The sequence below is a fragment of the Arvicola amphibius genome, chromosome 12 (genome assembly GCF_903992535.2).
Source record: "Arvicola amphibius chromosome 12, mArvAmp1.2, whole genome shotgun sequence".
NCBI classification, from domain to species: domain Eukaryota; kingdom Metazoa; phylum Chordata; class Mammalia; order Rodentia; family Cricetidae; genus Arvicola; species Arvicola amphibius.
Window position 1 is genome coordinate 85,900,871 of NC_052058.2, and position 71,690 is coordinate 85,972,560.

The 71,690-nt window shown below is 47.7% G+C and overlaps 1 protein-coding gene across 1 annotated transcript; it reads right to left on the minus strand.

Annotated features, from left to right (window-relative positions):
• Positions 1-14,245: 14,245 nt before the first annotated feature.
• On the minus strand, positions 14,246-37,094 carry LOC119827155 (chitotriosidase-1-like). The gene is given in 18 exon segments (XM_042054033.1): positions 14,246-14,319; positions 15,139-15,263; positions 15,661-15,800; positions 16,232-16,339; positions 17,155-17,172; positions 17,175-17,361; positions 19,273-19,386; positions 20,535-20,659; positions 20,862-21,024; positions 22,297-22,353; positions 22,903-22,968; positions 22,970-23,030; positions 23,033-23,077; positions 25,529-25,635; positions 26,553-26,693; positions 26,803-26,959; positions 35,946-36,087; positions 36,975-37,094. Coding segments are annotated over 18 exon segments (1,950 nt in total).
• Between the last annotated feature and the right edge of the window lie 34,596 nt (positions 37,095-71,690).

Consider the following 71,690-nt stretch of genomic DNA (forward strand, 5'->3'; position numbering starts at 1 on the left):
TGTCTTAGTCACTGTTCTATTGCTGTGAAGAGACGCATGACTAAGGCAACTCTTATAAAAAAGAAAGTATTTAATTGGGGCTTGCTTCCAGTTTCAGAGGCTTAGTCCATTATCATCATTGTGGTGGGCAGGTAGGTGCTGGAGCAGTAGCTGAGAGCTACATCCAGATCCACAGGCGGGGGTAGGGAGAGAGAGGAGAGAGAGGGAGAGAGAGAGAGAGAGAGATAGAGGAGAGAGAGAGAGAGAGGAGAGAGAGAGAGAGAGAGAGAGAGAGAGAATGGGCCTGGCGTGGGCTTTTGGAATCTCAAAGCTCACCTGCAGTGACACTCTTCCTCCAACAAGGTCACTCCTGCTTCAACAAGGCCACACCTTCTAGTCCTTCCAATCCTTTCAAACAGTGCCACTCCCTGGTAACCAAGCATTCAAATACACGAGCCTAGGGGAGCCGTTCTCATTCAGACCACAGCCCCTGTGCTGAAAGGATGGCAGTAGAAAGAAGCGCATAGACCCTAGACATTCACTGAAGGGAAAACCTTAGTAATGAGCTGTGTGTAAAGAACAACTACAGAGGAACCAGGAGCACTCTAGGGTCCTCCCTTCAGCAAGACGGACAGGTTATGGTCTGTTTCTAGAGCAGGGCACCAGAAGCGGCCTTAGAGTCAGGTCCATCTCAGGCACACCAAAGGCAAATGCTTTTGTTGCTTCTTCCATGTAGACAGAGCAAGCAGGCCAGAGTAGCGGCACATCTGAGTTTAGGAGGGAGACTTAAGTAGGAGGTAGGTACACGTGGGGTCATGAGCGTAAAGATACTTTTTAAAGCCACGCAAGGGACAGAGGCTCCTAAGGAGAGGACACAGCACCCAGACCAAGACTGAGGTCTTAGAGACCAGGTGGAGGTGGGGACACAGTCACAGCACCTACATTGTTGGAAGTGAGGGAGGGTGAGGCCGAAGCAGGGAATGCTGAGGGAGGAGGACCCTCTAGGGGCTTGTAGCCTATACAGGTGGCAGTTGTACAAACTCACAGCCACAACACAATGAGGTCAAGAGTTTATAGGCGTGGCTTCAGGATAAGGAACTAGCTGAGATGTCTGTGGTCCCTGGTTCTCTGAGCTGGGTGGCTGGCCTAGTGTGTGGGAGGGACCGTGGGACTGGGAAAGATGGGAATCCAGGATGCAGAGGCCGGACTCTTCCCTGGAGATCCCCAGACTCCCCTGCCACTCCTATGCTGAGCGCCTCCCTGTAGGTAGTCAGCCTGGTGCTCCACAGTAGCCTTCGCCACCCCTGCTCCCCCCTCCCCAGCAGTTCTGGGGCCCTGCCCGTCTTCATTTCCATCTCCATCCTGAGATCCTTGTCCCACCCGTTCCCGGACAAGCTAGCTTCCTTAGCAGAACTGTTTTCTAAAACCAGGATTACTGTGACAGGCATGCAGACACAGCTTGGAGCCTTGCCCTCATCAAGGCGGGATGTTTTCTCAAAAACAGTTGCTTCACTTCCTGGTGTTGGGAAATCATACGTGTAGACCCTCTTATGTTTCACATTGTTTGAAGAGAAGGAGGGGAGAGCAGGTTAGCCCCACCCTGCCCGCCACCCTCCCTTCTGAGCAGCTTTAGCCCCCTGTGGCGTTCAGCTCAGGGCTCCAGGTGGCTACACCAGGCACAAGCTCTCCCTGCCTGTATCCCCTTCTCCTAGTCTTCCAATCTGAACACACCCTGGGGGGCCTGACTCAGCCTGGAGGTCATGGTTATTGGCTGCTGTGAGCTGAACCTCATTCAGGACCCTAGCTCAACGCTGATATCCCATGAAAACCCCTTGCTCTCCTTTCTTTGAACACATTTGGTTTGCTCCTTTCTCATTGTTAATGGCTCATTTCATCGGACACTGCAATCCTCCGTGGGTGTGTGTTCTAAAAACACCAGGAGATCGAGTCTTGAGTCCCCGTCACATCTCATTTACCTCCTAGAGCCTCAGCCAAGGTCTTTTCTGTGCAAAGGATGATTTCTGGCTAGAACTTCTGTGGGAAAGGCAGCCTGCTGCGTGATTTCTGTTTTTCTGTGAAAATGCCCTTTGATAGCTAAGAGTAGGGTCCACACCAGTCTACAGAGGAGTACATTCGTTCATTCAACAAGTGCTTTATTTAATTTTGTTTTTATTTTATTCTATGTGTATGAATATGTGTATTTTGCCTGCATGCATGTGTATGTGTACCATGTATATTCCTGGTGCCATGGATTCCTTGGAACTGGAGTTACACACAGTTGTGAGTTGCCATGTAGCTGCCGGGAACTGAACCCCGGTCCCCTGGAGAAGCATCCAGTGCTCTTAACCATTGAGCCAGTTCTCTAGTCCAGTACTTTTTTTTTTTTCCTAAAGACAGGGTCTCACTATGAAACACAGGCTGGCCTGGAACTTGTGGTCTACCAGCCTCTGCCTACCAAGTAAGCGCTTTGATCCCAGCCTTGAAGGGACACACGCTAAGTACCTTCCATGTGCTAGAAGTGAAGCCAGACACTGGGGATCTAGTCATTACGAGGCTGGTGGAGTTCGGCTTCCACAGAAACTCTCTTCAGGCAAAGCAGAGTCATCAACAAGAGGGAAATCACTGCAGACCAGAGAGTCCCGCGCTGGAAATAAACCCAAGTGAGGAGTCAGCACTGGGACACCTCTCTAGTAAGTGACCTGCAGGGTGAACTGCTGAGCCAGAGAAGGTCTGCAAAGGGTGAGTCCAGAGGGAGGGACAGACCAGACAAACCTGTGAGGTGGGGGAGAAGACATGGGTTCCAAAAGAGGGGGAGGAAGAGTGGCTGCATTGTGTGTGTGTGAACTGCTCACAGAAAGGGGGCCAACAGGAAGTGGTTCAGACACTAGCAGAAACTCTCCTTGGATGAGGACTTGGTTTTTTTTTTTTTTTAAATGACTCTGTGAGTATATGCACATGAGTGCGGTCCCTGAAGAGGCCAGAAGAGGGCGTCAGAGCCTCTGGAGTGAGAGTTGCAAATACTAGTAACCCACCTGATGTGAGCACGGGAGTCCAACTCTGACCCTCTGGAAGAGCAGAGAGGGCTTTAGGGCTGAGTCATCTCTCCAGCACCCACCACACTGGTAACTGTGTGTGAACTTGAACCAATTTTCTGGGTCTTAATTTACGCGTGTGTATACTTAATCTTGGAGGTGTGGTAGCCCGGGGCCCAGTGTCCCATGACTCAGCAGGCACAGGCTACACAGGAAAACCCTGTCTCCAAAACCTCAAACCCTAGGCCAAATCAAAACCAAACAAAAATAACAAAACCCCTCGATCTTGAGCGTTCTTGTGAGGATTAAGTGGTGTAAGAACTAACACATCATACTCTGGCTTTCTGATTGGTGTCAGGTAACAGTCAGAAATCCAGACACTGTGGGAGAGGCTGGGGTGACAGGGTCCTCCAGAGCAGTGGTTCTCGACCTTGCGAATGCTGTGACCTTTAACACAGTTCCTCATGTTGTGGTGACCCCCCCAACCATACAAATGTTTTCATCGCTACTTCATAACTGTGATTTTGCTGCTGTTATGAATTGTAATGTAAACGTCTGAGATGAGACCCTTGTGAAAGGGCAGTTCAGCCCCCAAAGGGGTGGCCTGCAGGTAGAGCGGTGTCCTGAGCAGCCAGTCCTCCAGCACTGGCTTGCTCTCAGACATCCCTGCTCCCTCCCTCTCCCCTCTCCCCACATCACCCCTTCTCTTTTCTTTTTCTGCCACTCACTTTCCCCCTTCCCATTCTTTCAAGTTACATCTTCTCAGCTGCCCCAGATCTGGAAGATGTTTTAGATACATCAACGCTCATGTTTATCTTGTACTTTTTTTTTGCCTTGCTTTAAAAAAAAATCAAGCGTTTCCATGGTTTCCACATCTCTCTCAATTAAAAGAGCAGCATCTGTATGAAAAACGTAAGAGATCTTATACAAAGGTATGGCCAGGGATGGTTATCCTTCTCCACTGAAGTCACAGTCCCTTAATAGAAAATGGCTCCCACCACTGGATTAAAGGATTAGAAAGATTTTGTCTCCAGGCATCTGGGGCCTGCTGTGTTGGAGACGACTCTCTCTCAGCAGGCTGAGGAGGGGCACTCAGGATGCTCTCCAAAGGCCAGTAACTTCTGAGTCACCCCAGAGATGCTCAGGATACAGCCTGGATGTCATGTTCCACAGCTGGCTACCTTTGGCTGGCTCGGTGGCAGCTGCTGCAGAAGTGACGCAGGGTGGACAGGCGGGACAGTACAGCTGAGGTCACTGGTGGAAACGGGGGGCCCTGAGGCAAAGGGCGACATTAGACACCTGTCCGCCCACTGTTTTGGTGCCCATGCTTGCCCAAGGAAGGACAGGGCTCCTCCGTGTGTCCCAATGTGTGCGGATGCCAGGGGAGGAGCTGTGGACCCAGCCTCCTCCTTCTAGATCTGCTCTCACTTAAAGGGGCTTCTGGCTGGGAAAGTGGGGTGCAGCAAGTGGAGAGTGGGGCCTTTCCCCCTTTTATTCTTCTTCCTTGAGAGTGGGCACCCAGTGATGGTAGTGACTGGCTGTGGTGACCAGTCCGCTTAACTGCCGTGAGGAGTGACTTGCTCTGGGTCACAGGGAGCACAGGGAGCAAAGGCAAAGTCAGCTTCCCTGTGCAATGAGCAGGGGAAGCAGTGGAACCTCAGCGGAGTGATGGTCTCTCAGGGCTCTGCTCAGCAGAGTGATGGTCTCTTAGTGCTCTGCTCTTTAGGGCCCCTGACCCATGTGTTCCTTCTCAAGGTCTGTTCTTCGGGGTGGCATGTGGGGTGAGAGAAGCCTGGGCTATGTGCGGAAGGCAGCCCAGGACTTAAGCACTGGTTTACTCAGCCACATGTGGTACACTGACAGCTCACAACATGAGCAGGGTGGAGCTTACACCCCTATGGATACCGAGTTAAGGGTGTCCACAAAAACAATTGCTGGTGTGAGGGTCTCAAAATGAACACCACCTCAGACTGTGAGGATTAAGTGCTGAGATAACGAGGAGGAGGCTCAGGGAGACAGGATTTCTAACTGCTGGGTCTGGACTCATTAGGGTGGGCTAGCCTCCCCCACTACAGCATCACTAACTGCCGGGTCTGGACTCATTAGGGTGGGCTAGCCCCCCCCCCCATTAGTATCACTAACTGCCAGGTCTGGACTTGTTAGGGTGGGCTAGCCCTCCATCTCCCCACCTCCCCATAGCCCAGATGCTCTGACTCTGAGGATAGTGAAGACCAAGTGATCCAGACAAGAGGGATGGACGTTGGGTCCTTGAACTCTGTGTCTCTAGATGCCTCTCCTTCCTAGGCAGAACCTCAGGGTCCCACCATGGAGTTTGGTTGCCAAGAAATGGAGGGGAGGATGGGGTGTGAGGACCAGGAGGATGTCTTTGGTTAAGCCTAGGCTTTGTTTGCCTGGTCTCCTCAGGTTATTATTGGTCTGGGTGACAGCTGGGAATGGCGAGAGCATGCAGGAGAAGAGAGTGGAGTGGATTTGGGGCCATTCTAAGCTCCCAAGATCTTCCATGCCATCTGGTGGGGGACAAGGAGGGTGATCATGCCAGGAATATCTGTCTACTCCCTCCCCACTCACGCCCTGAGCAAAACGGGGAGCAGCTTAAAAGAAATGTGACAGTGGGTCTTTGGATAGGGTTTCTCTCCTTCCGGTATGTCTGGGAAATATGTGTTGCCCAAATAGCTGGGTGAATTAAGAGAAGTCTGTCTTCTGTCTGAGCCAGGCTCTGGCCTCGGGGGAGCGGGCTTTTCTCCCAGCCAGGAGCTGAAGAAGCAGGGAGACTGCCTCTTAGTGACAAACACACCCGGTAGAAGTGGGGCTCTCAGGAGCCTTCAGACTCCTTCCACACTTGACAATGCTACACAAGCCTTTTAGAGACTGTGATGTCTAAAACATGCTGCCACCGTTCCCATTCCTCATCTCTGCTGGCAGTTGGTGCAGCTCTTTCCCCAGAGTCCTTTCTGGGTCCCCAAACTCAATAAAAAGCCTTAGAGTCAAAGCACATACATGTGGAGCTTTACAGCACAGGAAAATGACTTGAGTCTGTAACCTCACGGAGGGGTTGGGTGGTCTAAGCAAAGAAGGAAGGAGGGAGGAAAGTAGAGATGGTTTACTCAGTCAGGCCCTCGAGAGATCCCTGGAAAACTATGCACCCCTCTATCTTAGGGGTGAGGACAGTGCACCAGATGAGGAAGGTGGGCTCCGAGCTAACTGTGGGACCCTGAGCAGTCTGGGTCCACTTCAGTGACTCTGGGAAACTACAGATTTGCCGTGTCTGACTCAATTCTCCTGGGGGACCCCTGGGAGGGATAGACGGAGGAGAGAACTAGCCAGCACCCTCCCTGATTATAGCTTCTGCAGGGCCACAGAGGCACTGAGTTCTGAGTTAAATAAGAATTCTGATGCTATCTCCTGTCATTTTCAGGTCCCTCAGGACTAGAAAGAGAAGATTGTCAAATGGATAAATTCCTGTAGCCTACTGGGGACAAATGCAAGGTCCTGAAGCCACCAAAACGTTCAATTAAAAACTGAAATTAAAATAAAGCTTCTCTCCAAGGTGGCTTTACTGGTGGCTGCTACTGAGTCTTTTTGACACAATCCTCAGAGCAGGGAAAGAGGTAACCTCCTGGCTCATTTCATGAGGCTATCAGAGCCTTAAAACTCACATTAGCTTATTATGGCCAGGAACAGTGGCTGGGGCAGAGGGGATCCCAGAGAGGAAGAAGTGTGCAATTCTCACTTTACGGAGTAATTTACACGTGGAAAAGAAAACGTTCATCTAATCTTGCAAGTGTACCTAAATGCCTGTAATAGATCATGACCAGGCTAGAATAATCCTGAGAACATGAGAATCTAAGAGGGTGAATTGCTGATAAGAATTTAGTCGAGTAAAACAAGAAATCTTTAAATAAATGTTTGACAAAATTCTTGTTCATGTACATGGGAACCCTTAGCAAAGTGGGAACAGAAGGAAGTTTCCTTGGTCTGATAAAACTCATATTAAGCTAAATTCCATGGTGTTCATCTAGGATCTTCGCACTGGGGCAGTAGAGTCATCAATCAGAGGATCATCAGTTCAAGGTCATCCTCAGCTACGTGGTAATTAAGTTTGAGGTCAGCCTGGGCTACATGAGACTCTGTCTCAAAAGCAAAAACAAACCAACAAATTCCACAAGGAATAGTGTGTTTAATGTTGAAACACTGAAAGCATCCTCTTTTAGACCAAGAGCAATACAACACCACCTATGTTGCTGCTAATATTCAGCATGTCCTGGAGAGTTTGCTATAATCAGTAGGCAGGAAAATGAACAAAACGCATGGCATAGGCTTTGGAATGCAAGAAAGAAAACATGCTAGTGCAGACGATATGGTTGTCTATGAAGAACACCAGGCAGAATCCCAGGATAATTAGCAAAATTAACAAGAGAAAGCTGGTGTGGTGGTAAACGCTAGGAGGCTGAGGTGGAGAGAGGGAGGGGTGGTGTAAACTAGTGAGTTGGAAAAGTTGCTAGATACAATGTTAATACACGAAAGTCAGCAAAATTACCACACAGTGGCTTCTGCAGCAGTTAAAGAGAGAACTGAACTTTTCTGTTGTTGTTTTGTTGTTTTTCGAGACAGGGTTTCACTGTGCAGCCCTGGCTGTCCTAGAACTCCCTTTTTATACCAGGCTAGCCTAGAATTCAGAGATCCACCTGCTTCTGCCTCCCAAGTGCTAGGATTAAAGGCATACATTGCCACAGCTGTCCTGAAAATTGAACTTTGTAAAAAGGTTATAGGTAAAAGGCTGAAATTTACAGTTAAAAATCAAAACTTAAACCTAGGAATAATGTGCAAGATGTTTAAGAGGAATACTAGAAAATTTCATTAACTATGTTATGAAATGACAGCTAACCACAGAAACACATCGTGGCGGTAGCTAGGGAGGTACAATGTCAAAGAGATACTCATTCCCCCACATAGGTCTATGGGTCAATGCAGTTCTAATCAAACCCGCAAAGACTTTCTAATGGAATTTAGTAAGATGATTCTAATATCTATTTGGAGAAACAAGGGCTGAAGGCAGGTGAGGCATTCCTAAAACTAAGCCCCATGGAAGAATTCCTATTGTGGGTATTTCATAGATGAGTGAGTTTCTGTGGCAGAGAAGACTCTAGACTGGGAGAACAAAAAGATTCCCCCACCTGTAGGATTGCTGCCCAGTACAGAACAGTAGGAAAGGGACTGATCGGCTACTAAACGGTGCCCGGAAAATAAAATAGGATTCTATCTCACAGCATCTACAAATGTCAATTTCAGAAGGATTAAGCCTTAAAAGGGAAAAAAAAAACTTTTAAAATACAGAAATAATCTCTTAGACTTTATGATGTGAGATTCCCCTCTGTATTCTGTGAATATGTTTTATCCCCATTTGTTAATGAAGAATCTGGGCCTATGGCGGTGTGGAATAGGGCAAGGTGGGAATTCCAAGCAGAGATAGAGGAGAAAAAGAAGGCAGAGACAGGGAGACGCCATGTAGCTGCCGAAGGAGACAGATGCTCTGAAACCTTACCGGTAAATCATGAGCCTCATGGTAAAATATAAAATAATAGGAATGGGTTAATTTAAGATGTAAGAGTTAGTTAATAAGAAGCCTAAGCTAATAGGCCAAGCAATGTTTTAATTAATATAGTTTTAGTGTGATTATTTTGGGTCTGGGTAGCCAGGAAATGAATAAGCAGTCTCTGTCAACAACTTTAGAGAAAAATTTATTTGTATTTTCTTTTTTTCGGCTTTTTTTGGTCTTTGGTACAGTGTCTTGCTATGTTGCCCTGGTTGGTGTAACTCTCTATGTAGACCCACGATTTTCCCATCTCTGCCTCCCAAGGATTGACATCACAGGTGTGAGACACCATATCTGACTTAGAAAAAGGTATCTTAAGATACAGAAAGCCCAAGTCATAAAGGATAAAAATGATGAACACAGCTGCATTAAAAAGACTCCTAGGGAAGTGTGATGCTCACCTTGAATCCAGGGCTCAGAAGCCTCAGGGAGGAAGGTTATGAGTTCAAATCAGCTTGGACTGTAAAGTGAGGAGAGAGGGGTAGGGGTGGAAGGAAGGGAGAGGGAGGAAGAGAGAGAGAGAGTGAGAGAGAGAGAGAGAGAGAGAGAGCACGCAAACCATGACTATAAAGGAATTTAAGTTTAGAATATGTAAAGTGCTCCCGTGCTTCTATAAGATGTGATAGGTCACCCGACAGAAAGATGGCAGGACACACCACGGACAAGAGGACCAAACTCATACAGCTTGAGGCCCAGGAAACACACTGAAGCCAATGAGAAACCAGGAGGTGTGGCTTGAGGCAGAATGAGATACTAGCATGCTTTACATGCTTGTTGTGATGGCGACTCTAAGGTGTCAGTGATGGTGTGTGGGTTCGTGACAGTTAATGCACACATAGACTTTGACCACTCGTATATATGTATGATAGAGTTTATCATTGAAAAAGCAAGACCAGCGAAGAGTTTCAGCTCTGGGCAGGCTAGGACCCCCTTGAAAGTGGGGAGGCATGGCAGGAGAGTCAGTTGCTGCTTTACCTGGGGTTCTAGTGTGTGTCAGGTGTGACGCACATCATCCGAGATCAGGCTACAGGGGCTCTTTAGGGCATGAGAGGGACAGCATCGTTAGAGAAAGCACTAGATGTTCACTGGGTAAGATAGCAAGGTGAAAATAGCTTCACATTCTTTTCTTTAAAAAAAAATAAGCAGGCCGGGCGGTGGTGGTGCACGCCTTTAATCCCAGCACTTGGGAGGCAGAGGCAGGCGGATCTCTGAGTTCGAGGCCAGCCTGGTCTACAAGAGCTAGTTCCAGGACAGGCTCTAGAAACTACAGGGAAACCCTGTCTCGAAAAACCAAAAAAAAAAAAAAAAAAAAAAAAAGCAGGTAGAGGTGGCTCATGCCTTTAATCCCAGCACTCTAGAGGCAGAGGCAGGTGAATCTCCATGAGAACAAGGCCAGCCTGGTCTACAGAGTGAGTTCCAGTACAGTCAAGGCTACACGGAGAAACCTTCTCTTGAAAAACAAACAAACAGAAAAGATTATTTACTTTCATGTGTGTGGGTATGTGCGTATTTCATCTTGTATGTGCTTGGTGCCCACAGAGACCAGAAGAGAGTGTCAGACTCCCTGGAACTGGAGTTACAGACAGTTGAGAGCCACCATGTGGGTGCTGGGAATGGAGTCCAGGTCCTATCCTCTAGAAGGGCAGCCAGTGCTGTTAACCCCTGAGGCATCTTTCAGGCCCTTAACCACACATTCTTTTCAAACTCCACACTCCAAGTCCAGCACCAACAATTCAAGCCTAGGTACAGAGGCCACCCTGGGTTGTATTATTTACTTTATATATTAAAATGGATGTGGTGGTAACAGGCAGTCTGGCAGGTACAGAGAAGATTGGTTTGAGAGTGACACTTGCTAAACTTCAGAAAGAGAGGAGGGATGTCCTTAGGCCACGGGAGCAGGAAGTCACCCAGGTGAGATAAGAGGGCGCCTTGTATGTAGAGAACTAATTACAAGCAAGTCCGGACTTGGCCTGACCCGTATCTTCCCCATGAGCCTGCAGCTTTACACAGTGTCAGAGATGATGTCGTCCCCCTCCGCCGGGGACTGGCCTCCCCCATTGGAGGTAAAAGCCCCCGAGCTTGCTAGTCTCCCACCAACTGCAAATACTGTTAGACGGGACTCATTTCTGCAACCCCTACCTCCAGCCCTGCTAGCTGCTCGCACCTGGTAAATGATCAAGAAATACTTATAATTTTCAGCTTTATTAATTTTATATGCGCAGGGCAACTGTATAATCAGATGTTATAGAGGAAAGAACTGTGGTTTAAAGGCCGGAGAGGGACAGAGGAAATGGGTAGATATGGGGCAGGCCCTGACTCCCTCATTGTCTTAACTTGGATAAGGCTCTGGAACCTGTGCCTGAGAGGCCCTGTAGGAATGACAGTGAGAAATTAAGACACACGGTAACATAAGGATATGCCGGCATAGACACATGGGTAGTAAGTACAGTGTAGACACCCAGCACACGTAGCCTGGGCCTGTCCATCACACTGGTGGATTGCATTGCCCAGACTTTAGCCCAGGAAGGAAATGTCCACGGTGGTTTGAGTACAAACCTAGGCTGTGGGGTTAGACCAGCGTCTAAACCCCAGCTCTGCCACACATTGGCCCTGTGGCCAGAGGATACTTTATAGAGACACATGAGTATTAAAGGAATTAGGTTTGCTATGTGACTCATCTCCAGTCAGACAAGAAATATCAATTCCTAGCGGCTGGATGTTAACATTAAAAGGATAAATGATGCTTAATTGATAAACTTTGGGAGGGCCGTGCCCTGCCGTGCGATGGTATTTCAGTAGGGGAACTCTCTAGGGTGCAGAATGGATTTCTGTACCTGAAGATAAAAATGGGAGGAAATTAGCTGGGAGTTTAGCTCAGCGGTGCTCAGCAGAGTGTTTGTCTAGCATGCAGGAAGCATGGTGTTCCACCTCTCACGCTACAAAATTGGGCGTGGCAGTTCACACCTGGAACCCCAGGGTTTGGGAGGTAGAGATGGGGATTGGAAATTCAAGGTTTTCTTTCAGTTCTAAATTCAAGGCCATCTTGAAATTCATGAACATTAAGTAATATTGGAATTTATATAATTAAATTAAAAATGAAATAAATGATGAAATATTTTAAAACAGAAAATAAATGAGCCTCAAGCATGAGCAACGGAAGAAGAGAAACAGTGTCTGTGCTTTAAGGATCTGGAAATATGGGGGCAGAGTTCACTGTTCCCTGAGCACCACAGTTGCAGATGCAAATGAGGGAGCAGAGGCTGCAGGGGGGCAGGAAGCATCTCTGATGTGCCAAGACCCCTGGGAAGGTTCTGAGGAGACAATCCAAGGCTGGCTCTAGGTGGGAAGTGAGGCTATCAAGGAAAAGAGATGTACAGGGCGGAGGGAGCCAGAACAAGACGGTGCCCTGCAGTGCAGTCTGAAGTGGCAAAGGGGGGTGATGAGCCACACTGTACAGAGCCTCGCGTGCCTGGGCACTGACTGAGCTGGCCAGACTGAGGCAGGGACACGAAGTGGTGGCCCAGGAGCCTGGATCACTGTTATTACCCACGAGACCACTGATAAGGTAAGAATTGGGATGGTGGTAGGCCTGAGATCGGAAGAAACAGACACTGTTCCGGGAGACTTGCGTACGAGGCTGTGGTCGCAGCCACTGACCTGGGGTTTGGATAAGGCACTGTGCTAGAAGAAGGACCAGGATCAGGGCTGGGTGAATGGGAAGAGAGAACCAAGGCAGGGGCTCTGACTTATGAACTCAGTCAACAAAGCAGCCAGGAAAAGGGGGCCACCCGAATGACCCAGCATCTGAGGATAGTATAGGCAAATCTTTGGAGATTTATAGGAAGCTCCAATGTGACCTCTGCTGAGGGACCTTTCCGACCACACTGCCCCACCCACACCCTCTTCCAGTCTCCAGACACACAGACTTTCCCTTGTAGCCCTCGCTATCACCTGAAAGGGTCCCATTTGTTCCCTGTCCGCTGAATATTGATATTGGCCCTGGAAAGCCCAGCCCTGGACACGTTGCACCCCCAGCCCACTCCCACCCCACACTGCTCCACCCCGCTGTGTCCACTCAGCTCCAGGACTGAGATGTTACAGATGCTTGCTTTGTGCTGAGGAGCGCATGGAGCCGTGGAGGACACGGAGTCCTGGGCCCAGAGCCCACAGTGGAGGTGGAGTGTCAGCATGAGCGCAAATGGCTTTCAGTGTGCTGAGTGCTCCAGGTTCAGAAAGAGCCATTCAGGAAAGGGGGTGCACCTGAGTAAGCTGGGTGAGGGGGCCCATCTGGAGGCGCCACACTGGGATCTGAATGCCTGAGGTTAACCCTGGCAGCTGGGTACTAGGGGGTGGAACTCGTGTGGCAAGAGGAGGAGCTAGGGACTTTATTCCTTGGGTTGAGAAAGCTGTGTTCTAAGCAAGGGGGTGATTGGATTAGATCCCTGATTTATAAAGATCAAACTGGTTGGGTGTGGAGGATGGACTAGAGATAGAAGAGTCAGGGAGAAGAGAGACCAGGGAAAAGCCATGTCTGAGCAAGAGGTGACCTGGCCTGTGCTGAGGCAGGGCCATGGGTCTTGGGGGGGGGGGTGGAGTGGACAGGGGCATGACGACCAGAGAGAGGCCATAGGCCATACTTACCCATGGATAGAACTAGCTCAGACAAAAGGTTGGGTATCTGGGAGGACTTTGGCCATTTGAATGCTCGGGAGAGCATATTGTTCTGACAGGAGAGTATGTCGGCTTCTTGATTTAGTCAGCAGACAGAAGGCAAAGAAAGGGGGAAGATGCTGACTCAAACTGGCACCAGATACCCTCTCCCAGTCCCCCAGACACCAGGAGTGCCCTCATCTGACAGAGGAAACCCAGGCTAGTCCCCCACCTGAAGCCTTTAGTGCATGGTGGGCCTATAGTTACCCCGCACTCAGCTGTGCTCCATAAGGAAGCTGCCCCCTGGCCCGGCTCTAAGTGGTTAGGGATTTCTTCAGGGACTGTGTACAAAAGAAGGCAGTTTTGGGCAGCAGAGCAGACTGCAGAAGGCTGAAAGACAGTTAGGATGCAGAAATGGGCAAGGCACTCTTAAGGTGTTGTGGTTGTGCTCAAACAAACAAGAGCCCAGTCACCAACCTCTCTCCAGACCTAACTCATTCCTGACAGCCTGTCTGAGTCACTTCCCCAACCAGGCTTCCAGTAAGTGCATGACAGGATGGACCTTTAGGGAATGTGAAGACTTTTTTTAAATGCAACCATCGCCCAAAGCTGCAAGAGATGTGTATTATTCATTTGCTATTTCATTTCTGATTGTTTATTTGAGACAATGTCTCACTCTGTAGCCCAGGCTGCCCTGATGCTCAAAATCCTCCTGCCTCAGCCCATGAGTGCTGAGATTGTAGGCATGTGACACCCCATCCAGCTAGATCACTCTTTAATAGGTGGTCCCCAAGGCATGTGCTTGTCTTGGCCCATTTTAGGCCTTTGTTCTGAACTCAGAACTAGCTAGAATCAGTCTTCTACTGAGATGCCTGTAAAATGCGGATGACGGTCATTCTGTGTCATCTGGGAGTGGTGGTCGAGGTGAGGCCTGTGAGAGGCCCCATAGGCTTCATTTCCAAGTGAACGCTTAGTCCTTATGGAAAACACTGGAGCCCAGGCAGGTGCCTGGGTGACTCAGTCCACCAAAGACTGGTGGCTTCACTAGTGGCAGCAGACAGAACAGTAAGCTGGGAAAAACTCTTCTCTGCTGCCATCGCATGTCCACTAGGGAAATAACTGTCTAGCAGAGGTTAAGCTTCTTCCCCCAAAGGCTTCTGAACCAAGGACCAGCGGACATGCGGGGCCTGCCCATGTCCTGCATGCTGTCACCTGTTCCTGTATGCTGGCAGATGCTTACTGGCAGGTGGACTCAGTGAGGGGAGACTTTCATGGGGCCTGGCACATCCTAAATGTACCTTCTGGCTCTGACTTTTGCCTGCTGTATGCCACCCCCGTCCTCTTGGTCCCCTAGGGAAGTTTCTGAGTCAACAGGATGCTTTTGCCTCTTTGAGTTACTTACTATATCAGGGGTGAAAACTAAAACTCTATCTTGCAGGTAAAGGGGAAGGCCAGAAGACACAAAGGAAGCCAAGAAACTGAGCAGACCACAGCCACGACCAGTGCTGGGCACTGCCTGGAAGACCACCTGAGCTAGTAGTAGGGAGCTGGGTACTACACACCAGCTGTGACACCTAGAGGTCCCGCACAGCAGGGCAAGGGGTGGCGTTCTTCTTGGTGAGAGCAAACAGCTGTCCCCAGGCTGAGACCTTGGAGGGAGTCCTGTTTCCACACCCTGGCAGGTATTGCCAACACGAAACAGGAAGGGGGCGCAGAAGCACAGTTTCAACAGTTCCCTTAGCTCCTGGGGTGCATGCAGCTTGAGAAATCACGATTTTGGGGCACAGCTGTTTCCTCAGAAAGACACATGAGGGGGGGGTGTGTACCGCTCTCCCTGAGTTAGCCTCTGGTTCCCCTACTCACTCAGCTCCTGCTGCAGGGTCCAGATGAGAGGGTACTGGCCCTGTTTGCAGAAGGAACCAGTGAAATCATCCAAGTCCAAGGCCCAGACGATGGCCCCTCCCAGCCCCTTCTGTTTCATAGCTGAGCTGGGGGGATGAGCATATATGGGCCATGAAAGTATTTCCTACTGGTTGTTACAGGTTCAGTCACCACAGGGAATCAGCTCTCAGTTTCCAGAAATTTCTGAAGCAAGCGTTGTCTACATACCTTCATTTCTTTGCCACCCTCAGGATTCCTGAGCAAATATACTGTGGCTGTGTGTTCCCTCAGAGATATTCAGAGCACCACGAGGTTTGTCCGTGGAGTGTCTGGGAGCTGACGGAGAGTGGTCTAGGCCCCTTACCGACCTCACTCTCCTTCATGGGTCCCACCCTGTTCTCGGGGTCCATCTCTTCCTTCTCCACCCTGTCTGCCTACAGTTTCCTCCCTGTATGACTACATTCTGGGCTTTAGGACTTGCCTCAAGCACGCTTCCTCCCACACCTTCCCCATCTCCTTGAACAGCATCTACTCTTTCCAATTCCCACAGGACCCTTTATCAGCATTTCTGAAAACTCCAGATCTGGCCAACAGACTGGATAAAATCCCATGTCCCACCACACATATTTCTGCCTCCCATGTGCCTATAGAATTTACAAATCTTATCAAGAGGATTACTTATGCAGAGAAACCTCTCTCTCTCTCTCTCTCTCTCTCTCTCTTACACACACACACTCTCACACACATATACACACACACTCTCTCACACACACATACTCTCTCTCTCTCTCACACACACACACACTATGAATGAGTGTGCATGCATGTTTCTCTGTACTAGCGATTGAACCCTGGGCCTGTACATGCCAGGCAAACACCCTACCACTGAGCCACATTCCCACCTTCATGTGGCTCCTCTTCATCAACAGATGATAAATGTTTAAGATGCTGTCATGTGAAGAGGGTGAAGTGTTGGGGCACTTACAAGAACACCCGTCCATGAAGAGCGTCTGAGGGCTCGTGTTATTGACAGGCCTTAGATCTGCCACTCCCTCCCAGTAGGGCTGGGCCTCACCTTAGCTCTGAAGCTTTCTCTGTCATCAAATCCCACCCATTGGTTGTCTTGGAAGACGTAGGACACCTTCTGGTCCTTAATTCTGCGTTCTCCCTTCCAGGAGCAGACCTATAGAACAGAGCTGTGTTAGGGAGGAATAATACTAATAGGTACTGATAAACAGGCCTGCCTCCACGTTAGGCTTGAAACCCATCTTTTAAGACAAACTGGGCTCATTCCTGTTTATGATTAAACCTCTGTTTCTCAAGGATTGGGTTATGCCCCACCTGTTACTTTAACTACAAATGGTTCTGTATTGCCTGTTCCAGGAAATGACAATTCCTTTGTTTGAAAAGGGTTGTTATGACCACCTTGCTATGGCTACCTTATTATGACCACCTTGCAATCATGTTTTGTTTCAGGAGGTCTTTATGACCAAACATGATACGCTTAAAGTTCTGCTCTTGTAACCCCACTTATTTGCCTAACAAATCCCCCATATAGGAACCCCCCTACACCTGAGCTATAAAAGCCTTATCTTCCCCAGGTCTAATGCTTACCTCTTGAACCCTGCCTTAGGAGGAAGGCAGCCTGTGTACATGAATTAAAAAAAAAACTTTCTTTAATTAATTTGGCCATGATTATTTGGGCCAGTGGTCTCTCTTCTTGAATCTTTGGGATTAACACTACCTGTTCCAAGAGGAGGCCAGAGGTTGAAAACTACCCATCTGAGGAAGCCTAGAGAACATGAGAGGTTCTGTGGATTTAGCCTTCAGTTACTTGAGCTTAAGGATACACACAAGATGGCCAGGGTAGAATGGAGTTCCCTTGGCCAGAATTCTCCATGCTTCCCTCCTTTTCTCAGCAACTGCAGGAGAAGCCCTCTCACCTCTCAGGAGCCCCTGGCCCTCCACCATACTCAGGAGAGCTAAAGGCCTTCTTACCTCAAAGTAAGCCAGTATAACCCCCCTTCCCTAGTATAGGGGCCTGGAGTACCAGGCCCTGTAACTGGGGTCCCAACTCTGTCGTCTGATGAAGAGGCCAGGGTGAAGTAGCATCCATAGGTGGGCATGCCAAGGATCACACTGGCAGGTGTCCCCTTCTGCAGCCAGAGCTGCACAGCAGCATCCAGATAGAGAAGGTGGGCCTGGCTAATCTGCCTTTACCTTAGTTCTGATTGCCTGCGAATGGGGTTCTAGAGAGACGGGGGAAGAGGACCTCCTCTGCTGGAGCCGAGGCTCTCCACGAGCATCCCGCTCATGCCCATCTTTCAGTCCCACCTTAGACTCCTGAACCCTGGGAGAGAAGCTGCAAGGTCCAATAGCCAGATTCGGGGCTCAGGAAACAGGCAACTGTCTACCAGACAAAGAGTCACCGATAGTCCACTGTGTGCCAGGTTCTGTCCTAGAGGCTTGGAGTACATCACTGAAGGATGCAGACAGAAATTCCTGCCTCACTCGGCAAAGTGCTTAGTATTCTAATTCTAATACAAATAACCGTTTGAATTCAAGGAATTAATGCATATACAAGCCTAGCAGATGTGATGCGGGAAGCTGTGAGCATTTTCTCTGTTAGTTATTATGGTTCTAAGATTCCCCAAAGAACAAGATCGGGGACTTGGGTCTGCATGACCAGGGTCTAACCACTCACCTCTGAATAGGGGCTTTCCACAATCACATGGAAGTTGGCATGCAATCCTCGTCCAATGGCTGAAAGATACATTTGATCTTGTTATACTGAATAAGTACTGATAGGTGAAGATTCATCCTTCAGGCCTAGACTGTGGCTCATTTTCCTCAAGGTGAATAAGGACAGTTTTCATTGCATTGATTTCTTTTTGTTGGTCTGAAGAATTTACCCATGATCGAACCCCAGCTTTCTGAGAGAAAAGCTTGGGCTCACCCTGAGAACCTAAAACGGAATTTTTATGTATGTTTGGACAGAGGACTCCTCTGGCTGGAATTAATCCTCGGACACACAGTGCAGCAAGCAGAAGACCTGTGGTCAGAGGGAAAGGCCTCCTCTCCCAGCCCAGAGAACACCAAGCTGTGGACTTCAGTCCCACGTGCCAACCAGCTTTGTGGCTTTGGTTCTCCAAGGGGCTGAGCTATTTAGCTTCCTTTAAAACCCAGGCTATTTTCCGGATGAGGTGAGCAGTCATGCCTGCTGTGACTCCAGCTCACAGTATGAACTTCGTGAAAAGGTCAGAGAGATAAAAATGTCCTACTCCAGCCAACAGAGATACGGGACACCAAAAGGAAAAGGCATTCGAATTTAGGGGGCCCTGTGGTGGTTGGCTTGAGAAAGAGAAGTGATCTGGTTATTCTTTTTTTTTTTAAATATTTATTTATTTATTATGTATACAATATTGTGTCTGTGTGTATGCCTGAAGGCCAGAAGAGGGCACCAGACCCCATTACAGATGGTTGTGAGCCACCATGTGGTTGCTGGGAATTGAACTCAGGACCTTTGGAAGAGCAGGCAATGCTCTTAACCGCTGAGCCATCTCTCCAGCCCATGATCCGGTTATTCTTGACTTGTAGGTATAGACTGGGCTTATGGAAATTATCCAGACTTCTCAGGAGAAAGAGTCAGGCAAGAAAACACAACTGCAGCCTAAGACCAGCCTGGCCTTTTCTGAGGCTGGGTAGTTTCTCCCTGAGTGATGCTCGCCTGGCCTTTTCTGAGGCTGGGTAGTTTCTCCGAGTGATGCTCTCCTTGGCATCACCAACCTTGGACTAGGGATGAGCATGTGAAACATGGGAGTCATATTGGCTGGAGAGTCAAGTTAAAGCTTCCCCATTGGTCCCCTGTGTGTCTGATGTCATTAAAGTGACTTTCTCTGTTATCTAAGATGCTGCCGAGAAGTGAGGCTTCACCCCCAAGAGTGCAGGTTAGAATAAAGTGGCAAAGACACCAGGGAAACCCTGGTTCCTTGGTGTCTCGCTTGGCTTTCCTGTTTTTCTTTTTCATTAGAGGGTTGGGGTTCAAATGAGGCCACTGAGCAGGTCCTGCTGCACAGAGAACCCCGTCTTACCCACCGACCACTTACCACACTGAACCCAGACGCTGTCTTGCTCTCTTCTTGCCTTTTGTAGAGGGGACTGTTGTGTCCTGTGGTCTTTTCCAAGGAGCCGTGGAAGTCATAAGCCATAAGGTTGATGAAATCCAGGCTCCTGCAGGAGGAGTGGGAAGAGGTGGGAACATGGGTGGAAGGTGAAGACAGGGGCCTCTCTCCCTGCTTCCCTTAGTGTGTGGGTGGGGAGGCAGCATAGGCATGGGAGGCTCACTTCTGGCTCTGTTCATGACATTCTCCACCCGTCACCCCTAGACCAGTCTCGTTTGCACTGTGGGGCTGGCCGTTGTCTTTGATGGCCTCCCCGTTTACTGTCTCTTCAGCACCCTCAAGTGCTTACTGTTCTGTGCAAGAAAACTGGTTTGATTTTGCCACTTTGGAAGCAATTTAGCTCAGTGCTTCCCAAGCTTTAGGATTACACAAGTCCCCTGAGAACCCCACTAAAATGTAGGCTCTTACTCAGCAGGCTGCATTTCTAACACACTTTCTAATGCTCCCCCATACACACACACACACACACACACGCGCGCACACACACACACACACACACACACACACACACACACACTCCATGTAGCTGGCCTGGCACTCACTGTGCAGAGCAGGATGGTCTCAGATTCATTGAGACCAACCTGCCTCTACCTCCTGAGTGCTGGGAATGAAGGCACACACATACACACACACACACACGAACACAAGTGCACTCACGTGCACATACCAACTCCCAGGTGTCATATGGGCTGCAGCTCCACGCACCACACTATGGAGCTAACATGTCACCTCCCATGTTTTGTAGATGCTTAAGGGCTTTGCTCTCCCTCCCTGCTCCAAAGGTGTTCTTTCTTTAACTTCTCCCAAGGAAGAAAGGAACAAACACCCCCCCACACACACCTGTAAAAAGATCTGGAACAACCGAGCAGCATATACAAAAAACATACTTCCCAGACACCTGGGAACACCTGAAGGCCACATCCTTTTGTTGTTGTTGTTTGTTTTTCAAGACAAGTTTTTTTCTGTGTAGCCCTGGCTGTCCTGGAACTAGCTCTGTAGACCAGGCTGGCCTCGAACTCCCAGAGATCTGCCTGCCTCTGCCTCTCGAGTGCTGGGATTAAAGCTGTGCACCACCACCGCCTGACTGAACGTCACATATTGCAGGCAAAGATGGGTTCCATTTCCAGGGAGCTCAAGCACCCTGGACCTCTTCAGCCTTGGAGGACATGGGGTCTGCGTAGACTGCCTGAGACTCACGGAGCAATCTTGTCCACCTCATAGCCAGCAGCCACATGGTCTTGTCCAGTGAGCACAACTGCAGTCAGAAGGAGTCATTCCTTCCCTGAGGTCTGGGCTGCCTCCTGGAAAGCCATGGCTAAGTCCTACAGGAAGAATGCGGAGTGAAGGCAGAGGCAGGAACAGCAGGACCCTCCACCCTGTCACACCTCCAATCCCACCCATAGGTGTTCACACTCTGGAGTCTGAAGCTGCTGGCCCTGGGGACATAGCAGCACTCAAGCACTGTAGGGCCACCACCCCGAGTCACTTGGCAGACTAGGTGACTCTAGTCACACCCAGCCATACTTACAGCAAGACCATGAGTCTCTCTTTGTCTACTGTGGGGCTCCCGCTTCCTGGGTACTCCCAGTCAAGGTCAAGACCATCAAAACCGTGAGTGCACAGGAACCTTATGGCTGAGGTGACAAAGGTTTGCTTGTTGCTGGCTGTGGCCACCATATCTGTGAACCTGTGAAGTGCTGGAAGGGGTGTGGCCTGACTGGGGCTAGACCAGAGACCCACTGTCTTGCTCACAGGCAACTAGGAATGTACTCAGGATCCCAATCTCGTATTTACACCAGGAGGGGCTGTTCAATGGCTGCCAGGGCTGCTGGGGTGTTTGCTGACAGGTTAGGGCCTGATTACCAAAAAAAAACAATGAAAGTGCTTTCTAACCCCCAAAGTCAATGTCACCAGGGCTGTCCCAGTCCCCTTGCAGTCCCTTTAACTGTATCACTGTCAATCAGAACCACCCCACCCCCTACTCTCCATGAGACTGGAAGAAAAGGCACAGACTTCTAAGGGGAACAACCAGGAAGAAGCTGGGAAACTGGGTGCTGTCCTCCGGCTCCGCGATACACCCCACGCCAAAAAGAAGAACAACACTGGGGACCCCTTGGTTAGCTGGTTAAGTGGAGGGCTGTGTGCTGGCACTAACCTTTGGGCTGCCCAGAGATCTTCTGAGTTTCTACATTGGCCCCGGGGACATCTTTCCCCCTCTTCCCTCCTTGGTAGAACCCCTCACCCCACAGAAGTCTTGGAAATTTTAAGGATTTTAACTTTTTTTCCTTCAAACTGATTCTATTTTTATTAACTTCTAACATAATTAAATTAATGCTGTTAATTCTTAGGTCCATGTCTCTGGGAATACTGAGCTAAAAACCTTAACAATGTTAATAAAAAATGTGTTATTTTGGGAAGTTGAATCATAACATCTATTGAACTCTCAAAAGGTCTTTTAGCACCAAAATATTTTTTAACTATATAAAGTTTTGGGAACAATATATTCTAGATCTTTAGGATATTTTTAGCTCCATTATTTTCATAAATAAAAAAACCATTACAGATGTGGACAATAATCTGGCAGCCAAGCTCAATCTCACAGAGAAGATTTCTCATTCAAGCACTCAGAAAACAGACTGTGTGCTGTCTGGAGTCCCTGGTCCCCTCTTCCACCACTTCATGGAGGAAGAAACTGAGGCTGGAGTGGTCAGAGCTCTCTGCTGTTTTAGATTCTGGCCTTCTGATAAGACTGGGTCTATGCAACCTGGAGCCAAGCCTGCACCACTGCCGTCCTAACCTGATAAGGGCTTAGAACCAGAGTGAAAAAAAATCCCACGGTCCAGGACCCCACCCTTGTCATGCTTTGGCCTGCCCTATCTTCCCTGAGGAGGGCTCTGTCAGCCAGTGTGCCACATTCCCTTCCAAAGGTTCTGCCACCCACTCGTCCAAGTCCACTCACTTCTGGGTACCAAAGTTCCAGCCCCCGACAGCTAACAGAGTCTTCAGCTTGGGGTTCCTGAAAAGACAAGAGATGTGCGAGGCTGCATCTTACCAGCGTGTAGGATGGACAAGAGCTGAGGCGAGAGGAATAGTAGGGACGGGTCTGAGCATGCGCTGACCCCTGTGTACACAGCTGCGCTGAGTGCGTTTAGAGATGCAGCTTGGGACACCAAAGATGTGTGTGACAAAGAGGACGCTGTGTCTAACTGGGGCAGCATTACACAGGAGCACATTCCCAAGGAACTCAGGAAGTAAGTGGCCAGGATCCTCAGAGGGGCTTTGTAAGGTAGCTCAAGATGGGTACATTTTAGAGCATGCCCAAGAGGAGGGAAACTGCTCAGGGTAGAAAACAGTTCTGCAATTCGGATCTTGTTTAGATTTAAACCAGAAGGGCCTTTACAATTTTCTCATCTACCCCTATCTCTTCTATATAAGCACAGGTAAGCAGAGAGAGACGGGGGTGGGTGGGCTGGGGCGGGGGTGCAGGTCGATGCAATGATGGAGAGTTTCTGGATGGGAGAGGGGTAATCTGTCCACCCATCACCCCTCCTCCCATTCGGCTCACATCTTCTTTAAGCTGTTCAGCTCCTGGTAGAGAAGTTTGTCGTTCCACTCTACAGAGCTGAGCTTAGATGAGATGGGTACACAGGCTGGGGTCTATGTCCCTGGGTAGGAATCGCGCGCCCCCGGTGGGTATTGGGCCCAGCTGGTGTAGTAGCAGACCCGTTTTGCAGCAGAGGCTGATGGGTAAAGGGGGTGGGGATTAAAGTCCGTCAGCAGAGGCCCTGGGAACTGGCGGTCTCTGCCCGAGGTGGATAATGCCCATGAGTTCTTAGTTACCCAGCTGAGGGTTGAGAGCTGGACAGAAATACAGCTTGCTTTTGTTTGGGCAAGCACTCCCAGTTAGGAAAGCGTTTGTATAGGTTAGTCACGGGGCCACAGGCCACGCGTCACTGGCAGGACCCTCATTACCAAGCTCACTCCACCCAGTGCAAACCGAGGTTCACGAGCCTGGGAGACTTCTCAGCCAGCGTGACTCCTGAGAGGGCAGAGCAGGGTGCTCAGATCCTGGTCTCCTGACCCCTTGACAACCAAGGTTCAGAGTCCAGGTCCCTTGGGCCAGGGCCTGAATGACAGGCTTCCGTATCTGCTCCAGGGCCTGAAACCCTGGGCAGCCCTAGGCGGCCCCATCACAAGGCCCAAAGGGAGTTAACATGACATGTTCTTTTGCCAAAGGAAGAGAGGTGGAACCTTCAGAACACAGCTGGGAATACTCCACAATGCCAATTAAAATGCAAATGTGTGAAGCGGCAGAGAGAGGCCGTTCCAGTTACGGGCCCTGGCTCATGTTTCTTTAATCTTCCATTAGAGCACTTTGCATTTATTTGTTATTCCTTGTAGAGAGCCTACATTTGTCAATGTCATGGCTAAGGTTCGGGTAAAGCGCCTATATTATGCAGGAAAGGTAGCTTGTGTCATGTGTCCTTATAACTTGTGAAAGGCTGCAGGGGAGCTCCTATGCCCAGTGGGCTAACGCTGATGATCCCTTGAAGAGCAGCCCTGAGTGAGGACCAGGGCATCAGAGAGCAAGATTTGTGGTCTCCATCCCTGCATCAGTTAAAAGAACTCTGGGTCCATGTCCTGTTCGGTCTTGGTCCATCTGGACTCCGGGGTCTCCTCCTGAACAGCTCCGAGATGTACAAGGTACTATTTCATGCCAGGGACTTGGTGGAGTGGTGAGCTTGGTGTCGAGGCCCTGGGACTTCCTTTTGTTCCAACAGAATCTCTTTACATCCTCCTGACTGTACTCCTCTGTGTGTCCAATGTCAGGGAGAAGGTGGAAGAACGGACGGGGTGTAAGGTGTCTGTGAGTGAAAATTCAGTTCATGGACACCCAACCCTGAGCACGTGGTCAGCTCTGAAAGAGGAACATTTGGGTAGTCGGTGGTTCTGATGGAAATAAACCAGGAATAGATCTTGTTAGGAGTGAGTGTATAAGGATGGGGGAGCTCCTCATAGCTAAAGGAAGAAAGAGGAGACCCAGGCAGAAAAGATACCCCAGGGCACAAAGGAAAGAATCAGGAGGTCATTTGGAGCCATGTCACACCACTGCCCATCGGATGCTCCAAACACATTTTACATCACAGAGTCAATATGGCAGTGAGGTAAAGCAGGCCCTCTTGCATGCCAGCCTACTGCTTATATAATCAGCTTCCTCCTCTTTGAAGTGGGGTCATCTGCCCACACAGTGTCTCGTAGGATAGCTTGACGGCTGTGAGTTCATGGCTGAGTGCTGACACAGGCTGAGTTCTGTTCAGGGTGCTTGCAGACATTAATTCCTGGTCCACAGTCTTCTCCCTGTGCCGCGCTGATGTAGCCTATGAGCGGCCAGGGCTTCATTTAGCTCTTGGAGAAATCTCTAGCCTCACTACCTCCCAATACACGTTACCTCTCTGGGCTCCTGTTCTAAACCTAGCATGCCTGGTGTCTTCAGAAGAAGAGCCTGAGAGGCCAGCATACCTGAACCACTGATGCCCAGCAAGCAAGTGGGATAGAAAGAGACTTGGGAGTCTGAGTTGTTGAGATGCCTGGGAGATCTGAGATCTTTTTTGTTTGACGTGGGAACCCCCTTCTGACTCTCTTCAGTTCCACACCCACCGGCACATGCAAGCACACATGTCCTCTCTGAGCTACAGGGTGGGTCCACAGGGCTGGACTTTGCTTCCCGTAGCCCTGGGCTCAGAGTCTGGGAGAAAAAGAGCTATAGAAACTGCAATACACACTAGAAAGTGTGCAAATGCTGCCAGAGGAGATACGGGAGCAAGGGATCTTGGGAGATGCAGAGAGGAGGACACAGCTGGTCCTATGGCCTGGAAGGAGTGAGAAGAAGGAATGGTGGGGCTTTTAGGGAATTGCAGGGGGCTGAGCTTGGAAGTTAGTTCTCCTGGTCCAGCAAGAGCTTTTGGGGGGTGTGTGTCCATCAGTGATTTTGTGTGCACATGTGCTGGAATGGAGGAATATAACAGAAATAGAATGTTGGTGTGTCTGTTTGTGTATATATGTGCATGCATGTGTGCATGTACGTGTGTGTATGTGCACATGTATGCATAGTGGCTGCAATGGGGGAGTATAGAAGACATGGGGATGGGTTTAGGGAGCAAGTACTGGCCTAAAAAACAGGTGTCACTTACCCCACTGGACCATCAATAGAGTCATCACACCTGATAAGCCAAGAAAAGAAGCTGAGGTCAGGATACCATTCTCACGGCCACAGGCCCAGGCCTCACGTGCAGGTGGCCTGTAAAATCAGAGTCATACAAACCAAGCTACTTCCTTCCAGAGGAGACTCAAGTACAAGTAAACTGTTCACCTCTTCACCTAGACTTGACAGCCCAGGGCCTGCTTCAGTCCAGGCTCAATCCCAGAAGCTGATGGAAGTTTTCACGGCTATGAGGATGCTCTAGAGTCTCAATAGAGAATGGGGTGGATTTGGGAAGATTATGGGAAAACAGCAGGCAAGTGAGGTATACAGAGGAAAAGCTCCTCTGTGGAATGGGAGGTGACCCCACCCCAGGGCTGGGAAGAGCCCAGCTGGAAGGGCTGGGCAGGAGACCCCATCTTCCGATGGGCTTGACATCTGGTCCCTCTGGAACCAAGGACTTATGATCCTGCCACTTGCCACAAGAGGCTAAGAATGTTCCAGCAGCCTTGGAGACCTAGCAGAATTCTTCAAAGAATTTGTTTCCACCTTTCTGGTGACCTTGTATTTTCTTTTTAATCTAAAAAGAAAAACCTGCATGAAGTTTGCAGGAAAAGGCTGGGAGACTGTGGTGATTAAGAGCGCTTGCTGCGCTTGCAGAGGCCCTGGGCTCAACTCCCAGCGCTCACATCAGGAACTTCATGACAGCTTGTGATTCCATTCAAGGGATCTGGTGTCCTCTTCTGGCCACTGTGAGCAGCTGGATGCATGTGGTACACATAAACTCACACAGGCATGTATACATATACAATAAAATAAATTATAAATACATATGCTATAAGTATTTAAAATAATATTTAAAATAATATTTTATTTTGTAAGAACAGCCATGTTCTTGGCCCTCAGGATGCCTTCTCAGGGGACAACCAATACAAGGTTAGGGAAGGTGACCCTTGGGTGCTGCTTCTTGAACCTAAATACTCAGGAGGGAAAAGACATTCAGCACAGGGACTCACCAAGGCATTTCCAGGAAAGGGCCTGTGGAAGAACTTCCCATTACAACACAAACACTCTTGGGCTGAAAGGGGTAGTCAGGCGAGGAGGCACAGACAAGTGGAAAGAACCCAACATCTCCTGCGCCCTTTTGCTTCCATGCACTGTATGAGGGAGCCACAGGTCATGCACACCCTCAAACACCAAGGCTCTTGAGGCCCAACCCACTCTCCCTGTGCAAGACTATGCACCTGTCTAGGCCATGAACTGCACCGTGATGCTGGCTCTGGCAGATGCCAGTCCCATGCACACCAGCTCCACAGATCTTGCTCTGCTCTTAGCCAACTGGCCTGCTGCGCACAGCCACCTGATGGAGGAGGGATAAGGGCTGTGGGTAGCAAATGGAGAACTGGGATGTCCAGTGTCCTGGCTTGAAAAAACACGACACATTGATCTTTCAAAATTCTTGCTTTTCTGGAACGATCAAAGGACATTTGCCATGGCCAAATCAGGAGACAGAGGGAAGAAGTGGGAAGGGAGTTCAGTCTTCCTGTTAGCCAAGCGTAACTCTGCACTTTGTGGTGGACACCGTGTGCAGCCCCAAGCCTCCTGCCACCCAGGAGAAGACAAGGGACTCACCGGCCAGGGCAGCTGTGGTCTAGATCAGGTCTCCCAGTCTTCCACAGCCTTCCCTTGAACTTCATTCAGTTCCTCCAGCTGTGAGTTAATTGGCTCACAAAGAAGCTATTTTTATGGTGTTATTTTTACTCTCTTCGTGATACTAACTTGTTTCACCCATGATTGAGGAAATATCCACAGTGATAAACAGCGATTAAGAAACCAGCAGTAGTCAAGACCTGTGCAGTGCCAGCTTCCTACAGCTTCCGTAACGAGCTGGGACCCTTAAACCAGCAGGAACTTCGTCTGCCCTGGCTCTGGAGGAAGCAGTCTGAAATGAGTGTGTGGAGGGGCTGTGACCTCTCTGGAGGCTCTAGAGGACTTTCTAGATCTGGCAACCCAAGTCATCCCATGACCTGTGGCAGCACGTTCCCGCTCTGCCTGCCTGCGTCGCGCATGGCCTTTCCCTGCATCCTCGTGTGCTTTTCCTTGCTGCCTCTAAGGACACTGATCCAGTGTGGTCTCATCTCAGGTTCCTTTCCTTCTTTGTCTCTACAAAGACCTTTATTGCAAACAAGGTCACAGTCTGGGGTTCTGGGAGGGGTATCTTTTTAAAAAAAATTATTAAATACTTTCTTTAGCAGTTTCATGTATGTATAATAAATATACCCTGCTTACTCTTGTTCCTCTCCTGCTTTGCATCCATTTTGCTATAGTTCCTTGAGAATTTCACACACTATATTTTGATTGTACCCACCCCTCCCATCTCAAATCCACTTCCGACCTAACCAGTTTTGTGTCTCCTCCTCCTCTTTTCTATCCAGTTCATCTGGGTTGCCCATCCTGGGGGTGTGGCCTTCCGCTGGAGCATGGACTACCGACCAGGGACCACACCCTTAAAGAAAACTGACTCTCCCTCTCCCTGCAGTTACTGCTTGCTCCTAGCTCCTCAGCTAGGATGGGATTCTGTGCCCACTTCCCCTCTCCGAGCCTTTGGAAACGGGACTGTGATACATATATTCCATTTATGGCTGAATACCCCACAGTCTCCTATTCGCTACATCTTACCAGTTACTGGTATCTGTTTTAGCCACCAACTACTGAAGAAAGAGACTTCTCTGATGAGGGTGGAGAGATGCATAGATCTATGGGTATAATTATAGGTTGGTTCAGTGCTGTTTTAGTTTGGGTTTTTATTGCTGTGAAGAGACCCCACGACCACGGCAACTCTTATAAAGAAAACATTTCATTGGGATGACTTGCTTACAGTTTCGGAGGTTCAGTCCGTTATCATCATGATGAGGAGCTTGGCAGCCTGCAGGCAGATGTGGTGCTGATGAGTAGCCGAGAGTCCCACATCTTGCAGGCAACAGGAAGTAGACTAAGACACTAGGTGGTATCCTGAGCATAGGAAACCTCAAAGCCTGCCCCCACAGTGACACATTTCCTTCGGCAAGACCATACTTGCTCCAACAAAGTCACACCTCCTAATAGTGCCACTCCCTGTGAGATTATGGGGCCAATTTCATTCAAACCACCATAAGTGCTTTGTCCATTTAGTAGAATAGTAATAAATTCTCCTCTGGAGCTTCTGATCTGTCTAGCCACAGATTCTTGGCACCAACAACCATCAGGTATGGGCTTCATCTTGTGGAACAGGCCCTAAATCCAAGATAGTGACTCTAATGATAGGCTTCTTTGGGCTGAGTGGGCATGTCTTTCCAGGTCAGTAGTTATTGTAACCCTGAGTCACAGTGGGTTATGACTGATGATCACTTCTCTCCTCCAGTAGTAGCACACATTGCACCTTCCAGCACTGGGAAAGCCAGTCAAGGGGTGGAGCCTCTGGGTGAGTGTGACAGCAGCTTGACTTGTCCATGTCCGCTGACTCAGGTGTGTGGTGTCTTCGCAATAGGGACTCACCGTCAAGGTCCAGAGAGAAACCAAGAGCGTTGGCAGTAGCCTGGAATGTTTGGAGGTCTATGGGACCTCACTGCCCAACGTCACTAAAAGAGGTTACCCACTCCTGGCACTGGGCCTTTTATTTGTTTGCCTGAGGTGTCTAGTAAGGGCTTTGCTACCCTGTTATAGGATGGCTCCATTTAAATTTCATATGGGAGCTTCTACAGTAATAATGACTGTACTTCTACAGTAATAAAGTCATTTTCGTATGACGTTTTCAAGAGACATACAGTGTTCTCTTTCCCTGTATTCCCTCCTCCCCTCTGCTCTCCCATTTCCTCCCCCAATTAACCCTTCCCTCTCCACTAACCCCCTGTAAGGCTTCCTGCCACTGTGTTCTAGCTCTTTTTCCTTGAAACTCCCCCCATAGTCTTTTACTAATTTCCTGACCTCTATGGGGAGTCCAAATGAAACATACATATACGGGTATTTACTCACAAATGAGAGAAGACATGTACTGCCTGTCTCTCTGGGTCTGGGTTACCCCCCTCAGAATGGCTGCTTTTAGCTTCACCCATTTACCTGAGAATTTTGTAATTTCATTTTTCTTAACATCTGAGTAATATTCCATTGTATAAATGTATCACATTTTCGTGATCCATTCATCAGTGATGGAAATCTAGGGTGTTTTTGTTTCTTGGCTACCGTGAGATTAGCTGCAGTGAACTTGGATGAGCAGGTTTGTCTGTAAGAGGATATACAGTCCTTGGTGTATGTGCCCAACAGTGGTTTGGCTGGGTCATGTGCCAAATTGATTTCTAGCTTTGTGAGGAAACTCCACACTGTTTCCCATAGTAGCTGCACCAGTCTGTACCCCTACCAGCAGTGAATAGTGCTCCCTTTTCCCCATATCCATGAATTTGTCAACTTTTTTTGTTATTTTTTTATAATCTTAGCCATTTTGACTGAAGTAAGAAATAATCTCAAAGAAGTTTTAATTTGCATATCCCTGATGGCAAAGGCTGTTGAGAATTTTAAAAAGCATTTCAGAGCCATTTGTAGTTCAACTTCTGAGAATTCTTTTTTTTTTTTTTTTTTTTTTTTTTGAGACAGCCCTATCTGTCCTGGAACTCACTATATAAACAAGGTTGGCCTCAAACTCTCAGAGATCCGCCCACCTCTGCCTTCCTAGTGCTGGGATTAAAGATAGGCACCACCATACTCGACTTCTACTTAGGTTTATGCCTCATCTTAAATTGGGTTGTTTTCTTGATGTTTAGTTTTTTGAGTTCTTTGTGTAGTCTAGATACTAATCCTTGTATATATAGTTGGTAAAGATTCTTTTTTCATATTTTGTAGGCTGCTTCTTCACTCAAATGCTGGTGTCCTTTGCTGTACAAAAGGTTTTTATTTTCTAATGTCCCATTTATTAATTGTTGGCCATAATGGCTACACTACCAGGATCCTGTTCAAAAAGCCCTTTCCTGTGTCAATGAGATGGCGAGGTATGTTTCTTGGCGGCAGCAAAAAGATGGATTCTGTTTTCTAATCAGATCTGTTAGTGTCCTTTTGTGGAGGAATTGAAACCATTGTTGAAAGATGTATATTAATTCCTGCAATTTTGTTTGCTTTCGTGTTTTCTCAGACACCTCAATCTGAAGAGAGAGGACACAGGGAACAAATAAGCAAGACCAAGACAAGTAATCAAAACATACCTGAGCCCCTCATCTCTCGCCCAGCCCCAACATCCCTGCTTCCATACAAGTCCCTTCTCCCATTCAGGCCTCTGTCTTGTTCTGTAACCCACTTAGTTTAACGAGGGCCGTCTGTCTGACCACTGGAGCCTGGCAGGCTCGACCTGTGGATCTGCAGCTGAAAACGATGACAGCTCTTTGAAATGATTATATAATCAGTGTAATGAAAACTCAGGAGTCAGAAATGGAGATAAAGACCTGGTAAATGCAAGGACAGAGGAGAGTCATTTGGCTGACCCTCTCTCCACGTTTTTTCTGATCCACCAGCCCTGGAATACTTTTTCCTCTCCCCCTGTCCTCTCTGGCAGAACTCCTAAGTCCTCCAAGAACTCTAAGGCTAATCATGGTCAACCAATCGCTGACTTCATGCTTTGATTTAAGGTGGCTTTATTAGCACAGGAGGTTGGCTGCATGAACAATTCTCCCACAACATTTCCATTTTTTGTCTAAAAAGGAAAGGTTTTAACTCTAACCATGTGAAATTATATATGATAATAATTATCAAGTAAGAAATATATTCACAATGTCTAGTTCATTAGTATTTGCCAAATTCAGAGAAAATATTCTATTATCTATCTTATCTTGGTGAGTCCAAAGTTTTGTAGCTAATTTACTTTCTATCATAACTAAGTGTAGTGATGAGGCAAGAAGGCCTGCTTTTCATCCCGCTCGGCTCCCGGCCACCTGGCTAGCTTATGCCCTAAAATAACAACATACAAACTGTATTCATTTAAACACTGCCTGGCCCATTAGTTTCAGCTTCTTACTGACATCTTGACTAACCCATATCTAATAATCTATGTAACACCACGAGTGGTGTCTTACTGGGAAAATTCTAGCATATGTCCATCTTGGGCCGGAGCTTCATCACATCTCTCTCAGAGAGGAGAGGCATGGCATCTCACTAAGCCATCTACCTCACTTCCTTCTTCCTGTTCTGTCTACTCCACCCACCTAAGGGCTGGCCTATTAAATGGGCCAAGGCAGTTTCTTTATTAACGAATGAAATCAACACAAACAGAAGACTCTCCCCCATCAACTAAGGAAAAACTGTAACTATAACTATCTAATTTTTAACCCCATCAGAGACCCAAGAAGGATATAACATTACCTGAGTAACAGGAAGTACAGAACAAATAACTTCCAAAACTAAGTAAGGACAGAGACATCTGGCTGCCTGGACAGTCACCCCAAGGTTCCTCTGCAATGTTGGGTGTAGGTGGGTTTTCCTGTCCCACCAGTTCACTTCCAAAATAACCACACATAGACTTATTATTAATTATAAATGCTTGGCTGATAACATAGGCCTGTTACTAACCATCTCTTTCAACTTAAATTAGCCCATATTTTTAATCTACGTTTTACCGTGTGGAAGTACCTTTTTTTCAGCACATCATGTTCATCTCTTACTTCCTTGGCATCTGGCTGGGGAATCTGCCTCCTCTATGACTTCTTTCTGTCTGCAAGCAAATCTTTACCAGCCTAGCTGTTGGCCATTTATTCCTTTTCTAAACCAATCCAAGTGGCAAATCTTCACAGTGTACCAAGGGATTATTCCACAGCAGGTGGGGCATCCCTCTCCAGCCTACAGGCCTAGAATACATGACAGACTTTTCTGTGGAGCAGGAATTTTGAAGGACTAACCTACTTTGTTTTGACAAAGTTTGGTAGTTGCCTTATTTTGTGTCCAGCTTGTCCAATTTGGACAGCATACTGTCAGCAGTTGGGCAAGGACAGTTTCTTTGCCCAATGACTAACTTTGCCATAAATGAAGCAAACTCCACATGGAAGTTCTTCAGTGACCATCATCTTCTCTCAAGTAGATTGGTGCTGCCAGGAGTAGATGTGTCTCATTGCTATGAAAAGTCTTAGGTTATTAAAACATCTTAAATGCCATATTCTGTAGGTATCTGAAGTGTTTGAAGATTCCCATATTTATCTAAAATATATCTCTGTTTAATCTTGAAAACATAGTCACAGATTTGATTGTTAGAGATGACTAACTACTAACCTGTATTTCTGAATTATACATTACATTTTAAATGAGCTGCATAAGTACAATACTTTAAACAAGAGTAGAAACATATATACAGTATGACAAAAATAACCTTAAATTTGTATCCATATACAAAAATATTTTAAATAGGAGTAGAAACATATATAAAGTTATTATAAAATAACTTTAAATTTGTATTAATATACAAAAATCCACACCAATGTAAAATATTTGAGACTAGTGATTGTTCAAAAGTATACTCAACAATCCACCCTTTTATCCCATCATTTCTGTGCTATATCCCCCCTTTCCCCTTCAGAAAGAGATTCCTGAATCTAATTTCCTTTGTTCAGCTTTTTTCCTCACCATGACCAATAGCAACTTGCAACCAAGTCCTTTAAACGATGGCAAGCATCCACTGAATGACCCAAAACCATTCATCCCACCTCTTGGGAATGTGAACCTTGTGTTCTTAAAATTATCCTGTTGTCTGGGGCAATGGCATCTTTAGGGGACCCTGAGAATATCGAGATTATGGTCAAGTCCTGGGAAAGTTAGCTGTATCATTTGTTGTCCAGTCTCTGTATAATGGGAAAGTATAGGGCTTATCTGAATTCTTGACTAGAGTAGTCTGTGAAGCTGGACCATCTCCGCTAGCAGCTTTGAAGCTGTTTTGGATGCAGAATTTTGAGGAAACTGTAATGGGGCATTCTGGGAGACTGGATCACCTGGGCTACTTGTCTTCATTGATGTCTACTCTTTTTGTTCTGAAAACACATAAACTTTTAAAGGTAACATATTCATCTGCATTAACACATGTGTGGAATGTGTGGCGTGCACAAGTCAGCTAAAGATGATTTTTGGTTTTATGTTTGAGCAGGTAAAAGGCATCTGTCAACTTTATGAGTCCGTTTGGACTGTATAACCAAACTGCTATGTAAATCTCCATCCATGTCATATATGGCATGTAATATTAGTCATAAGAACTCTGTAGCCAACAAGATTTATTGTATCTCATCCAGTCTCAGAACTATTCCCACAGCATATATGTCACCTGTGTGTAGTCTTTCTCAGTTTTTTTCATGTCTGTAGTCAAGATTTTCAGGAGGTCTCCCCCAATCAAATCTGGTCTCTATTCACTTTGAAGGAATCCATAGCTTTTTGTCTCTTGTGGAAACAAATGCATAACCTTTCCCCAACACAACATATTTTCTGACTTCCACTATGAAGTTAAGACATTCTAAGGTTTAGAGGTTGGTTTAATTTAGCAATTTCCGTAATGCAATGTCTCTCAGCAGCTATTGTTTTTTGTACATTAGCATTAAAAAATTCAAATTCAACGAAATACCATATACGATCCAGACACCCTGTGTATTTCCCATCTTTATGTGGCTTGTGTTTTTAAATACTACTTTACTCTTTCTTTAAAAATTTTATTATTTTTAAATTATTTTTTCCATGACGGTCTATGCCCATTTTCTTTTCTTTCTTCAATATCTAAGCATGTTCTTAAATATACTGCCCATTTTTAGAGGTTTTCTGTATCTGGACCCGAGTTCATTAAGCACTTGCAGCATTCTCTGACTGCATGAGAAAAATTTTAAACTACCATGTCAACCTTCGAATGGCTCAGCTTAGCATATGGTGCTTGCTCATGGTGCTGACAGCTGGCTCCAGCCGGCAGGCGATGGCTGGTAGCCTTGAAGAGACTGCAGTCACCCGGAATCCTCGCCAGGAAGCCATATTGGATTCCATGTTCAGGACTTTTTAAAAAACATTTTCAGGCCGTATGTGCATATACATGGCCCAACATTGGGTGCCAGGTGAAATGATTACCTAAATTGTTTCAGTATAATAAAAACTCAGGAGTCAGAAATTGAGATAAAAACCTGATAAATCCCAGGAAAGTGGAGAGTCGTTTGACTGACCCTCTCTCAATATTTTTCCAATTCACCAACCCTGGAAATCCTCTCTCCTTCCTCTCTCTCCATGTCCTCTCTCGCAGGCCTCCTAAATCCTCTAAGGACTCTCAGGCTAGTCCTGATCAGCCAATCCCTGGTTCTGCCCTTTAATTTAAAGTGGCTTTATCGGCACAGGGATTGGCTGCACAAATAATTCTCCCACAACAGCTCTTCCCTGAGAATCCACTGGCAGCCATTAATTCAGTAGCTGTGGGAGCCCCTCCCCTTGACTGATGACCAGCCCAGTTTTCTTTCTTTCTTTCTTTCCTTCTTTCTTTCTTTCTTTCTTTCTTTCTTTCTTTCTTTCTTTCTTTCTTTCTTTCTTTCTTTCTTTCTTTCTTTCTTTCTTTCTGTTTTGTTCGAGACAGGGTTTCTCTGTAGCTTTGAAGCCTGTCCTGGAACTAGCTCTTGTAGACCAGGCTGGTCTCGAACTCACAGAGATCCGCCTGCTTCTGCCTCCCAAGCGCTGGGATTAAAGGCGTGTGCCACCACCGCCAGCAACAAGCCCAGTTTTCTGCAGGCCCAGTGGAGGCATCTGCAGCTGCTGTGATACCATGATGCAAGGCTATGTCCTGGCCAGAAGACAGCATCCTATGGCCTTCTCCCCTTCTTCCAGCAACCCTCCCCCACCCCAGACAACCCTTTTGTAATGTCCCCCGAGCCTTAGAGGAGTCAGAATGAATGCTCTGGTGAGGGATGGGCATTCAATCCTCATTTACTCTCGGCGTCTGGAGCAGCCATGAGTCTCTGTATTGACTGATGTTCACTGGCAAGGAAAGCTTCTCTGAGGAAGTCTGGAATTAACTTTTTCACTTTGTTTTGTTTATTTCAAGACAGGATTTCTCTGTGTAGCCCTGACTGTCCTGGAACTCTATTTACAGGTGGCCTTGAACTCAGAGATCCACCTGCCTCTGCCTCCTGAGTGCTGGGATTAAAGGTGTATTTCACCACCATCTGATGATGAGATTAGTTTTATCAATGGACATAAAGATAAATATTTAGAAAGCACTTTGGAGCTGTGTCAACTTAGCTACACAATGACACTAAGTTGTCCCCTGGGGTCCATGACTTTCTCAACCATGGGTTTTTAACTGGGTTTATAATCAGTAGCTCGGATCCAATCAAAGAATGGCTTAGGGAGTTCACAACTTAGCTCACTACAAGACCCTGATATGTGCAGATTACCAATGCTGTGTGCAATGTCTGGTGTGTGCATAGACTCCAGGGCTTCCAGGGATGCTAAAACAGCTACAGGATTTAGTGTTTGGTTTAATATGAGGAGTCTGATGGTCAAGAGGTGAGGTTTGGTTGCAAAGGCCATGGCCACCTGTGCTGGCCAGTTTTTATGTCAACATGACACAAGACAGAGTCATTTCAGAAGACTCCTTTGGAAAAATGTCCCCATCAGATTGGCCTGAGGGAAAGCCTGTGCTACATTTTCTTGGTTGATGATTGATGTGGGAGGGCCCATCCCACTGTGTGCCATTTCTGATCAGCATGCTATAAGGAAAGCAGGCTGAGCAAGCCACAAGGAGCAAGCCAGTAAGCAGAACCTCTCCATGGTCTCTGCATCAGCTTCTGCCTCCAGGTTCCTGGCCTATTTGAGTTTCTGTCCTGACTTCCTTTGGGGATGGGTTGTGACGTGGAAGAGCGAGCTGAGATAAACCCTTTCTTCCTCCAGTTGCTTTTGGTCATCCCAGCAATAGAAATGCTAACTAAGCCCCTCTAGTGAGTCAGAGCCCCTGAGCTCTGTTTCCTTTGCTCATCAAGAGAATTCTTCAGAGGAGTGCTGTGAAGGCATGGCATGGAAGCTGGTATTCTTGTTTTGGTTTTTGGAGACAGGGTCTCGCTTTGTAGCCAAGGCTAGCCTGGAACTCACTATACTCCTGTCTCAGTCTCTTGAGGTCTAGGCTTGCAAGAGTGTACTATATGGTGGCCACTTCTGCCTGCTTTCTGAGGTCACCAGAGATCTGTCACCTCTGAGATAAGCTCTCTCTAAGGTCCCTCAGAAGTTGACCTTGGTACTCATGTGATGTTCTGTGTCCCCACTTTCCTGCGAAAAAACCGCCTTTGCTTCAGTGTTTCTGACCCCACTTGGGATCCTGGAGCTGTCAGAAGTGCCTGGAATCTGCTGCTGTGGGTGGGAGGGGGTGGGCTGATGGAGGGAGGGAGGCGGGTAGCAGAGCTTCTCTTGGGGTTTTCTTATGCCCTCACCTCCATGGCAGACTGTCTGGCAGCTTCATGTCCCCAAGAGTGCCTGGTGATGGTGTCCGGCTGCGGAGCTGTTTGAGTGTCCCAGTGTGCCAGGGATTCTGCACGCACCATAGCCACCATTAGCATCCCCAGGGTTGGTGCAGCTGCTCTTCTCTGTTCTAATTGCTGTTATTTTCTTCTCCTTCCTGTCCTACATCACTTCTTCATGGGAAAGTATGTAAAACCTAGTGTAGACAGCAAACAGGCTCCTCTAAGTGGCTCCGCAAGAATCTGCTGCAGTTCAGGGGCTCAAATCATGTCTCTTCAATATTAACTTAATGTCTTCTTCTTAGGACTCCTAAGGTACCTGCTAGCAACGCACTAGAGAAGGCCTGGTCTCCAGACAAGTGCCTCAAAAAATGCAAACACGTTCCCTGATTCCTCACACTGGCCATTCAAAGTGGCTCATATCTGTAATCCTAGCACTCTGAAGACTGGGGCAGGAAGTTCACACAAGGTTAAGGCCAGCCTCAGCTACATAATGAGTTCAAGGTTAGCCTGGACTCCGTGGTGAGACCCTATCTTAGATAAAACGAGAAACAAACCCACGTGGAACTTTATTTACATTAAAACAAGGAATAAAAACAGGTCAAAGGATATCACCGGAACTGCTCAGAACTGGAATTTTGGTTGTTACACAAGTAATACATATGCACGTTTACACACACACACACACACACTCACACACACCAGGAAGCAGCCCATCTTCCCAGCAGGGACAGAAACTTCATGAACAATTTTGCATTGCACTGGCTGAAAGTAGGCAGCCTGTGGTGCTTCTGGGGGAACTCTGGGTAGAAGGGCACCGGTTAGGAGGCAGGAGAGTGATACAGCTACTCAGCAGACTGTACAGTTGGATCTGTGTGTGTGTGTGTGTGTGTGTGTGTGTGTGTGTATGTGTGTGTGTGTGTGTGTGTGTCTAGGCATCACTCTAGAATGATCGATCTGATGGCCAGACCTGATTCTATCAGACATCAGGGAGGATGTCCATCAGTCCCTGGTGGAGGCTGAGTGCAGGAGGCAGGAGGCAGGACCACAGCAGGTAAAGCGGTGGAGGAAGGCTCCCTGGGGATAAACCAAATCACCACCTAAGTAAAAGGGTCTCAGTCCCCAAACCAGGTCACTTCGGCCCCTCTGACATACCTTCACAGCTTCAGCTCCCATGCCTTTGTCTCCCTGTTCCTTTCGAGGGAAGCCCTCCTTAGCCCTTAAATCTCACAGAGAACTCCCGCCTTGTTCCTTGGTGGTCAGTTACCTCGCACAACCTTCCCCAGCTCCTACTTAACTCCTTTGGTTTAGAACAGCAAAGAAAGCTCCAGTGTTTAGACAGGCAGAACGGGGCATCCCAATGGACTCCCCAGGAAATGACTTTGGGGGCTTTAAACCCTCTGGGTCTCACATTCCTCTCCCAGGAGCTCTTCCCCCAAACAAATGCAAACACATCTAGTGTGGAACAAAAGGAACCTTCAAGACCAGTCTCTGGTCCCCAAGGCAGAGCAGCCCTCTCTCTGGTTAGCATCCATCCCAGCTGACAGAGCTGGCCAGTAGCAATCTCTCACTGTTTCCGCCTCTGTAAAATGGAGGCAATCCTGTCTTCTTGGTCATGCTGTAGACCGGATGGACTGGGTGTGGAAAGGCTTTTTTGTTGACTAGGTCCCAGCCAGGTTTCTTGAAGAGGCTGCAGCTGGTGCCACACTGTCCCCCAGCATCTCATCTCTGGGGTTGGGTTGGCCACCCCAGGCCTGGGCTTGTTCTTGTTCTCTGTATGCAGTCCTGGGAAGCAGCATGGGGGGAGCTCTCATTGGGTGTCCATTGGGTTTTCTTCCCACATTTTAGTGCTTCCCCACAGCAGTAAAGGACATCACCAGACACCCAGTCCCCAGTCACCTACAAACGTCCTCTCGTCTCTACCCTCAGTGGCCAGGTGTTGCCAGCTGTCCTCCCTCTGTCCGTCTCCACACTGGTGCCAGTGGGCACTCTGCGTCAGCAGAGCTCCTAGCCACGCTCCCTTCTTCCCTTCTTCCCTCTGAGCAGCTGGGCTGTTCTCTGGGAGATTTTAATCAGACCCTGCCTGGTTAGCTTCTTGTCTATATCCCCTTGGTGGTATCCCGTGAGACTTAGAATAAGACCAATTCATTGACCTCATCTCTGGAAAGTTCCAAATATGCTCTTCAAGGAGGCCTTCACATCTGCCATTGCTACTCCCTGAGTGTGATGCCTTCCCTGCCATCCTCACACACTTGTCCCTGTTCAGACTTTCCTTGGCCACCCACTCATTCATTCACTCATATTTCCTACCACCAGAATGTAAGCTTTCTCTTGTTTACTCAATCTCTAGTGCCTAGAGTATTTCTCAGTGGGTGTTTAATTCATATTTGTTGAATGAATGAATGAACGAATGTGGTCCACTGAGATACAGTGATATAACAAGAATGTGTGTTTGCACCATGCTCTTAGTTCCTAGCACAGAGCTCCTTACCCTTTGATGTTGTCTAAGAGACACAATCTAAGGTGCAGTTTTGATTCTGATATTTGGCCTTTGTCCTTGATACCTGACACAGAGTTCCTAGTCACAGGAATGGTCACCAGAAACAAACAAACAAACAAACAAACAAATAAAGCCATAACTGGAAGCTTGGAAGCTTGCAATATTCAAGTACATTCTTCATTTCTGCCCAGGAAATACTAATTTCCATTAAGAAGATGCAATGAGGGATGGCAAGATGGCTCAGCAGGTTAGGTGCTTGCTGCCAGGCCTGGTGACCTGATCTCAATCTCTGAAACTCACATGGTGGAAGGAGAGAGAGCCAAGTCGGGCAGATTGTCCTCAGAGCTCCACATAAGCATTGTGGCATGCATGCCCCCCCAAGTATAATAAGTAAGCAGAAATTGTTATGGGGGAAAAGGTGTTCCCACTGGGCGTGCGGACTGAACAGGTCTCCTCCACCAGCCCCTGAGTCCCTAAGGTATATAATGCCATAGAAATCTACCAGGACAGAACAAATATAGGATGGGGCATGAGAGATCTCAGCAAGTGCTTGAAAGACAGAAGCGGAAAGAACAGGTGTGTGTGGTTTAGCAGATCTAAAAAGGCTGGGTCCTCAGGTTACAAGGAGAGGTCACAGGCAGCATGCCAAAGCACCAGGAAAGTACAGGAGTCAGCAGAGCTGGAAAGTAGGCTAAAGGTCGCGTGAGTGCTCTTAATCCCAGCCTTCTGCACTCAGAAGCAGGGACAGGAAGATCTATCTCTGTGAGTTCAAGGTCAGTCTGGTCTACATAGTAAGTTCTAGGCCATCCAGGGCTAGAGTTAGACCCTGTCTCAAAACAAAATACCAAAACTTGAAAATACCTCCATTCTAATCAGTTGACATAAAAATTGGGTCAAGCAAGATAAATTTTAGAAATCTGCTATACAACTATGTAATTATAGTTAGTTATTGTGTATTGTACATCTACTAAGAAGATCTATCTCATATTAAGTGTTTTTATTGCAAAAATAAAAACAATATTGCACCTATTTGTCAAATGTCTTCTAGTGTGGCAGTTTCGACGAGAATGGCCCCTATAGGCTGATGTGTTTGAATATTTGACCCCCAGTTGGGGGCACTATCTGCCTCCTGCTTTCGGCTTGAGATGTGAGTTCTTAGCTCACCTTATGGACTCTAATCGCTGGAATAATAAGCCTGATTAGGTGCTTTCCTTCGTAAGTTGCCTTGGTCATGGTGTTTTATTATAGCAATAAAAAAGTAACTAAAACTAATGAAGAGTTTGGTACCAGGGAGTGCAATATTGCTGTGGCAGACCCAACAATGCTATTTTTTTTTTAATATGGAAGACTTTGGACTAAAAAAAAAGTAGTTGAACACTGTAAGCATTGCTTCAGGGGCCATCCCAGTAGGATCTCGGAAGACAGCATTGCTGAGAGCAGTGTGTGCTGTGGGCCTAGTTCAAGAGGTTTCATAGAGGACAGTATTAGCAACTGGGCTAGTGGATGGTTTGTGATATTTTGACAAAGAATGTGGCTATCTTCTGAAGTTAATTTAAAAGTAATGGGCCAATTTCTTTGACAGAAGATATTTCAAGACAGCCTAATGTTGGCTCTGTTGCACGGTTATTATAATCACTCTTAAGAAAGTCTACAGTGAGAAAGAGCATGTAGGGCAAAAAGACATACAAACTGTACATTTGGGAAGAAAAAAATCACCAGGAAATTTAATGCTGGATCCAAAGTGTGGCGGTTTGAATGAGAATCGCCCCCATGGACTTTGATATGTTGTAACGCTCGCACTACGGGACGGGAAGCGAACCAGGAACTAAGCTGGAGACTTAAAAACACACGCACACAGGCTGGGCGGTGGTGGCGCACGCCTTTAATCCCAGCACTCGGGAGGCAGAGGCAGGCGGATCTCTGAGTTCGAGGCCAGCCTGGTCTACAAGAGCTAGTTCCAGGACAGGCTCTAGAAACTACAGGGAAACCCTGTCTCGAAAAACCAAAAAAAAAAAAAAAAAAAAAAAAAAAAAAAAAAAAAAAAAACACACACGCACACACAGACAGACAGAGCACACAGGGACATGGGTCATCCTTGATACAAGGGTGCCAACTTTATTGTGCTCCAGGGAAGCTTGTATAGGGAATCCTTAACTGATAGCCACGCCCCAGCTTTCGGGATCTTTCAGCTGCAGGCCTCATCAGAGCCCACTCCCCTGCCATCAGGGTCTCGTGCTCAGAGCAGCTGCAGGCACAGGTGTTTTGCTTGGTTCACTCCAGCAGGCAAAGGTCTGAGGCTGACAAAGAAAGTCAAGGGGCCAGGGGTCTGCAGCCCCCAACAATATGTGAACACTTGGTTCCCTAGTTGGTAGACTATAGGAAGATAAGGCCTACAAGGCCGAGAGATGAGCCTTTGTGTGCAGTTGTGAAGTCTGCATTGTATTGGAGACCCCCAGGATGTTAGAGGTACCAGAGTCATGAGATATCTGCCAAGAGGACCTGTACACATTGAGTGAGACCAGCACAAAAGAGAGATATATCTTTCAGGCAACAACCTGGAAGGGTAGAACCATCAAAGCTTTTGACATGGGACATGGAGTTATAGGATTTGGCATTTGCTATGCTGGATTTCAGTCTTGCTTTAGTCCAGTATTTCCTCACTGTGCCCTGACTCCTCCCTTTTGTGATGGTAATGCATATTCTGTGCCACTGTGTTTAATTTGCTTTTAATTTTGTAATGGGTTAGAGTTAAGAGATTGCCTGAGTTCCAGACAAGACTTTAAGACTTTGGACTTTGAAATGGTGTTGAGACTGAGAGACTAGAGGCCCTTTGAAGCTGGACTAACTGCATTTTGCATTATGATGTGACCATGAACCTATGGGGGTCAGGGGGTGGATTGTGACAGTCTGGATGACTATAGTCCTTAGAGGCTGATATATTTAAATACTTGGTCTCCAGTTGGCAGAACTGTTTAGGAAGGATTAGGAGCTGTGGTCTTATCAGAAGAATGCTACTGAGAGCAGACTTTGAGGTTCAAAAGACTGGGGGCACCCCTGGTATAGCCTCTGCCTCCTGCATGGGGTTTGAGATGTGAGCTCTCAGCTATTCCTGCCACCAAGCCTTCACTATACCTTCATAGCCATCCTGAACCAGAAGCCCTATTAAATGCTTCCTTCTCTAAGTTGCTTTGGTCAGTGTTTTACCATAGCAACAGAAAAGTAACTAGTGCACAGGTACTTGCCAGGCCTTGGAGACTGTGTTCGTCTACTTTGTATTACTCCAGCAGAATGCCTGGGATAAACCAACTCAATAGGAAAGGTTCATTTGAGCTCCTGGGTTTGGAGGTTTCAGGCAGTTGGCCCTGGCTGTTTAGGATCTGTGGTGAGGTTATACATGGTAAAGGCATGGTAAGGTTAGTTTATGACCAGGAAACAAAGAGATGAAGAGAACAGGGTGGCACAGTCCCCACGGGGCATGCTGGGTCCTACAGCTGGGTTCAGTCTCACCTCTATGGTGCCAGGAAGAGAGGAGGGACACTAAGAAAAGCCTTTGCAGAGTATCTTAGCTCCGGGCTCTCTCAGATCGCTCTCAGGAGCGGTGCATGGGTTTCTGCTTTTATACCCGCCACCCACATCCTGTCTGCTCACTCAGTCTAAGTGCCTGGCTTCCTCCATAGCTCCCATGCCCTGGGATGCCCTGCCACAGGCTCTGAACTGGGATCCACCGGGGCCAGCATTACACCGGATGCTATGCGCAGCAGCCTTGCTGAGGCCTCTTCTGATGCCAGTATTGAGTTTTCACTTAAAAAAAAAATTAACATTGCCAAGGGTTTGCCTGCTTCACTCACCGTTTAAGGGAAAACACCTCTTTCATTTACTAATTTACTCTGCAGTTTTTAATTTAGCTTTAGTTATTGATTTTTTTGAGACAAAGCTCTGGCTGGTCAGGAAGTTGTTTGTGATAATCTGCCTGCATTTGCTTCCTGAGTGCTGGGATCACAGCTGTGCAGTACCGTGCCTGGCTCAATTCTGCAATTTTTTAAATTGTTTTTATTGAGCTATATAGTTTTCTCTGCTCCTCTCTCTTCCTCTCCGCTCTTCTTCTACCCTTTCCCGTGGTCCCCATGCTCCCAGTTTATTAAGGAGATCTTGTCCTTTTGTATTTCCCATGTGGATTAGATCCATGTGTCTCTCTCTTACGGTCTTCTTTGTTGTCTAGGTTCTCTGGGATTGTGAATTGCAGGCTGATTTTTCTTTGCTTTATGTCTAAAAGCCACTTATGAGTGAGTACATATTATATTTGTCTTTCTGCATCTGCTACCTCACTCAATGTGATGTTTTCTAGAACCATCTATTTGCCTGCAATTGGCATAAAAACAGACAGGAGGACCAATGGTACTGAATCGAAGACCTGGATATCAATCCACACATGTACAAACACCTAATTTTTGACATAGAAGCCAAAAATATAAAATGGAAAAAAAGCACATTTAACAAATGGTGCTGGCATAACTGGATATCAACATGTAGAAGAATGAAAATAGATCCATATATATCTCCATGCACAAAACTCAAGTCCAAATGGATCAAAGACCTCAATATAAAACCAACCACACTGAACCACATAGAAGAGAAAGCGGGAAGTACACTTGAATGCATTGGCACAGGAGATCACTTCCTAAATAGAACCCCAGCAGTACAGACGCTGTGAGCAACAATTAACAAATGGGACCTCCTGAAACTGAGAAGCTTCTGTAAAGCAAAGGACACGGTCAACCAGACAAAATGGCAGCCTACAGAATGGGAAAAGATCTTCACCAATTCTGCAATTTTTCATAAACTGACAGAAATACTTGAATGGTCTAGTGACAAACTCTGGGGGTTGAGTGTAGACTCCCTTGACAGTTAAAACTGCTGGGATGGACACATTTCCCCTAAGAGGTCCCAACAGCTCTCACACTGAAAGCTAGGAAAAGGTTCATCCCACTGCCTGCTATACACAGGAATGGAGATGTGTGGGGTGGGGAGAGAGGTAGTGGAAATGTGTGGAGATGCGTGGGAGAGGGGGAGGTGGTAATTGTTTTAAAATCTGTGGAGACCACCGTCAGTACAAAAGTGTGTCCTGAGAGGGACATCACTTTAGGAGCCTTATGTTGTCTTGAGAAGCAACTGACCGACTCCACCTTCTTATCCCATGAAAGAAAATGCAGACACTAAGAAGTTCTGTAGGTATCATAGCTTAGAGACTCGGGTCCATGGAAAACTGAGGTTTCTCTTCCCTGTAAGCTTACTAGTAAAAAATGGCCCTCCCATGTAACAGTGAGTTCCAACTGCAAGAATTAGGCCTAATTAAGATAGAGTCCATGCCAGGTGAGGCTGCTTGGTGCCTGTGATCCCAGCAGGTGGGAGGGGAGGCAGGAAGATCAGGAGACCAGACTTCGCTGCCTAAAACCCGATCTCAAAACAAAAGCAAAACCAAAACTAAAGAAAGAGTCGCAGGAAATTCAAAGACAGTTATGAATGCAGGAAATATTAGACGGTGCCCAGATCTTTGTCAACTTAACACAAAATCTCACGGTAAAAATTGTTTTCAATTTCTTTTATTCGAAGACAGGATATCTGGCTCTCAACAATAATGAATTACAAGGCAAACTAAGAGACAAGAAAAACACCACAGTTTAGAAGGGCAGTCATGAATTGTAGTTTAGAAGTTATATTCTTTCATAATCCTTTGAAATCATAATACTAGTACAACTAATTGGTGCTCGTATGTTTTTCCTAGTACTTCCTGGGTCACACTTTAACTTCACTTAATTAACCTTCCTCCAAACCTATGTATTAAGTTTTCCTCTACATTTTATATCCTAAAATGGCCTTTGTTGCATCTAGGCAATATTAATTTAGACTTACCTATAATTTTTAAATTTTTCTTTTATTATTTTTATGTATATGAGTGCTTTGCCTGAATGGGTGCATGTGCACCACTTGTGGGAGGCGCCCTCAGAGGCCAGAAGAGAGCATGGGATCCCCTGGGACTGATACCATGTGGGTGCTGGGACTTGACCCCAGGTCTCCTGGGAGAGCAACCAGTTCTCTTAACTCCTGAGCCATCTCTCCAGCCTCTGGTTTATTAGTTTCATTTTTTGTTGCTTTCAAATCTTTAGCTTTTTGTCTGGAATTCCTTCTGTCTGAAGACTACCTGTTAATACTTTCTTTAGTGTAAGTAGGCTGGTAAAATAATTTCACTTTCTTTTTGCATGAAAATGTTTCACTTCGAGCTCTTCTTAGAGCAGGTTTCTGCTGGGAACAGAACTACTTTCTCTTGGAACCCTAACTACACCATCTCATTGTTCCAGTGCCTGTGCTCCTGTCAAGGCGTTAACTGTCAGCCTATATCTTGTTCCATTCAATGATTTCAAGATTCTATATTTTTTTGTATCTATTTTACTCTGCTATATATAACAGAGCAATTCGTGTGGTTTTGTTTCATTGTGAAGAACTAAACCCAGAGTCTGATACCTGCTAGGCAAGTGCTCGGCCACTGAACTACACCTAGCCTTCATTCACCCTTTTAGAAACACTTCATGAATCTCTGAATTCACGTCTTTCAACCACTTTTAGAGGTTTTTGCTGTGGACATTGGTCTTGTACCCTGTCACTTATATTGTATTGTTTTAATAAAACACTGATTGGCCAATAGCCCCAGGCAGGTGGGGCGATGAGAACAGGAGAATTCTGGGAAGAGGAAAGACTCAGTCTGCAGCCATCATCCAAACAGAGAAAGGAAGCAAGATGAGAATGCCTCACTGATAAAAGGTACCAAGCCTCATAAACAAGAATAATGGGCTAATTTAAGATCTAAGAATTAGTTAATAAGAAGCCTGAGCTAATAGGCCAACCAGCTAATAATTAACGTAGACCTCTGTGTGTTTCTTTGGAACTGAATGGCTGTGGGACTAGGGGAGACAGAAAACTCTGTCAACAGGTTCTCTCATTCATTTTCTCCTCATATATTCTTCTTTGAGACAATACCTTACTGTGTATCCCATGGTGAATTTGAACTCACAGCAATCCTTTTGCCTCAGCCTTCCAAGTACTGTGAGCCACCCTACCTGCTAGTCATGCATTTTGGCCTTCACATTCCTTCTCTCTTCCCTTAGGCTCTAACTAAATACATGCTAGAACTGCTTGCTTCTTGCTACTGTATTCCTATGCTTCTTGCTCCCTGCTTGTTCTTTTCCAGGTTTTTCCTCTCTGCCCTTCATTCTGACCACTCTTTTCTGATCCATCTTCCAGCTGACTAATTCTCTCCTCAACTTCATCTAATCTGCAAAGTTCTCCCTCTGAGTTCTTAAACTCGCTTAAATTTTTCCTTTTACAGTTTCATATTTGGGTCTTTTTTCAAGTCAGCTTTGTTTTCTTGCATAGTTTCTGTCTGTGAACTGAAATAAGCCCTTTCTCCCTTAAGTGGTTTTTGTCGGGGTGTTTTAATCCGGCAACAGGAAAAGCGGCTAAAACGATACTCCACATTATTGGAATCATACAGCGTGTTTGTCAGTGCCTGACTGACATTATGTGTCCTCCAGGCTCCTGTTGTAGCATGTGACAAGGTTTTTTTTTTCCTCTTTGGGGATCATAAAACCTCCATTCTGTATAGATGTCACATTTTCTTTATCTGTTCACTGTTGCTTTCCTGATCCGGTGAACGGGAAATCACTCTTTGACATCTGTATGCTGTCACCAGAAGTGTGACTGATGGATCACAGGGGATCTGCTTGAGAAACCTCTGTGTCTTTGCAGAACTGTATCGTTTTGATCTCTACAAACACCACATAAGGGTTTCACCTTCTCCGTGTCCTCATTGTTTCCTGTTCTCTTACAGTGACTGCCCTAAGGACAGCTGTGTGATGATGGCCTTACCTAGTGGCTTTGATGTGCATCTCTCTGCCTATCAGTCAGGGTGAGCATCTCTTCCTCCTCCAGAAACATCTGCCCAAATAATGCTTTGGTGGGGTGGGATTGGGAGGGCAGAGGAACTGAATCAAAACTACAATAAATGACTACCTCATTTCGGCAGCAATAGCTGTTAATGGAAAGCATAACAAGCCCTGGTGAAGGAAACCCTGCACCCTGTTGGTGGAAATGTAAACCGCAGCAGCCATTAATTTAGGCGGCCCCTAAAATTAAAACAGTTATCATGTGATCCAAATGAAGCCCAGACTTATAAAGAAATCTACTCCCATGCTTATGACAGCTCTATCCACAACAGTCAGCCCGACCTGGCTTTGTGGCAGAACATGTTCCTGGGGTTATAATCCTCCTGTCTCCCACGAGCTGGGGTTGAAGGTGTGTACATCACTCCCAGATTTCCTTTGCCCATTTTAAATTGAGTTATTTGTTGCTGTTGATTTGCAGAAACTTCTTTATATTCTAAACTTTGACCTTTATCACATATAATTTATGAACTTTTTCCTCTCGCTTGCTCCGCCCAATCCAGCCATGAAGTGTGGGATTTCTCAAGCCTTTTGTAGAGGTATATCTCTCTGGGCTTGGGCATTTAATCTAATTGAGAATGTTGGCAGGTTTCTGCTCTGGAATTACCTAACTCTGTAATACTGTGGTGATACTGGTGTCATAGTCAGCTGATGTCGGAGCGCCTCCTAGTGGACACCTCTGGTAATCCGCACTGCCACATTGAATAACCGGAATGGAACTGATCTCAGTCCTTTGGCAGTCCTCCTCTGGGTCAGGATGTTGGCTACTTGCTCTTTTTTCCCTCAGCCTGGAGGAAATGGGAGTTTGAATTTTCCTCCCAACTGCTCTGCACGGGGTGGGAGCTGAGAGCGATTCACGTGGTGAAAGTTATATATTTCTACCCAATTTCAGTATGGCTCACTTCACAATGACTAGGGGGCACAGAAAGCTCTTAATTGGTTTCTAGATTTTTCTACGGCCAGTGGTATGTTAATTATTAAATTTGTCTCCAAAAGGGGTGAAGGTCCAAGGCTTGCTCCTGTACCATTTTGTTGACGCAGGTTCCCTCTCCCAGGCAGGGCTTCATATGAGCAACAGCCTTTGGCATCAGTTAAGAGATGCTTAGTTTAGATAACCATTTAGTAGAAGGGCCTTTCAACAATTCCATTAGTCAGTTAAAGATGAGATAGAGGAGGAGGAGGGTCTTCTGCGGGAGGTGTGGAGATTTGAATGAGAATGGCCCCCACAGGCTCACAGATTTGAATACGTGGTCCCCAATTGGTGGAATTGTTTGGGAAGGATTGGGAGGTGTGCCACTGGGGACAGATTTTGAGGCTTCAAAAGAGCCATTCCCAGTCCTCTCTCTCTCTCTCTCTCTCTCCTCTCTCTCCTCCTCTCTCTCTCCTCTCTCTCTCTCTCTCTCTCTTTCTGCCTGGAGCTTATGTCTCAGTATGTAAGCACTTGGTTGTTTTACCTGCCTGCCCCCCGCCATGATGGTCGTGGAATTCAACCCGCAGAGACAATGAACCCCAATAAACTCTTCTTCTAGAGTTGCCTTGGTTGTGATGTCTTTTCACAGTGATAGGAGAGTAACAAAAACATTTTGTGTTTCCTGTCCTGTCCAGGAAAAAGTATAATCATGTGAGTGTGGGACTCTCTGGTTATCCATTTCCCAGTCCTCCTTCTGATACCACACTTTTGGTTTTTGAGATCCAGTCTCACTAGGCTGCCCAGGCAGGCCTGAATTAGACCTTTCTTCCTCAACTCCTGAGCGCCTGGGTCCCACACCCACACAGCCAGGCTCGGCCACATGTTGTCCTGATTGGTGTGAGGTAGCGTGAGCCTCCCAAAGCTGCTTTTTTAGTTTCAGCAGGTATTTCTGGCTCCCCTAATCCCCTTTCCACTTCCGTGTGGGGTTTGGAATCGGGTGGACAGTGTGGGAAGATTGTGATCGTGACTGCAGTTAGATACCCACGTCATTGAGGGGGAAGTCCTCCGGCCAAGGCATACAGCGTGTAACTCTGCCTCTTTGAGTCCTTTAGCAAAGGTTTATCATCTCTCAGTGTAAAGGGATCGCACACATTTTGCTTATCAGTGTTTCATGTTGCTTTGTTATAAATGACAACAAAGGATTCATTTTTCTAATGTTTACGACAGCATAAAAATCGAGCGGTTGCAGGGGTGGGGAGGGACAGTACAAGACAAGGCCCAAGCTTCCAAGTTCAGGACTCAGAATTGTAAAGCACGGGTAAATGAGTAAAATAAAATACTGCCATTTGTACGGCTGCTCCTGCATCTTGAAATCTTTTTAAACTCTCTTATTAATTCAAGTAGTTCTGGAAGACCCTAGAGATGCAATCATGACATCTTCAGATAAATAGCTGCCATCTATTTCCCAATCTATTTAACTTTGATTTCGTTTACTTCCTATTATATTGACTACAAATTACATGCAATATTGAATGATAGTCAATATTTATAGTCAAGCAAGCATCCTGGCTCTCATCCCATGGGGTGTATGTGCGTGTGCACATGCATGTCTGTACGTGTCTCTGTGTGTAATACCTGTGTGTGTGTATCTGTATGTGTCTGTGTATCTGTGTGTATGTATCTCTCTCTGTGTGTATGTCAATGTACTTGTGTATGCATTAGTGTGTCTCTGTGTTTTTATGTGCCTGTATGTGTGTATCTGTGTCTATTAGTATGTCTCTGTGTGTCTATGTGCCTGTGTATATCTGTGTGTTTGTGTTCCTGTGTGTGTGTGTCTGTGTTAGTGTGTCTCTGTGTGTCTATGTGCCTGTGTTTATTGTGTTTCTATGTTCCTTTGTGTGTGCATGTCTGTGTTAGTATGTCTCTGTGTGTCTATTTGCCTGTGTATATCTGTGTGTTTCCATGTTCCTATGTGTACCTGCGTTAGTGTATGTGTGTGTCCATGTACTTGTGTGTGTCTATGTGCCTATGTGAGTGTCTCTGTGTGTGTGTGCATTAAAAGCATTTCAGGTTGAAACATTTCTTTCAATTTAGTGAGCTAAGAGTAATAATTGAAGACTAAATACCATATTCTGCCTCTATTTATGTAATTTCCTACTTTCTATAACCCCACAGAGGCAGATCAAGAGTTCAAGAGTGTGCACTGCCACACCTGTCTTATGTGGGGTTACAGATGTGCACCGCCACACCTGTCTTATGTGGACTTACAGATGTACACCGCCACACCTGTCTTATGTGGACTTACAGATGTGCACCACCACACCTGTCTTATGTGGGGTTACAGATGTGCACTGCCACACAAGTCTTATATGGGGTTACAGTTGTGCACACCACATCTGTTTTATATGGAGTTACAGATGTGCACCACCACACCTGTTTTATATTGGGTTACAGCACAGCCTTAAAGTTTAACACATAGTGAGTTACAGTCACCCTGCCGCAAAGTAAGTATTACGCTGTTCTGACTTTTCCCAAATATTGTTATTTTTCAAGGCCATTTTAAGTTTTAGGTGGAACAGTAGAGACTTAGGACATGAGACACACACCTCGGGAAAGGTATATCCCTTTGGTCTCCGTCAGGCTGTTGGAGTGCACGACCAAGTCGTGTCCAGCCTGAGCTGATACTGGATGTGCTACAGCCTTGGTTCCATCCAGATCATGGCTCTTTTCAAATAATTCGAGGACAGGATGACAGTCTTTCCTTCAGCAAGTGTCAGTAGACTCCAGCGATGTCTTTGTGCTCTGCAGTCTAGCCGTAGCTTTCTGAGCCGAGAGTGGGTGTCTCTTGCTTGCATCGTCATTTCTGCTTCCTGAAGGAATTTTCAAGCTAAGATTTTTATCAGTGTTCCAGGCAGCACACGGCATTACAGTGGGAGCAATGTTCTCTTAGGAGTCTCTGCCTCCCGAGTGGGAGCAGACACCCCCAGTTGTTTTCCCATTATGCTCAAGGCTTGCATTTGTGGATGCATTTGTAAGAATAATCGATGCTGGGATGATGTCATTTTCTTCGGAAGAAAACAGTTATTTGCTTATTTGGAGCCCAGCAAATCTAAGAGCTGGCAGTCTGGAATGACTCGAATCTGCTTTCAGAAGTTGAGTTTTTGACGGCTTGAACTGGGCCCACTCTGTCTAAGGAGCAGAAAACTCGGTGTTGGGTACAACATGTCTGTACCTGTGAGGGGACTCACATCTTGGCCATTGCAGATCCTGTCTTTTATACACGGGTCCTGTGGGTCCATCCACACACATGTCCTGCCTCTCGGCTTCCTTTGCACTGGCACCCATGGCCAGGGCTGAAGCGGCCCAGGTCCCAGCTCATCTGGAAGAAAACGTCTGGTTTCTTCCAGATGTTGGCCCGTTGTCTTACATGGCATTGTTAGGAACCCTCTGCTTCCAAGCAGGTGCCAGTCTTTTGTCTGGTTCATCCTGTTGTCCCTCGTGGAGAGTGGGCCTAGATTCCCCAAACTTGGAGCCAAAAACTGCCACCTTTTATTTATTCTTTGGGGATACAATCTCTTTTATTTGTTTGTTTGGTTTTTGAGACAGGGTTTCTCTGTGTAGCCCTCGATCTCCTGGAACTCACTCAGTAAATCAGGCAGGTCTCAAACCCAGAGATCTCCCGGCCGCTGCCTCCCAAGTGCGAGGACTAAAGATGTGTGGCCCGCAGTGGAAGGGATTTTCATGCTGTCCATTTTGTAGTTGCTGCTTTCTGCCCTGAAGCTGCTTTCTCTGCTTTTGCCTATATTTTCTTTGCTCTTTCAAGTTATTGTCTATCTCCTTACCTTTTAATCATACAGAGACATTTTTCTGGAGTAGCACAATGGTTTTTGTTTATAGTCCCAGCTAACCAGGGAAGATCACTTGAGCCTGGGAGTTCACAGCTGTTGACATATTCTAAGATACATGAGATTTGTGTGCACCCATCCCTTTGGTATGTCCCAATTTTTACTAAAGTGAGTTTCAGTTTAGCAATTTTAGATTTTTCGTGTTTTGGATAGTGAGTAAGTACATAAAAATATATTTCATAGTGAAAGCATAAAATCCAGAGTGAAGCTCCATAACTTGAAAAAAATGGCTGTTCTAACTATAGAAAATCATTGAGATGTATGGACTTTGGGTCTAGTTAATTTTGGTGTGTGATGTATTTTTATTTGCAAGGTTTTCTAATAAAGTTTACAAAAATATAAAAATCACAGTTATTTTATTTGGACAATTTTGATTTAATTATGACTTGCTCTTGCGGACTGGAAATGACTGGGACAAGTTCACATAGCCCATGTTCCTCTCACACTCACTACACAGCCAAGTCTGGCCTTGGAGTCCCTAGCCTCTCCTCCCACCGTCTAAGCCCTGTGATCTCAATCAGGGTTGTGCACCCCACACCCCAAGTCTTTGTTTTTTCTTTTATGCCTTTTTTTCCCCCGAGTCCCTTATTTTGATTAATTTCTCAGCTGGCAGAAATACTCCCTCCATAAAACTGTTCAAATGGTTTTTAAGGAAGTGCTCTCTGGTCTCCGAGTAGGATTTAGTAACACCTGACATTAATTTTCAGTTCTTTTTTTTTTTTTTTTTTTTTTTTTTGGTTTTTCGAGACAGGGTTTCTCTGTGGCTTTGGAGCCTGTCCTGGAACTAGCTCTTGTAGACCAGGCTGGTCTCGAACTCACAGAGATCCGCCTGCCTCTGTCTCCCGAGTGCTGGGATTAAAGGCGTGCGCCACCACAAAAATCCACCCTCTAGCCTGGCAGTGGTGGCGCACGCCTTTAATCCCAGTGCTTGGGAGGCAGAGGCAGGTGGATATCTGTGAGTTCGAGACCATCCTGGTCTACAGAGAGAGTTCCAGGACAGGCTCCAAAACTACACAGAGAAGCCCTGTCCAAAAAAAAAAAAAAAAACCATCCAAACAAATAAACAAAACAAAAAACAACAAACCCCCACCCTCTACAGAAGCTCTTCCTGAACAGCAGGCCCAATGTCAAACCTTGTCAGCAGAGGGCGCTAGAGTCACGAGTACGAAAAAGGCTTTCCTTCTTGGATCCTGAGTACCCCAGGGAGAGCTTGGTTTCAACAGGCTTTGAGGGCACTTCCCAGGCATCTTTCATAGCTGTTATGTGGATCTCCCACGCGGTTTCTCAGTGGCAAGTCCTACTACACACGCTTGGGCGGCATCCTGGCAAAGGCCAAGGTTGACGCCGCCCGTTTCCCAGGAGGTGGTGCGGGGAGGAGACAGCTTCTTAGAGCGAGGCCCAGGGTAGCATGGCCTCGGATTCAGCAACATCTACCAAAAGCAGTTTCCTGGGGGAACTGTAGACAATCCAGCAGAGGCTGTGGCCCACTAGCCCCAGTGGGTGACTCTGCCCACTAGTCTCATTTACTGAGTGTGGACCAGTTATGTCCTGGGACAGCCAGTTATGCCTCCAACAAAGACTGAAGCTCTTGGGCACTCCCTCTTCCACGTTAATTCCTTTTTCTTTATTTCCTCTCACTTCTCTGAGCCCCTTCAACATTCCATTCTTGTCCACTTGCTAATAATTCCAAGCCTGGCTAGTCCACAGCCCCTAGTTTATAGGAAGGGCTGAGCTGGGGGGCTTTTCTAGGCCTTTCTCCTCCACTTTTCATTAGAAAGATATAGTGGCACCTCTCAGCTACTAACACCTCTGGGCCCTGCCCTGCGTTCTGAAGTCCTCACAGAGTGGGGATCCAGCAGAATTACAGTTTTCTTGAAGAGAACTATGAACCACGAGGTTGCTGCGGACGGGCATAACACGGGAGAAAATGCCCTCTGTGTTCAGGAAATCTGTCTCACTCTCGTTCTCTGCCTCATGCGCCGGCCCATTATTCTGTATTCTTACAAGTCCTGCAGTCACGTTTTCCTCTGTGGTCCTTCATGGTCCCTTTTGGCCAATGTGTGGCTGCTGCCTTGCCTGGACGGGGCCCTGACCCCTAAGCGAGGATAATAGCTTCCCTCAGAAAGCCACCTACCTATATTGTTCCTTCCAAACTCCTGGAAGCGTTCCTGTCCAGTGTAACCCCGGGCCCCCTCTGCTCTGCTTGCTCCTGTTGTCTGTGCACACCTTAAATTGTTTTCTTCTGCTCAATTCAGGCAGCTATGATAGAACCTGCTCGGAGCCGCAGGGAAAACGTATTTGCATGTACGTGGAGCCCCCTGCTGGTACAGGAGGGGTAGAAACTGCTGCAGAACTGAAGGAGCCTTCCTGTTCACCCGGGCCCTCTGACAACCTGTCAGATTCCCTCTTCTTACTGTTGCAGTCTAAAGGTGCCCGAGACCCCAGTCTTACGAATAACCATTATCTGCGATGTTGCTGAGTTCTTGCCACAAACCAGGCACGGGGTGAATCTCTTCATCCATAGTTCATCTTGTAGGCTGGGAGAACAGCCCAGGGACAGACCATGAGCTTGGTGGGTGCAAACCCTGGGTTATGTGCTCCTTGTGTTTAAATTAACACACACGGGCATGCACAACTTTATTCCTTACAGCCCTAAACCGTGACAGATCTGAGCATATGAGCCCCACCGAGAAAAACCCTTAGAAACAGATCCAATGCAATGCCCATCAAATCCCAGCAGAATTCTTCAAAGACCTTGAAAGAACGGTGTTATGGAAAAACAAAACAACAACAAAAAAAACCAGGATAGCCAAAACAATCCTGTACAATAAAAGAACTTCTGAAGACATCATAATTCCTGACTTCAAACTCTACTACAGAGCTACAGTACTGAAAACAGCCTGGTATTGGCATAAGAACAGACAGGAGGACCAATGGAACCAAACAGAAGACCTGGATATCAATTCACACATCTTTGAACACCTGATTTTTGACAAGGAAGCTAAAAATATCAAATGGAAAAAAGAAGGCATATTTAACAAGTGGTGCTGGCATAACTGGATATCAACATGTAGAAGAATGAAAATAGATCCATATCTATCACCATGCACAAAACTGAAATCCAAATGAATCAAAGACCTCAACATAAAGCCAGCCACACTGAACCTTATAGAAGAGAAAGTGGGAAGTACACTTGAATGCATTGGCACAGGGAACTACTTCCTAAATATAACCCTAGCAGCACAGACACTGAGAGAAACAATTAATAAATGGGACCTCCTGAAACTGAAAAGCTTCTGTAAAGCAAAGGACACGGTCAACAAGACAAAATGACAGCCTACAGAATGGGAAAAGATCTTCACTAACCCCACATCAGACAGAAGTCTGATCTCCAAAATATACAAAGAACTCAAGAAATTGGACACCAAAAGAACACATAATCTAATTTAAAAAATGGAGTAAAGACCTAAACAGAGAACTCTCAACAGAGGAATCTAAAATGGGTGAATGACACTTAAGGAAATGTTCAACATCCTTAGTCATCAGAGAAATGCAAATCAAAACAACTCTGAGATTCCATTTTACACCTGAAAGAATGGCCAAGATCAAAAACACTGATGACAACTTATGCTGGAGAGGATGTGGGGTAAAGGGAACACTCCTGCATTGCTGGTGGGAATGCAAGCTGGTACAACCCCTTTAGATGTCAGTGTGGCAATTTCTCAGAAAATTAGGAAACAACCTTTCTCAAGACCCAGTAATACCACTTCTGGGTATATATCCAAAAGATGCTCAATCGTGCCACAAGGACATGTGCTCAACTATGGTCATAGCAGCATTGTTTGTCATAGCCAGAACCAGGAAACAACCTAAATGCCCCTTGACTGAAGAATGAATAAGAAAAATGTGGTACATTTACCAATGGAGTACTACACAGCAGAAAAAAATAATGACAGCTTGAATTTTGCAGGAAAATGGATGGAGCTAGAAAACATTATTTTGAGTGAGGTAACCCAGACCCAGAAAGACAATTATCACATGTACTCACTCGTAGGTGGTTTTTAAATATAAAGCAAAGAAAGCCAGCCTACAAACCACAATCCCAGAGAATTTAGACAACAATGCAGACAATAAGAGAGACTTATATAGGTCTAATCTACATGGGAAGTAGAAAGTATAAAAAGACAAGATCTCCTGAGTAAATTGGTAGCATGGGGACCTTGGGGGAGGATTGGAGCAGGGAGGGGAGAGGCAGGTAGGGGAGCAGAGAAAAATGTAGAGCTCAATAAATATCAATTTAAAAAAAGGAAAACCCTTAGAAAAGACCAAGGAACTGGGCTTGCGGGGGGGGGGGGGTCAGCACATGAAGTGTTTGCTTCCAGATCCCCAGATCCACGTAAGGGCAAAGTGTGTGCGGTGATCCACTTGCAGTTTCAGTGCACAGAAGACAGAGACAAGGAACCCCCAAAACAAGCTGCTAGACCGGAGAGTCAGTAAGAGACCCTGCCTCAGAGTGATCAGTGTAGCACAATCAAGAAAGACACCCAGGAGTTGGGAGGAGGCGCACACCTTTAATCTCAGCACTCGGGAAGCAGAGGCAGGTAGATCTCTGAGCTCAAGGTCAGCCTGGTCTACAGAGAGAGTCCCAGGACAGCCACAGCTGTTACACGGAGAAACCCTGTCTTGAAAAACCAGGAGAAGAAGGAGGAGAAGGAGGAGGAGGAGAGAAGGAAGGAAGGACACCGACAACATCCTTGAGCCTCCACCCTCATCAAATGTGCCCACATTGCTCACACACATGCTCACACACATGCACACCACATGCACATGTACGTAAAAGGAAGGAAGAAAGGAAAGGGGCAAAGGAGCAGAATGGGGCTTCGGACAGAGCCAAGCAAGAAGTGGGGCTTGGCTTTGCCAGAGTCAGCCCATTCCAAGGAAACTTTGGAGCCGCCTGCACGGCAGTCATGGCTCATCTTGAGGCAGAGAGTACCCGCCCTGCATGAGATAGTCACCAGCTGCAGGCTCCCAAGCAAGATAACACCTGGGGCAGGGTGTGGGGTGGGGGTGCGGCTCCTTGGGGACCAGAAGTAACTGAACTGTGAGCAGTGGACCCTGAAAGTAAGACAAAGAATGAGCTCTGTGGCCAAAAAGGGGGTCTGATGTGCAAATCCTACCACAGTCAAAGCATTTCCAACAGCATCAGCGGCAGTGCCTGGGACTGGGCTGCACAAATGCGGGCTCATAGTCTTCCACGCACACAGAGATGCTCCACAGACTCCCGGTGTTTTGTGCCCTTCAAGGTCATATAACCTTGTCAGGTAGAGATCACGACTCCATCTTATGAACAGGGAGGGTGAGCACATACAGGACATGGTCTTACGATGGACCCCAGGCTGGACTTGAACTCAGAGGTCTCCTGAATCAGCTCTCTAATTGCTAGGATACCAGACCTGGATTACTGCTCTATTTTGAGCTTCAGATCCAGTGTCAATTTTCAGGCCCATGTCCTTAGGTTTCTCAGGGCACTGCCCCTGGAGCCACACCCCCTTCCATTTCAACCTCTCTGCCACCAGGGGTCGTAGTCATATCCACAGCAGGCTGCTCCTGTAGCTGGCTGTGAGTCTGGCCATTTGTTGTCCAGCCCGGAATGGATATTGAGCTTTCTCTGCCCTCTCTCCATGATCCTTCACAGGCATTACCAAACTCAGCATTTTTTGTCCCAGGCATTCACAGACATCATCATCATCATCCTCATCATCATCATCATCACCACCACCACCACCACCACCATCATCATCACCACCATCATCACCACCATTATCATCGCCGCCACCGCCGCCACCACCACCATCATCATCATCATCATCATCATCTATGCCCCGGCAATGCTTAAGCACGCATGGGCAGCCCATTTACAGCGATTCTCCAGTTGTCCCTATCCTGGGCAGTCCTAGATTCTTGTGTGATTTTCATACCCAAGGTTCCCCAGTCTTCCTTTATGCTGTCTAGCGTATTTTGGGCCTTCCTCTTCACCTTATCCCGTGCACTCCTCCAAGCACTGCTATCTTCAGGTATGTGCCGTCATTTGTTCTCATAACATGGCTGAAGTAACGTAAGTGCCATTGCTATATCCTGTAGTTTACTTCCTTCTGTAGATGGAGATGTTTCTTAATGTCATTGTTGCCCAGCCTATCCCTTCGTGTGATGCCTAGAATCTAGACTTGTAATCTTATTGTCGTTATGTCTTTTGCTGATCAAGCCTTTCCTAGTGCCTGGAATGCAGCTCTCACTGTCCCTATCTGCCTCTCACATGTAGACACAGTGGTCAAGCGTTGTGGAGTTCCAGTGAAGTCCTGTCCTTCTGTGTGTCTTTGTTTTATACTTTCTTTTTTAAAGCTTTATTATTTGTGTGCGTGTGTGTGTGTGTGTGTGTGTGTGTGTACACATGTACATGTGTGTAGGTGCCTGTGGAGACCAGAAGAGGGTGCTAGATTCCCTGGAGCTAGAGTTACATGCAGCTGTGGGCTGCCTGTTGTGGGTACTGTGAACTGAATTCTGATCCTCTATATGACCATCAAACCCAACATTCTTAGCTGTTGAGCCATCTCCATCCTCAGGATTTTAAAAATAGATAAACGTATTAATGAATAAAATGCCCTTTTGGGGCAAATGGGGCCCCCTTCTTTGCATGGGTATTGTTTATTGTAGTGAGTGGGAGTCAAAGTCCCCTCCTGGTTCCTTACACCCCACAATGGCACAGATGGCAAGTTTGGATGTGTTGCCTTGTGGGCAGGAAGGAGGCCCCTTGCTGGGCACCCCAGCCTCTTTTCCATGGCGTGATTCCCTGGCTCATCTAGCACAGCAGAGGTCTCGATTGCTGCATTCTGATCCTCAGTGGCTAGCAAGGTAAGAAAGTTCCACACATCACACTAGGAACCTAGAGAACAGACACCCTTCACTCTTTCAGGGCCTGCAACTAAGATTACATGACAGGTCCTGCTGCAGCTGCCCCTGTTTAACCCAGAACGCGGAGACTCGCTCAGAAGGGTCTCAGCTTTCCGAAAGTCAGGAGCAGAAGCCAAGAGCCAAGTGCTGTGTGCGTCTGGTTCTACATGCTTCCATGAACGACTGCCAGAAGCTGACAGTGACTTTTAGTCGACAATCCTTGCCCACAGTTTAGAGTGCAGCCCAAAGCAAGTATATAAGTCAAAACTCTTTCTTACATTGTATCTTCTTTAACATTTATTTGAAGTCTACATTTTTTCTGGTTTACTTCAAGAGATATTTTACTCCTTTTTGTCTGATAAAATTAAGACTCCAGCAAAATGTGCTATGTTTATCCTTTATCGTTTGTGGTCTTTGACACAGTACCCCACTTTCCTCCTGACCTGTTCCTTCACATACCTGCTATGTTCTGTTTCCATACACCTCTGGGTCACAAGGACAATCATCCCCACTGACATGTTGGGAAACAGAGGTTCAGATGGTGAACAGGCTGCCGAGGTAACACTGGCTTGCTGAGCTGGGATCCGGGTCCCCATGGATATGGCCCCAAACCCTTGCCCTATAAACATTGTATTGCATCTCAGGCAGTTCCTTGGACGTCTGGTTGATCTCTGGTTGACTGTACAAGAGAACCAAGGAGGAGGAATGACACAGGGGAACCCTTCCTTCCCCAGGTGAGGATTGAATGTCACTGCCTCCAGCAGTCACATAAGCCGCAAAGGTGCCTGGAGGCTGGAGAGATTATATAACCCCCAACTTGGGACCCATGGAACAGGTAGCCAGGACTAGATAGGCATGGGAAGAGCCAGCCCCTAGGTCTTTTGTAGGCTGAGTCTGTTCTGAAGCTTAATGTCAAAGCGCTTATTGTTGGTGACTGTCCAGAGATCAGGGATCAAATGGCCACAGAAAGCAGGACATGAGCTCCGTCTTGAGTGTGTGGGAAGCAAGTGGCCTTGTGGCCCTAGGGGTGCTGAACTCAGAGGGAAGATGTCCGGGAGTGGCCTGATGAGGAACAAGCCTGATCCAAGCTTTTTGCAGAGTCTCCACATGGCTTCTGGCCATCTCCTGGAGTATATAACACCCACGTCAACACACCCAGCTCCTCTGGCTTGCCCCCCTCCCAGTGTGGGGGGCTCCCTCCTGGGAGAGCTGTTATGGCCTCTTGTCCTGAACTTAATTAAGTTCCTCCCACAGGCTCCTGGTCTGCCAGGTGCTTTTTCTGTGGATACCTACCTGTCTTGGGAAACAGATCTCACGAGCAGTCAGCAATGATAAATGTCTGCTCGCTTCAGCGATTCCCCCAGGCAGCGTGCTCCCTCGAAGAGTGGGATTGGACTAGAGAAATGGTTTGGAGTTGGCCAGGATGGTGGGTGGTGGTGAGATTAGGAAAGTGTTGGGTCAGGTGAGGTGGCTTAGTCGATAAAGATGCCACTGAGGTCACTACTTGGGACCCATCAGGCAGAAGAAGAGAACCAAATTGTCCTCTGACACTCCCCTTCCCAGTGTGTTACGTATGTGTGTGCACACACACACATGAACACATCCGCTGTAAGTAAACTAACATGGAGCGTGCTGGGGCAGTGCCATGGCGCAGGGGGTGACCTGACCTGAAGGCACCTGCGTCAGGCACACGCCTGGCAACTTGAGATGGATTCCCAGGACCTGCGGTAGAAAGAATTGACTCTAAGCGTTTTCCTCTGATTCCCACATGTGTTCGTGCACACACGAATGAGGAAATAATTTTTCAAAGGTGAAAAGAGGAGTGTTGTCTGGTAGAGAGGGCAGGATCTCTCAGGAGGTCAACCCCTGAGCTGCCTTCAATTCACGGCGAGTCCAACGTTTCACTAGGAGCGCTGGACTTGATCGTCCCTTTCACACAACAGAGATAAAGCCCGCCTCTAGAAGGATGGGCAAGCAGTCATTGTGTTCCCCTGGGATAAAAAGGAAAGAGGAGATCTCTAGCTGTCCATGTCCTTCACCTTCCCCATGCATCCTTCATGGTTCCCCAGCTTTTAGCCGCCCGTCTTGGTGTATGCTCTCAGAATTTCCAGCAGGGGGAGCTAGGTCTCCATTTTGGTCCCAAACTGCAGTTGGTAGGAAGGGACCTATCAGGACAGGTGTGCTCTAGGCCAGGTGTGACTCAGCCCAGAAGAGGAACCAGTAGTTCCATGAAGTCTAAACTAACTGGGCCTGAGTGTTTATTTATAAAGCCAATCACCATTTCCCACTCTGACTTCCTCTGGGTGTGCTTGCGGTTGTGTGTGTGTGTGTGTGTGTGTGTGTGTGTGTGTGTGTGTGTGGGAGAGAGGGAGAGAGAGAGGGAGAGAGAGAGAGAGAGAGAGAGAGAGAGAGAGAGAGAGAGAGAAACCCTGTTAGTGTGCCAGGACCCTCCTGCTGAGACAGGTAGAGAAGATGCACACTCTTGCCGGAGAGGGGTTGATGGATGATTTCCATGGGGGCCAGTCACCTGATTTGGTTGCAATCTGAAAGGCAGGCAAGGCTGACCAAGTCCTTCTCAGCTGCTCTTTTTTGTCCCTACCTGCCTGAACCCTGCCTGATGGGCATGGTCTGGGCTTCCTCCTCAAGATGGGACCCAGACGGGAGCCTGTAGAGCAAAGCCACGGAGGGGCGGCCCTAGAGGCCCAGGGGCAGGTGCTGGAGAGGCTCTGCCGCAATGACCTCCAGAGCCTGGAGGAGATGATGTAACCAGAGGATGTGTCCAGGCAGGTGACAGGAGGCAGCTACACCATGACTCCTGCCCTCGAGGCACTGGGGGGTCACACGGTGGCGTTAATTCAGGGCTTTACATTTCGCCATTTTTATAAACACACCCTGGTTCTGCAAGGAAGACCAGAAAGGAAAGCTCAGAGAAGCTAAGAAAGTAACCACAGGTTGCACAGCCAGCAGATCTAAATCCTCAGGTCAAGTTTGAACTGGTTCCTTGGGTGGCCTCTGCCCCTCCTCCTGCCCCAGCTTCCTGAGGCAGGATCTTGGTGAAAGAACAGGCCAGGTCTTGGTTTGATAACTTTGCAGCTTGTTTTGTTTTTAAACTCAGATTGCCCAGCCTGAATACCATCTAGAGACTTGGCTCTCAGCCAACGCACAGGCAGAAGGTGGGTGTGCAAGCAGGCTGCTACTGGAATCCTGTGTGGCAAGTGTACAAGGATGTCTAGAAGGCTGGTGTTGGGAGAACGTGTGAGTGTGTGCACACAGGTTGGGTGCCAGGGTGGAAACCAGAGTCTCTGCCTCTATCCTGCACCCCAGCCTGGGGTGCTGTGCATTTACCTGCTAGGGAACCCAGCAAGGCAGAGGGAATGGCTTCCAGGAGGGTTGCGTCACAAGTGAGAGGTGTGATGTGTGGGGAAGGCTGGGGAAAGCTGAGCCTTAGCCCTCCATGGTATCCTAACCCCTAGCTCTACACCCCCAGCAGCTGCTCAGCCCCACCTTCTTTTCCTGATTGATGGAGATATCACTTAACACTCCAGGGAGCTTCTGGAAGGAACAAAAGAGAGGATATGTGTCTGTGTGTTGAGCTGCCTCAACAGAGCGGTCTCCCAAATCAGCAAGGCTCTCCCTGTTGACAGGTGCTGGGTGGCTGCCACCTCTGCAGATGACAGGTTTGTAGTCACCTTCTCCAAGCAGACACTGGGCAGCACTGGGCCCCACTGCACCCATTTCTATTGTCCTGAGCCCTCCTCTTATCACACATAGCTGCCCAGAGAAGCCACTGCGCACGATGTCATTAGCTCCTCATCCTGAAGATGTCTAGGGCATGGTGGAGTGACGGACTGCTGCCCGGGAAGATGGGGGCCTCCGAGGCCAGGGCCTGTGATGGCACATGACTGCGTGCGACCTTGGTGCACTCTGAGCTCCAACTCTGCCGACTGCAGCTCTCTGCCCAAGTGGCTACAAAGAAGGTTGCAGCTGAAATGGCAGCCTCCCTGTGTTGCTCAGGCTAGCCTCAAACCCCAGGGCTCAAGCCGTGTTGCTCAGGCTAGCCTCAAACCCCAGGGCTCAAGCCGTGTTGCTCAGGCTAGCCTCAAACCCCAGGGTTCAAGCTGTGTTGCTCAGGCTAGCCTCAAACCCCAGGGCTCAAGCCATTCTCCTGCCTTAGCCCAGCAAGTAGCTGAGACTGTAAGCCCTTGCCACAGCCATAGCAAGAGAAGATTACAGCCATGACAGATGCCTTGTGCCTGCAACAGCACCACAGAGACTTCATCATCTTTGCCTCCTGAGGTGACACTGTCTTTTTAAGCCTCAGACTCCGAGACTTTTATTTACATGCCATGGTATGTCAGGCGACAGGGTTTTACAAATCGAGCTCCAGAAGGGGAAGATAGACTTCCTGAGCAGAGCGGTGGGGAAATTCCTGTGACATTTCAGTCAGCTGTGTGGCTCTGGTATCAGGGTGGCGCCTACTGGATCGGGGCAGCCAGTGTGCCTGAGCATATCCACTGAGCCAGCATGCATGCACATGTACACAGACACGTATATGTAATTAAATGATGATGATTGTGATGGGGGGGTTGTGTGTGCGTGCACGCATGCACGTGTGTGCATACAGGTCTTCAGGTATCAAAGTACATGAATGGAGGTCAGAGAACAGCTTTCAGAAGCCAGATTTGGGATTGAACGCGGGTCATCAGGCTTGTGCCATGGGACTTTACCTGTGGAGCGGGCTCACCACTTCTCCTCCCTCCTCCCTATGTTAAAAACAATTCAGTTTCTTTGTTTCTGCCTCTCTCCTTCCACTAGGTTTATGCAATCAGGTGGGGAGGGGAAAACTCACCTCGTCCTCTTTCTCTGCCTCTAACCAGAATGGTCCTGGACCCACTGGCTGGGGTCTCCCTCCCGACACACTGTGGAGCCAAGTCAACTTGGCCCTCAGTTTGGCCTTCACAGGCTCTTGAAGCTAAACATTTGCTTGGGTGTCCTAAGTGGGCTTGGATGTGACAGCTATTCTTGGACCCCACCCCCAGTCGGCTGGGTGACGAAACTGTTGCTGGGACAAAGGCAGCTCAGGAGCCGGATCCAGATGCCCTCGGGGTAAGCCAAAGCCTGTCTGGATGTATTTATAGACCAACACTCACAAGCTGGGGGCAAGCATTGCATGCTTCCTGGACCGAGCTCACTCTCTCTGTTATAGAAGACTTTCTGGGGAAGGGGCCTTGCTGCCCTACTGTGAGCCCTCTGTGGAAACAGGGTTCTTTGGGAAACTCAGGCTTGACACCTTTCCATTCCACTTCCATCCCTTTGTCCCCTGAGAACCTGTGGTGGCCCCTGGCCTCAGGATGCTCTCTGCTGGCTCCTTGCCCTGGCAGGCCTGCCCACATTCCTCCCAACCCAAATGCTGGGCTCACCTCCTCCGAGTAGCTGCACCTCTCTGTTTTTGCCTGCCATACAGGGAGTTTGTACAGTCTTCTGTGAAACCTTCCTCCTTCCCTGAGAAGCACCCTACTTGGTATGTCCTTCAGAATGTCTTTTCTTGCTTCCCCACTATGGGATATGTGACCTGTTTCCTTTTCATCCCTAAGATCTCATCTGTTTATCTCACTGTTATTTTTAATTACCTGTATCTCTTTCGCCAAACCATGCTCTTTGGGGTCAATAACTGGGCCTTACACTATTTTATATTCTTACCTGGGTGTAGCCCAGTGATGATTATGATGGTGAGGGGCAGGGAATAGGGACTCCACGTTGTAGCTACTGAGTGTTCTTGACTTCCTTCAGTGGGAAACTTGGCTAAGCCCACTCTGCAGCTCTGATTATGGAATTTGCTAGCAACGTGATTATCTACGTTTCTCAGGTCTCCAAATGTGAATTTCCTAATCTGCAACGTGGGACATCAAAGTGGACCCTGACGCTATGAAAGGGAAGCTGTCAAGGGTCTCACAGAGCACCTGACACAGACACACATTGTCAGCATATCCTGTGGGGCCCTCTTTCAAAATAGCTGTAGACCCTCGCTTTCTGACTTCCGACAGTCCAACCCGAGCCACTGTCGTTCCCACCGCCGTCTCCACACTGCCTGGCTGACCTCAGTCTGCCTTTACCCTTGCCCTGCTTCATCTGTTTTCATCACAGATGTCAGACAGGATCCATTAAAATACGCCATGTGTTGTGTCTCCTTCGCGCACCTCTTCCTCACTGAGAGAGAAAGCCTGTGTCTTCTCTATGGTTCTATACGAGCTGCCCCTGCTGCACGGCTCTTACCCCTCTTCCCAGCTTGCTCTCCCATTTCCAGCCACGCTGCCCCAGCCTAATGCCTTTCCTCTGAATTCTTCCCATTAGAACCCCTGTGCCTCCCTACTTCTTAAGAGTCCCTGACTACACAGCCTGAACTTACCTCTGAGCCAGGCACAGTGGAGCACACCTTCAAGCCCAGCACTTGAAAGAGAGAGGCAGGTGGATCTTTGTGAGTTCAAGGCTAGCCTGGTCTACAGAGTGAGTTCCAAGCCAGTCGAAGCTACATAGTGAGACCCTATCTCAAAAAAAGAAAGAAACAACAACGAAAAGCTCACCCCTGATATCTTCTATCCCTTTTCTCTGCTTTATTCTTTCATAGGCTTGACACTAGAGTTTTTTGGGAAGAGGAACTTCAGCTGAGAAAATGCTCCTATCAGACTGCCCATAGGCAAGCTTGTAGGGTATTTTCTTGATTAATGATTGACATGAGAGGCCAAGCCCACTGTGGGCGGTGCCACCCCTAGGAAAATGGTCGGAGCAGTACAAGAAGCAGACTGAGCAGGGCATGAGAACAAGCCAGGAAGCAGCTCTCCTCCCTGGTTTCTGCTTCTTTAGTGCCTACCCTGACTTTCCTCAGTGACAGATGGTGGCCTGGGAAGTTTCAGATGAAATAATCCCTTTCCTTCCCAAATTGTTTTTGGTCATGATCTTTATTATCATAGCAATAGGATGGAAACCAAGACAGAAGCTAATAGACACTTTTATTTTGCATATCTACTTGTTCATGGCCTCCCGCAGTGGAACATGAGCACTGTAAGATGGGGATTTTGTCTCTAGTGTTTGTGGTGTGTCCTCAGCCTCTGCAATAGCTGATATAATCAATAAATGCTCCGTGAATACCTTATTAGAGAGAGATTGGATCTTGGGAGTTTTTACTGGAGTTCAGTTCCCCTCTAGACTCGAGTGGGGAACCCCAAGACCATGGGGATAGCAGCCCAGACTGTGGTATAAACCTGGGCCAGCAGTCTCCCAAAGTCTGGGCTTGGCCTGGCCTGGCCCTGCCTCACTGGCCTTGGGCATCAGACCTGACTCAGAAGGCAGCACCAAGCCCGGATTCTGCCCCAGACTGGACTTTCCCCTCTTCCCTGCCCAGCCCAGCCACCCCCAGTGGAGGGTTTGGCTGGGAACACTAAGCTCATCCTTTTCTCTGGGCTAGATGGGTGCTGGGCCTCCACCCAGGAAGAGAGAATTGCTGTTAGTCAGCTTTGGAGCCCAGGGACAAACATGCCTGGGAAAACCAACTTCAGGTCTCGTTGTTTCGGAAGTTTTAGCATGGGATCCTTGAATCCATTAGCATGGAATCCTTGAATCCATTAGCATGGGATCCTTGAATCCATTAGCATGGGATCCTTGAATCCATCCCCTGGACCCTGAGGTGAAGTAGAAGACAAGATGATGCCACAGTGGGCAAGGAGGCTTCTCATCTCGTGGCAGCCAGGAAGCAAAGAGAGGAGAGGAGACCAAAGGACACAGGACAAAATATACCATTCAAAGGTGCACTGTCCGCTAATATGCTTCTTCTAACTCGGCCCCTGGCATTATTACTGTCTCCTAAGAGCACCATTGGCTGAAGCACAGACCTTCCTATGTGAGCCTTAAGGTCCAAACTATATTTACAGCAAGTGACAGTTGCTCACAACATTGCCCATTGTTGATTTTGTGCAGCTTTATTTGGGGTTCTCAAAGGGCCGTCCTAGGGGCAAAGTCTTGTCTAGAGATTCTTGGTTCTCCTTGAACTTGAAGAGCTGCCCAGAGGATGGGAAGCTGCTTGGGTCAAAAGTGGAAGCTTCTCCTGTTGTTGCTGCTTAGTGTAACCTCCCCATCTCTCTCCCCACTGTTTGGTTACCCTTTAGGACTTAACCACTCTCTCCTGTGGCCTTCTCCACTCTTAGGGACTGCTTGATAAAAGTCACGAATCTCTGTCCCCAAGCCATTCTGGATGAGAGCTCATTAGTGTGGGGGGCAGGTACCATTTAAGGAGGAAGGTGATAATCTCCCCCAGTGATCTTGTCCCTGTCCCATAGGGACTCACAGAGGCCCCAAGATAGGGTGAGACATGAGAATTCTACCTGAGTTACAGTGTGCTCTCTCCCACTTCCATTTAAGAGGCGGGTGCCATTCCATACCCTCCGCCATGGGCTTGAATGCTGAATGTGGAGCCCAAGGGATGCTTCCCTTTCACACAGTCCCTGCCCCCCATTTTTAAAGTGGACATTGTCCTGCAATCCTGCAGCCTTCTCGCTCCAGGAGGCCCCACCCACCCTCCTCTGCTCTAGACCCCAAGGGTCCTGTGGTCAGCACCACCATCAGAGTACCTGCCGGCCAGACAGACCACTGTGTAACTGGTGAGCCCTTCCCAGGCGTCCTTTCATTCTCAGGAAGCCCGGGTGTTTGCTGATAGAGTAAACTTTGTCTTTGCTTAGTTTCTTATGCCGGTATCTAAGCCTGGAAATGGCTGCCTTTAGGGAAAACCCAAGGGACAGAGTTGACTGTGTTCGGGTCTTGGAAGATACGAGGGCCTGGGGGGTGGGGGACTTGCATGGGGAGAGAGGAGGTTCTTTAATGTGAAGCTTGGCTTTTCTTACTGGATGGAGGATGAGAAATGATGTGGCAACAGGCATTCGTAGCAGTTAATATTTATTGAGGGCTTACTCTATGCTCGGTGCTTGCCTAAGCATTCCCCATGACTTAACTCACTTAGTATTCATGGCTCACGGGGGCAAGGGCTACTATTAGACATATTACATGCAACCCGCATGCCTGGGCTGCGTGGGAGAGAAGGCTATGGAGCAGGTGGTGTGTGAACAGCATGAGAAGAGATGAGGATAGGGGACATAGTGGCCTAGAGACCCAGGGACACTCAAGAGAGTGTGCCCACAGTCCTGACACCTCAGAATCGGGCTTTCCAGATTTAGGAATGTCTGTTGGGATTTTCCAGGGTCTAGCTTAACTTTACTAACCATAACAGTCAAGAGCCAGGTGGTAGAAATGTTTGGTGCATTGGCTATTTGATCCACTTAGCCAGACTTCTTTGCATCTGAACGAGAGTAAAATAAGATAAAAATCACTTGGCCTACGTCAGGCCTCCAACTGCACAACTCTGCCCGGGACATGATGGGGCTCTCTTTCATTTTAACCCCCTTCAGAAAGGAGCCCCTGGGGCAGGGTGATGTCAGTCCCAGTCTGTGGAACTGCCTTTCTTTCTTGCTCCCTGCCCCCTTCCACAACTCAGTCCCTCAGGTAGGAAGCCCCCCTGCTGGTCTCCCTGCCCTAGTCTCAGCTGTGAGTGACAGGATGAGCACAGTTTTCCTGGGCTGATGTTGATGGGGTGGGGTGGGGGGAGTGATAGGGCAGGGGAAAGTCAGGAGAAAGCCAGCTAGAAAAACCAGAGAGGGCAGCCAATGAGCTGCCAGCATGGAGGCTGTGTCATTATTCATGCTTTGTAAATAACATCCGGGCTGCATTAGTACCATGATGTTCTATTCCCTAAATAGATGTTGACTCTCTGCTTCAGGCATTCCTCAAGCCCTGGGGGACCAGCACCAGTGAGTCCTCCCCCTCTTTGCTCTGGAGTCAGGACCCTGAGCCCAGAGAGGCCCGGCTCACGGTCCGGCATGATGGGGTGTGCTGTTGCCACTGCTTTCCACAGTGTAGCAGAGACAAGCCTGGCGGTGCTGCTTCTCCCGGTACAGGCAGACTTGGCTGCTGTGGGACACGGGCCGTCTCATTCATCCATTCATTTCCTTCCGTCTCCGATGTCCCACGAGGATGTTGGCAGTGTGTGCGATGGGCCCTGGATGTGGCTCCAAGGCAGAGCTGTCAAAGTGTGGCCAGAGCCTTGCCGAAGTGAAGCAGGGCCTTCTGTCTTGGTGGTGGTGTTTCCCAGGCCACCCGTCACCCTTTCTACTCTGATCATCCCTCTCCATTCCACAGAGCCAAGGGGCCCTGAGTCTTCCATCTGCTGCCATCCCACACCACAGGCCCTTGTGCTGGAGTAATCTAAACGGCTCGGGAGTCCAGATAAGACCCTTGCTTCCATTAAACATTGACAGGCCCAAGCCTGTCGACCGAGAGTGCTTAGGTGCAGAGGAACTTCTGGGAGACCATAGCAGCTGGACTATTAAAAATGAATGAGCTCCACTCCTCCCAGGGGCTGCCTCTCTTACAGTGGCAATTCTCCAGGGCTGGGAGGAGGGGCCTGGAGGGTTCAGAAGGAGCCAGCAGGTCCCAAGGAACACAAGGTCTCAGTCCTCTCTGCCCTCTACTCTGGGTGGAAAGTACACAGACTCTCAAGTAACAAACTAATTCTTGACTTTGAGCTCAGCCCTGTCGCGTGGCTTTAAGCACTCTGAGCCCTGGTTTATTCATCTCTAAAATGGGCTTCTTCCTGACTCAAAAACTTCTTGTAACCTGGTGTGGTAGCAGTACTTGAGAGCTGAGGCAGGAGGATTGAGAGGGCAGTGTCAGCCTGGGTCACGGCATCTGCCTGCCTGGAGAAACAGAGAACACTAGAAGTAGTTCTAAGTGTTTGGAGCCTGAAGCCTCAGCATTTAGGACGCTGAGGCAGGAGAACTACAGGAGGCTCAGACACCTGATGGGTTAGGTGTTCCTGACCAGCCTAGGCTAGACTGAATGAGTCACAATAAGCAAACACAAGCTCCAAACCCTGCCTCCACCCCAGCTTCCGGAGATCTTGATCTTCTTATGGCCTGTTGGCCTGCCCATCCTGTCTACCACACCCCCACCTTGCATGCAGGTGTCTTGGGCTCTGCAGATTTTTCCAGCACCTGCCTATTAGTCCATGTGTACTAGTCGATTGGACAATGGGGTGGGGGGAATAACCTTAAAAGAATGGCCACAACATAAATGCAAGTAACAAAAGATAGGTGGACAGAGTTAGGGTCACTTGGTACAGAGAAAATTATCAAGCCATCTGGCTTCATGGGAACCTTAGCTCGTGGTCAGCCAACAGTCTCTTGTTACAGTGAAGGAGACTGTGGCCCAGCAAGGTGGTGGCACAGCCAGGGAGTTCCTGAGGCTCCTGACTTATGGCTTCCTGCTGGGGAGCTGGGGTGGATAGGACTGACCAGGTCTGTTTCCTACGGCGGGATAGGACAGTATCATCCAGAAGGTGCCAACTTCCTACAGAATGCACTTGGATCCCAGTATTTTATGAATTCCAGGCCCTTGAGCACCCGGATTTTTCTTCTGTAGCAGGCTGGGCATGTACTGGGCTCTCTCAGCTTTTGTCCTAGCAATCTTGTGCACTTCCTCCATCCCAGGCAGGCAAGGGTAAGGTGATTTTGGAGAGGGAAAAGGTGAGCCGACTGTGACATGACCAGCCCTCTCTCTAAACCATGTCTCTCCCCAAAGCCCTATGATAGCCCCTGCTACTAAGTGGCCCTTTCATGAGGGATCTGGAACTCCACCCGCCAACTCCTTGTGGCTTCCCCAGAGGAATGGCCCACAGTCCAGAGAGTCGGGAACGGTGAGAAGCAAGGCCCTGTTGGTCTCTCTAATCACACAGCCTATCTATGAGGTCACCATGAAGACTGGGGGACAGGATGAATGCAGAAGCTAAGGGACATAATCAACAGGATCTAATGGGTAGCAGGGCCAATGTAACAATAAGGGACACTATGGTCAGCTGGGTTTCTTACATTAAAGGGCTCTCAGGAAAGATAAACAGAAACGTTTCTTAGATTGTCCATCTCCCAGTCCCCTCAGAGGTTCTTATCCCTCATTGCTGTTGTGCTGTGGTGCTCGTGTGCCTTCCCCACACACGGGAAGGAAAGAGCATTCTCCCCTTGCTGAACTGAGTTCAGCAGTTTCTGGACCCTTAGAAGCACGGGGGCGTGGACACTGATAAGCAATATGCCAGCTGCTTTTAGGGCAGAAGGGGTGCCGGGCACGCTTGCCCCCACCACACCCTAAGTGGAGAGCCTGGGCTGGGTCCACTGCCTGGTGAGAATGGACAACTGGGATCATTATGGCTGGCTCCCTTCCTCCCCACTCCCAGTGGTTCTCTGAAAAGCCCCATGGGGCTTGGTGCTCCAGAGCCTTCTGGACTCCTGTGGGCAGCTGCCTTCCCGTGCTTGTCACTGGCTCCTGGTGAATCCGAAATTA